A 71,722-nucleotide genomic window follows, 5' to 3' on the forward strand; every position below is an offset into this window, starting at 1 on the left:
GTTGGTGGATATTCATTAGTATCTCTGTCTCCCAAATAGTGTGCTAGTGCTGCCAGCCCCCCCCCCCCTCTAATGTGACCAGAATACAGTCTTCTTTTAAACCCGTTATTGGTGAGATCTTGTTTATGAAGTCTTATGTAACCATACCAAACATAACATACAGTACCATAATACTTGAGTGTCCCGGATTTATGTTTACTATGTTACAGTGGCAAGAAAAATGATGTGAACCCTTTGGAATTACCTGCCCCGAACAAAAGAGATCTCAGAAGACCTAAAATTAAGAATGGTTGACTTTCATAAAGCTGGAAAGGGTTACAAATGTATCTATAAAAGCCTTGATGTTCATCAGTCCACGGTAAGACAAATTGTCTATACATGGAGAAAGTTCAGCACTGTTGCTACTCTCCCTAGGAGTGGCCGTCCTGCCAAGATGACAGCAAGAGCACGGCACAGAATGCTCAATGAGGTTAAGAAGAATCCTAGAGTGTCAGCTAAAGACTTACAGAAATCTCTGGAACATGCTAACATCTCTGTTGATGAATCTATGATACATAAAACACTAAACAAGAATGGTGTTCATGGGAGGACTCCATGGAAGAAGCCCCTGCTGTCCAAAAAAAAACATTGCTGCAAGTCTGAAGTTTGCGAAAGTGCACCTGGATGTTACACAGCGCTACTGGCAAAATATTCAGTGGACAGATGAAACTACAGTTGAGTTGGTTGGAAGGAACACACAACACTATGGGTGGAGAAAAAAAGGGACAGCACACTAACATCAAAACCTCATCCTAACTGTAAAGTATGGTGGAGGGAGCATCATGGTTTGGGGCTGCTTTCCTAACTCGGGTCCTGGACAGCTTTCTATCATCAACGAAAAAATGAATTCCCAAGTTTATCAAGACATTTTGCAGGAGAATGTTTTGCTATCTGTCCGCCAATTGAAGCTCAACAGAAGTTGGGTGATGCAACAGGACAACGAGACAAAACACAGAAGTAAATCGACACAGAATGGCTTCAACAGAAGAAAATACGTCATCTGGAGTGACCCTAACCTCAACCCGATTGAGATGCTGTGGCATGACCTCAAGAGAGCAGTTGACACCAGACATCCCAAGAATATTGCTGAACTGAAACAGTTTTGAAAAGAGGAATGGTACAAAATTCCTCCTGACCGTTGTGCAGGTCTGGTCCGCAACTACAGAAAATGTTTGGTTGAGGTTATTGCTGCCAAAGGAGGGTCAACCAGTTATTAAATCCAAGGGTTCACATACTTTTCCCACCCTGCACTGTGAATGTTTACACGGTGTGTTCAATAAAGACATGAAACGTATAGTTGTTTGTGTCTTATTCGTTTAAGCAGACTGTGTTTGTCTATTGTTGTGACCTAGATGAAGATCAGATCAAATTTTATGACCAATTCATGCAAAAATCCAGGTATTTCCAAAGGGTTCACATACTTTTTCTTGCCACTGTACGTCTAGTTTATGAGACCAGTCTGGTACCCCTAGCTGGTTCCTTACTCTGTAGCTGTAGACTCTGCAGCTCAGACCACCTGTGAAGAGGACTGGATTGTTCATTGAAGTAAAATGTTTTTGCTCCCTTTTCATGTGTCCTTGTTCATATACACTGCAAAAAGTGAAATCTAAGCAAGCCTAATCTTATATTGAGTGATATTTCACTTCAAATGTATGTTTTCTTTTTCTTCTTCTTACCAAGTGAAATAATATACACTGCTCAAAAAAATAAAGGGAACACTTAAACAACACAATGTAACTCCAAGTCAATCACACTTCTGTGAAATCAAACTGTCCACTTAGGAAGAAACACTGATTGACAATACATTTCACATGCTGTTGTGCAAATGGAATAGACAACAGGTGGAAATTATAGGCAATTAGCAAGACACCCCCAATAAAGGAGTGGTTCTGCAGGTGGGGACAACAGACCACTTCTCAGTTCCTATGCTTCCTGGCTGATGTTTTGGTCACTTTTGAATGCTGGCGGTGCTTTCACTCTAGTGGTAGTATGAGACGTAGTCTACAACCCACACAAGTGGCTCAGGTAGTGCAGCTCATCCAGGATGGCACATCAATGCGAGCTGTGGCAAGAAGGTTTGCTGTGTCTGTCAGCGTAGTGTCCAGAGCATGGAGGTGCTACCAGGAGACAAACCAGTACATCAGGAGACGTGGAGGAGGCCGTAGGAGGGCAACAACCCAGCAGCAGGACCGCTACCTCCGCCTTTGTGCAAGGAGGAGCAGGAGAAACACTGCCAGAGCCCTGCAAAATGACCTCCAGCAGGCCACAAATGTGCATGTGTCTGCTCAAACGGTCAGAAACAGACTCCATGAGGGTGGTATGAGGTCCCGACGTCCACAGGTGGGGGTTGTGCTTACAGCCCAACACCGTGCAGGACGTTTGGCATTTGCCAGAGAACACCAAGATTGGCAAATTCGCCACTGGCGCCCTGTGCTCTTCACAGATGAAAGCAGGTTCACACTGAGCACGTGACAGACGTGACAGAGTCTGGAGACGCCGTGGAGAACGTTCTGCTGCCTGCAACATCCTCCAGCATGACCAGTTTGGCGGTGGGTCAGTCATGGTGTGGGGTGGCATTTCTTTGGGGGGCCGCACAGCCCTCCATGTGCTCGCCAGAGGTAGCCTGACTGCCATTAGGAACCGAGATGAGATCCTCAGACCCCTTGTGAGACCATATGCTGGTGCGGTTGGCCCTGGGTTCCTCCTAATGCAAGACAATGCTAGACCTCATGTGGCTGGAGTGTGTCAGCAGTTCCTGCAAGAGGAAGGCATTGATGCTATGGACTGGCCCACCCGTTCCCCAGACCTGAATCCAATTGAGCACATCTGGGACATCATGTCTCGCTCCATGCACCACAGACTGTCCAGGAGTTGGCGGATGCTTTAGTCCAGGTCTGGGAGGAGATCTCTCAGGAGACCATCCGCCACCTCATCAGGAGCATGCCCAGGCGTTGTAGGGAGGTCATACAGGCACGTGGAGGCCACACACACTACTGAGCCTCATTTTGACTTGTTTTAAGGACATTACATCAAAGTTGGATCAGCCTGTAGTGTGGTTTTCCACTTTAATTTTGAGTGTGACTCCAAATCCAGACCTCCATGGGTTGATAAATTGGATTTCCATTGATTATTTTTGTGTGATTTTGTTGTCAGCACATTCAACTATGTAAAGAAAAAAGTATTTAATAAGATTATTTATTTCATTCAGATCTAGGATGTGTTGTTTAAGTGTTCCCTTTATTTTTTTGAGCAGTATATATTGGTAGATCAGTTTGCTTATTTTAACCTAAAAGGCTTAATACAAGTAATTTATCCTTTTTCAAGATATTTTACCTCAGTAAGAAGATTGAAGTAAAACATCTTGAAAAACATATTGAAATGAGAAAGTAATTGTATTAAGCCTTTTAAAAAATAATATTTTACATTTTTTAAAATGATCTGCGAATGACGTTAGATCATTTAGCTTGGTAAGAAAAAAAAAGAAAAAGTACACACATGCAGTGCAGGTTGAAGGTTACAACATACTCCTTTAGTTGTTGTCAATCAGAACACTCTCCATTTCTGTTGAAACTGGCATGAGACCGTTTTTAAAAGAACCAACTGCAAAAAAAAATATACTTTTTTTGTTGATTCTGTACTCTTTCAGAGAGAAATGATCATGACAGCCTTCACGGCTTTAACGACGTCTGAAACGCTAGTCTGTCAAAAACATTAACTAAATCACCTTACTCCCGGGCCCTTCGTGTGTTGTTGTGCTTTTCAAATAATTTAAGTGAAAATGTTTCTTCAAATGACTAGCAGGACCGGGTCCAGATATGTCTCTGGAAACTGGACTGATTTCAAAAATAAAATATGACTGTTTCAACAGGCTAGTGGAGCCACAATTCTCTCTGTATTCTGAGCCCTGAATGTCAGCCAATCATTTAAAACATTTGGTTACTGAGAGCTTTGATTGGCGCGCAGGTGGCAGAAACCAGCTGGGTGGGTTAGGTTACTTTCTAAACGTAATCTGTTACAGTTACTAGTTACTGGTCCAAAATTATAATCAGTAACATACTTTTTGGATTACCCAAACTCAGTAACATAATCTGACTACTTTCGGTTAATTTGGTTTACTTTCCCCTTAAGAGGCATTAGAAGAAGACAAAAAGGATCCATTAAAAGCACATGGTGTGTCATCATATTGGTCTCTGACTTATGGTCGGACTCACTCAGGTGGAACAAACTCAAACGTGGCCCTTTTTTCAATGCTGAATTGAATATCATAGAGAAAACAGAAAGGTTTCCCGCAAATATATTTTCTGAATTTAAAAGTAATCCAAGAAGTAATCATCTAGTTTTTCAAAATGATCTGTAATCAATATTTTATCTGGTAATTTAACTGATTACAGTTACCGTTTTTTGTAATCAGATGACATACTCCCCAACCCTAACCAGTCACCTGTCTCCAAGCTGATGACAACATCCTATGAAACCTGAGGTCCAGCGAGCCAAACATTGATCTTATTCCTCCACGTTTTCTTTTGAACTAACGTATTGAGGCTACACAACCCAGTGACTTTCATTGGTCAACGTTGCTTGTGAAATTCCAGATGTGCTACAACAGAACAAGGGGAGGAAAGAAACATTGACAAATCTCTGCAGAGGGAGATGCGATGGCCAAAATGATTAAGTAGGCCTAGTTGATGTGAGGTAGATTGATCTTCAGAGAGAGAAGAGGAAGGAAGTGTTTGGCCATGGAATCGCTGGCAGAGTGGTCCGCCCGGTTTCTGACCTCGCTGGAGTCGAGTTGCGGAGGTAATGTTGTGTCACGACTGTTTGGACTTTCCTCCTCAGGGTCCGGACGTCAGGCTGGCTGTTAATCAGGCTAACGGGGCTGTCGCCTCTGGCCAGCCTCCATACTGACCTCACAGACTCAGCAGAGCCTAGTCATTGTCCAAGGCCATATCACCACTGGCCGACTGGGACAGAGAGAGATGCATTCACTACATCCACTCCCACACACTGTACACTTCAATACACTCTTCTTCTTCACACAAATACTGTACACGATCTGTATATTTCTAACATACTGTAAACTCTCCAATCACACCTCTCATAACTCTCCCACTCTGCCTGCCCTGGTCCCTGCTGTCATAAACAGGTCCCTCCTGTGCAGCAGCCACTGTGTCCTGCTCTGGACCAGATGTGTTTTTATGGCCCTCCAGGGCCACACAGACCCAGAGTCTCCAAGCGTCCAGCGGTTTCCTGACTTACTCCTCCAGTGAGGGATTTCTCCATCAGGGAGCAGAGTAAACTGGCCAAACCCCACCACGTCATTACAACGTGGATAATTGGGTAATATTTGGTTGAGACATTGATCAATGAGATTATAACCTATACCCACTCAAAAAGACAGCCAAAAGTGAGTTGAATTTCCAATGTGTTCTCACTATGCTTTCAACCATCTAAAAGCGCAAACATATTCCAACAGAAAACAACCTCTGTTTTTTGGGTTTAGTTGTCACCCAAATGTCTATTACTGCGCTTCCACGTCACAATACGTTGACAAATTACGTTGAAACAACATTGATTCACCACAACTCTGGACCTCTGGCCCAGTCTGTTTCACATGGACCAATATCCACAAACACTATCAACGGTTTCATAAACTTTGTCTGTGAGAAAGTATAATGTAATCAACTTTGTACTGGACACAATGTAATCTGTTGCAATCTCTTGAGTAAGCATATTACAAGTTCCCATGTTCAGAGAGTGCTGTTGATTGGGAATTGGGAACTGTTCTTGACAGTAGACACACACACAGCCTTGCTTTTGTTCTGTCCTGCGAGTCTACTCTGAAACTTTTCCTCTAGATCTTTTTTTTCCTAAGTTGAATTTGTTATACGTCTTTATCTTGCACTTTCCTTGCCTTCCCCCCTCCCTCGCTCCCTCTCTCCCTCCTCCCTTCCTCCTTCTATCCCTCCATCTCTCCCTCCCTCTCTTTTCTCCTCCATTTTCATATTCTCTTTGATTTATGCACTTGGGTCCGGTGACCCATAACCGTGTCATCATGTGCAGTGATATACGACCCTATTAATGTACCCCTGTTCATCTGGCAGGCTGCAAGGCCTGGAGATGGGGGCCAGAGGCCGGGCCAGGGAGGGTATTCACTCAGACTTCCACTTGGAGGAGAGAGAGCGAACCTCAGGGCTGGCCAGAAGTGAATACAACACAATGAAAATGGCCCTGGGCGAATGAGAGGAAGCATCATATGCTCCATTGATGTCGAAACAGAGCTTTGAGGCTGAACTGAAGGCACAATTTGGACTCACATCTCTGGATCTAGCCAGGAGGAGGTCCAACTATAACACGGCTCCTCTAACTAGGGCTGTAAAGAAATGTCTCACTTCCATCTCACAGCTGCTCATATGTGCTCACCTTGTTGCAACAAGACACAGTAGTCCCATCTTGTCTCTTCCTGACTACCAGAGTACATCCCCACTGGGAACACCATGTTATTTCAATGTGGAAATGTGGGTAATATTTGGTAGAGATGTTGATCAATGAGATCTCAACCTTTATTTACCCACTCAAAGTGAGCCAGAAGTTTGTTAAATTCCGAATGTGTTATCACTATGCTTTCAACCATCTAAAAGCACAACCAAATTCCAATGGAAAAACAATGTCAGATGTTTGGTTTAGTTGTCATCTAAATGTGTTTATCACTGCGCTTTCAACCATTTTAAAGCGCTACAAAGTTCAAGAGGGAATACAACGCCAGATAACAAACAACTTAATGTGTTTTTAATGTGCACACCCAAATGATATAACAATAACTCTCATGATAATTCTCAATAATTCTCATCATAGCACATTGTTAGTAGTCTGTGACAAATATCTAAGCTAGACAGGGCTGGGCTTGGTTGAAACCCTGGACGGGAGACCAAATGAATAGCTGTAGAGTGTAGATAGATCCACTCTCCAGTAGGAGGTGCAGCCCAGCTTATAGTTTTTTTCTTTCTGATAGTGGATCTGATGTCTGTTTGAAATGTACAAATTCAACTTATATATACAAGGCTTATCTATGTTGAAAATTCCTTACAATTATGACATTATCGTGTCATTGAAATTTCACCAACAGTTTACGTTGTTAACTTTTATTTTTTTATCCAATTTTCCACAGAGATTCTACGTCACAATACGTTGACAAATTACGCTGAAACAATGTTGATTCAACCAGGTTGTGCCCAGTGAATCTCTATTCAGACTCCTCAGTAAAGCAACTCTTTCTCAGTTTCTGCACCGATTGCGCGTATGAACGTGCGTGTCAATATTCATGTGCGTGTCATTATTTGTATGTCCACATGTGTTTGCTCTCTAGCAAAAGTTCCTGCGAGTGAAATATTAAGCCTTTAAAGTCAGGAAGTGTTTCCGAAGTGTCCATTAGTCTGTGATTTGAGGACCTATAAAAACTGTACGGGGTGGGTTTAATGGTTTAATGGCTTTTAATACAGACGATTGCAGGCCTGAATGGTTTTGTCACATGTGGAGCCACCAGAGGGCTGAGAGAGGGGGAACCGCCTGACCCCAAAGATTCAGCCTGGGCCCAGGGCAATAGATCAGGGAAATAGATTCAGCCTGGGCCCAGGGCAATAGATCAGGGAAATAGATTCAGCCTGGGCCCAGGGCAATAGATCAGGGAAATAGATTCAGCCTGGGCCCAGGGCAATAGATCAGGGAAATAGATTCAGCCTGGGCCCAGGGCAATAGATCAGGGAAATAGATTCAGCCTGGGCCCAGGGCAATAGATCAGGGAAATAGATTCAGCCTGGGCCCAGGGCAATAGATCAGGGAAATAGATTCACCTGCAACTAGGGCAATAGATCAGGGAAATAGATTCAGCCTGGGCCCAGGGAAATAGATCAGGGAAATAGATTCAGCCTGGGCCCAGGGCAATAGATCAGGGAAATAGATTCAACCTGGGCCCAGGGCAATAGATCAGGGAAATAGATTCAGCCTGGGCCCAGGGCAATAGATCAGGGAAATAGATTCAGCCTGGGCCCAGGGCAATAGATCAGGGAAATAGATTCAGCCTGGGCCCAGGGCAATAGATCAGGGAAATAGATTCAGCCTGGGCCCAGGGCAATAGATCAGGGAAATAGATTCAGCCTGGGCCCAGGGCAATAGATCAGGGAAATAGATTCACCTGCAACTAGGGCAATAGATCAGGGAAATAGATTCAGCCTGGGCCCAGGGAAATAGATCAGGGAAATAGATTCAGCCTGGGCCCAGGGCAATAGATCAGGGAAATAGATTCAACCTGGGCCCAGGGCAATAGATCAGGGAAATAGATTCAGCCTGGGCCCAGGGCAATAGATCAGGGAAATAGATTCACCTGCAACTAGGGCAATAGATCAGGGAAATAGATTCAGCCTGGGCCCAGGGAAATAGATCAGGGAAATAGATTCAGCCTGGGCCCAGGGCAATAGATCAGGGAAATAGATTCACCTGCAACTAGGGCAATAGATCACATGTGACTTGTGACCAGGGAGATAAATCCCAGGTGACCAAACAGGAGATACAGATGGGTTCTGTTTGGTTCTGCCTGCACTTCCTTCCCCCATGCAGCTTCTCCACAGCTCTTTGACTCTTTGGAAGCAATACGATTCACAAGTAGGGTTGCAACGGGAGGGTATATTACTGGAAACTATTGAAGTTTACCAGTAAACTACCAGATTTTTAATGTAATCTATCAAAAGACATCTAGTGGCCCTTTTGGGTAATTCAGATTTTTACAGGTGTCAAATTATCTCTGGTCCTCTGTTGCGGCCTTATCAAATGTAAAATATATTAAATAATTTTATTTAAAAAATTGACTGACAAAGCTGTAAAACATTATTCTAAATATGAACCATCAACTTAGTGAATACCATTGGTGTTTTATATGAGGGTTTCAGGATGAAATAAAACAGATTTACACACTTATTTATTTTTGGATGTTAGTATGTACTTTTTCTCAATGTTTTGCGTCAAACTAGTGGCAGTTGTAAAAATGTCAATAGTTGGAAGAGTTGCAGAGTTAATAGAAAATAATGACATTTTTAATTAGATGCTTTTTCATAAATTGGGCTATTTTCTCTTGAACCATATGGTCCATCTACTAGAAACTCATGGGCAATATTGACACAGATATCAAAAAAGAATATTATATATGAATACATTTTTTAAACGTTATCCAAGTATAAATGACCAAAGTTACGATAGATTGCCATAGACGTTCTGTTAATTACCCAAATTACTGAAGAATCCTGTAACTTTAGTAAAATACCGGTAGCTTTGCAATCCTACTCACAAGGTTCCAGTTTATGTACAATGCATTCGGAAAGTTTTCAGACCCCTTGACTATTTCCACATTTTGTTATGTTAGAGCCATATTCTAAAATTGAATAAATAATTTGTTTCCCTCATCAATCTACACACAATACCCCATAATAACAAAGCAAAGCAAGAAATGTTTGCTAATTTATTCAAAATAAAAAACAGAAATGCATTATTTATATAAGTATTCAGACCTTCTGCTATGAGACTCAAAATTTAGCTCAGGTGCATCCTGTTTCCATTGATCATCCTTGAGATGTTTTTATAACTTCATTGGAGTTCACCTGTGGTAAATTCAATTGATTGGACATGATTTGGAATGGCAAACAACTGTCTAAATAAGTTCCCGCAGTAGACAGTTCATGTCAGAGCAAAAACCAAATCATGAGGTCGAAGGAATTGTCCGTAGAGCTCCGAGACAGGATTGTGTTGAGGCACAGATCTGGGGAAGGGTTCCAAAACATTTCTGCACCATTGACGGTTCCCAAGAACACACTGGCCATTTTTAAATGGAAGAAGTTTGGAACCACCAAGACTCTTCCTAGAGCTGGCCGCCCGGCCAAACTGAGCAATCAGGGGAGAAGGGCCATGGTCAGGGAGGTGACCAAGAACCTGATGGTCACTCTGACAGAGCTCCAGAGTTCCTCTGTGGAGATGGGAGAACCTTCTAGAAGGACAACCATCTCTGCAGCACCACCAATTAGGCAGTTATTGTAGAGTGGCCAGACGGAAGCCACTCCTCAGTAAAAGGCACATGACAGCCCACTTGGAGCTTGCCAAAAAGCACCTAAAGGACTCTCAGACCATGAGAAACAAGATTCTCTGGTCTGATGAAACATCTGGAGGAAACTTGGCTCCATCCCTACGGTGAAGCATGGCGGTGGCAGCATTATGCTGTGTGGATGTTTTTCGGCTGCAGGGACTGGGAGACTAGTCAGGATCGAGGGAAAGATTAACAGAGCTAAGTACAGAGAGATCCTTGACGAAAACCTGCTCTAGATCGCTCAGGATCTCAGACTGGGCCGAAGGTTCACCTTATAACAGGACAATGACCCTAAGCACACAGCCAAGACAATGCAGTACTGGCTTCGGAACAAGTCTCTGAATGTCCTTGAGTGGTCCAGCCAGAGCCCGGACTTGAACCCGAACTAATATCTCTGGAGAGACCTGAAAATAACTGTGCAGCAATGCTCCCCATCCAACTTGACAGAGCTTGAGAGGATCTGCAAAGAAGAATGGGAGAAACTCCCCAAATACAGGTTTGCCAAGCTTGTAAAGTCATACCCAAGAAGACTCGAGGCTGTAATCTCTGCCAAACGTGCGTCAACAAAGTGCTGAGTAAAGGGTCTGAATACTTATGTAAATGTGATATTTCAGTTTTTAAATGTTAATAAATTTGCAAAATTTTCTAAAAACCTATTTTTCTTTGTCATCATGGGGGATTGTGTGTACAGTAGATTAATGAGAAGGAAAAAAACTATTTCATGAATTTTAGAAAATGGCTTTAACCTAACAAAATGTGGAAAAAGTCAAGGGGTCTGAATACTTTCCGAATGCTCTGTATTATAATATCCACCAGATGAAAATGAAAAAAGCAAGCTTCTAAGTTTGCCACCACAGGTTTCAGCTCCTCAGTTCCCATAAACCCATAAAGTTGTATTTTTTTAAATGGTTGGTTATTACACATTCTACTGGGCGTCCAAGTCCCAGGCATGGAACAAGATGATGTTGAGACAGGAAACCAAGTCCAGAGAGAGAGAGAGAGGGGGAGAGAGAGAGAGAGAGAGAGAGAGAGAGAGAGAGAGAGAGAGAGAGAGAGAGAGAGAGCGAGAGAGAGAGAGAGAGAGAGAGAGAGAGAGAGAGAGAGCGAGAGAGAGAGCGAGAGAGCGAGAGAGCGAGAGAGAGAGAGAGAGAGAGAGAGAGAGAGAGCGAGAGAGCGAGAGAGAGAGCGAGAGAGAGAGAGAGAGAGAGAGAGAGGGGGGAGAGAGAGGGGGAGAGAGAGAGAGAGAGAGAGAGAGAGAGAGAGAGAGATTTAAAGCAGCAGATAGACTAGAGGGTCCCATGGCTCATCTCCAATGCATGCTCCCCTCCACATTATCTCTGCAGCTATAGTGCACAACGCAAGAGAAGAGAGAAAGACAAGGAAAGAGAGAACAAATGTGTATGTGCGTGTGTGTGTGTGTTATAGCCGGTGTACTGTATGTGTGTGACTTCATAAAGTACGTACAGTGAGTGAATATAGTGTGCAGTATGGTCATGTTGCTTAGGGCGCCCAAAAGGCTAGAGCCGGCCCTGCATGTTGGGATGGACCTGCCTCTCGGTAGGGGAGAGTTGTGAGTTATTGTCCCCAGAAGAGACCCGGCAGAGCCAATAGAGACCCCTCTCTCTCATCTGTCCCCTCTGGACTGCGGGGTTCTGTGGTTAACCACTCCATGACCACGGCTGACCACAGCACACCTGTGTAAACATTCCCCTGGCTCTGAAAGGGAGAGCTCTCAGCTCTCACTAGTGTGGTGGCGCAGCAGCACAGCCCCTGTAGACCGCAGGAGGTTGGTGGCACCTTAATTGGGGAGAACGGGCTCGTGTTAATGGCTGGAGTGGAGTTTGTGAAATGGTATCAAATACATCAAATACATGGTTTCCAGGCGTTTGATGCCATTCCATTTGCTCCGTTCCAGCCGTTATTATGAGCCGTTCTCCTCTCAGCAGCCTCCTGTGCTGTAGACCCAGTTCCATCTGACGACCCTCCCACTCTGTCTGCCGTATTCTCTGTTTGTTCTTGTTTCCTTATTAGGATGCCGGTGGTTGGAGTTGGGAGGGTCGTCAACTACATGGGAAACACCTGGGCCCGGGTGTGTCCCTGAAAAAATAGACCTCTTCCACATTCATTGGGGAGACTCTCTCCATGCAAACACCTTCATAGTTTTTGTGGTATTTTTATGGTCTTTTGGTTGTTTGCTTTGGCACCTTTCAACACCCTGCATTATCACATTTATACATGCAAAACACTCACTTACACTACTGATTACATACACCATTGTTAATTGCATTTAGGTTACCTAAGTTAATAAATATATATTTTGTTATTCCTTGTCTCCCTTTTGTTACGAACTTTGAGCCGGTTCGTGACACATCTACGCCATGGTAATGGCTGGCCCTGGCACTGGGTATGGGAGCTAGGAGATGATTGGAACATGCGAGCCGGGTCAGAAAGGACACGCTCGGTGTGGGAATGTGGTGAGGAAACATGGCCGGAGTTTCCATCACATCCTGGATGGAGTGATTGAGGGTGTCTGCATGTTCCAGAACACACAGGGTTTTTCCAAACATATTCCACAGTCTCCCAGGATTCATAGGTTCACTAACACAAAGGTTAAACAAGGATATATAAATAAGTTCACGTGAGGAAATGTGTCAAACTGGCTGATTGCAAGGGAGCCACAATATATCAGGAGAGTACGGAAAAATAACCCATTTACATATATTTTAACATGTATGTACATGTATTTACATATATGTAAATTACAGATATCTAAATATATGTTTTATCCTTATGTACATATATATTTAAATACATTGACATATTACAAAATTAGCAGTTTTCATATAGTTCTACATATATGTTTAAGTATATGGTGTGGAAATGTTAAGCTATTAAAATATATTTCATAAATATACAGTACCAGTCAAAAGTTTGGACACCTACTCATATTTATTTTTACTATTTTCTACATTGTGGAATAATAGTGAAGACATCAAAACTATGAAATACCACATATGGAATCATCTAGTATCCAGCTTCATGAGGTAGTCACCTGGAATGCACTTCAATTAACAGGTGTGCCTTGTTTAAAGTTAATTTGTGAAATGTCTTTCCTTCTTAACACGTTTGAGCCAATCAGTTGTGTTGTGACAAGGTAGGGGTGGTATATTGAAGATAGCCCTATTTGGTAAAAGACCATGTCCATATTATGGCAAGAACAGCTCAACTAAGCAAAGAGAAATGACAGTCCATCATAACTTTTAGACATGAAGGTCAGTCAATACGGAAAATTTAAAGAACTTTGAAAGTTTCTTCAAGTGCAGTTGCAAAAACCATCAAGCACTATAATGAAACTGGCTCTCATGAGGACCACCACAGGAAAGGAAGACCCATAGTTACCTCTGCTGCAGAGGATAAGTTCATTAGAGTTAACTGCACCTCAGATTGCAGCCCAAATAAATGCTTCACAGAGTTCATGTGACAGACACATCTCAACATCAACTGTTCAGAGGAGACTGTGTAAATCAGGCCTTCATGGTGGAATTGCTGCAAAGAAACCCCTACTGAAGGACACCAATAATAATAAGAGACTTGTTTGGGCCAAGAAACACGAGAAAATGACATTAGACCGCTGGAAATCTGTCCTTTGAGTCCAAATTTTAGATTTTTGGTTTCATCCACCGTGTCTTTGTGAGACAGAGAAGGTGAACGGATGATCTCCGCATGTGTGGTTCCCACCATGAAGAATGGAGGAGGTGTGATGGTGTGGGACTGCTTTGCTGGTAACACTGTCTGTGATTTATTTAGCATTCAAGGCACACTTAACCAGCATGGCTACCACAGCATTCTGCAGTGATACGCCATCCCATCTGGTTTGCACTTAGTGGGACAATCAAACATTTTTCAACAGGGCAATGACCTAAAACACACCTCCAGGCTGTGTAAGGGCTATTTGACCAAGAAGGAGAGTGACGGAGTGCTGCATCAGATGACCTGACCTCCACAATCACCCGACCTCAACCCAATGGAAATGGTTTGGGATGAGTTGGACAGAGTAAAGGAGTAAAGGAAAAGTAGCCAACAAGTGTTCAGCATATGTGGGAACTCCTTCAAGACTGTTGGAAAAGCATTCCTCATGAAGCTGGTTGAGACAATGCCAAGAGTGTACCAAGCTGTCATCAAGGCAAAGGGTGGCTACTTTGAAGAATATAAAATATATTTAAAAAAAATGTTTTGCTTACTAGATGCTTACTACAAGATTCCATATGTGTTATTTCATAGTTTTGATGTCTTCACTATTATTCTACAACGTAGAAAATAGTAAAAAATAAAGAAAAACCCTTTTACTGGTACTCTATATATTTTTAGTAACTCAGTCTGGTTCTCAACTTACTGTTTAGAGTTGGAATAGTAGAATACATAAGGTGCAATTGTTATATGCCACTCACTGAGTCACTTAGCCCAATTTGACTGGTACTGTAGGTTGCCATCTATTTTAATGAATAAAATATGTAGTTTTTTACTTTACATACTGTAATGAAACAGCAGGGAGCAGGCCTCGAACTCTCGACCCTCTTGCCCGAAGTCCAGCGTGCTATCGACTGTGCCGCAAAAACATGCTCGAGCAGTGGAGTCGATATCCGCATTTATAAACCCAGGGTCGTTACACTACTCCCTCCTTTCAAAGAGCGCGTCCTCGCGTTAGCTTGCCACTCTACGTTTTACAGGAACGCGCTCACCGGCCAAGCACACGCACTGTCGATCACTTCTGACACCACATTAAAATGGATTGCATAAAACTACAACACTAAATCACAATAGCATGCTCTGGTATACTTTGAAAAGTTTGAATGAATGATTCATGACTGACAACTACTGAACAAAAATATAAACGCAACAATTTCACAATTTCACAATTTTACTGAGTAACATTTCATATAAGGAAATCAGTCAATTGAAATAAATAAATTAGGATCGGATCTATGGATTTCACATGACTGGGAATACAGATATGCATCTGTTGATGAGATAACTTTTTTTTTTAAAGGTAGGGGAGTGGATCAGGAAACCAGTCAGTATCTGGTGTGACCACCATTTTCCTCATGTAGCAACACATCTCCTTTGCATGAGTTGATCAGGCTGTTGATTGTGGCCTGTGAAATGTTGTCCCATTCCTCTTCAATAGCTGCGCGAATATTGGCGGGAACTGGAAAACCCTGTCGTACACGTCTAACCAGAGCATCCCAAACATGCTCAATGGCTGACATGTCGGGTGAGTATGCAGGCCATAGAAAAACGGGGACATTTTCAGCTTCCAGGAACTGTGTACAGATCCTTGTGACATGGAATTGTGCACTCGATTTCGTCTCTGCGTTATATTGGCATCGAACATGTCACCCTCCCTAGGAGAGGGGGTGACCTTGATAATTTATTGTTAAAACTAGAGGCTGCCTGGATCTTTAACTTAAAGACCCTTGCACCCTTCGGTCTCAACATAAACTTTGATCTTAAGCCATTCTTGTGATTATTGTGACTTTGCCATTGTAATTGTTTGTAAGCTTGTGTAGTCTAAAATGAATCTATGATCATATGCTATCCATTAGTTTTTTTGTATGGCGTTCTTTGTATGCCAATTTTATATTTCAGAATTAACCAATGATATTAGGCCACACTTGGCCATGATTACAGACACCTGTGTGTCCTTTGACACTATATAAACGAGTCATCTCGCAGTGTTTGTGATCATACCCTGATGAAGACAGCTTGGCTGTCGAAACGTTGGATATTACATTTTTGCATCTGAGCTCTCCCTTATTTTCATGTTTTCTACTCCACTAGCCAGCACCTCGCCTTAATAGGTGTGTGTTTCTTTTTCTTCTAGATGGAACTGTGCATTATCATGCTGAAACATGAGGTGATGGCGGTGGATGAATGGCACGACAATGGGCCTCAGGATCTCGTCATGGTATCTCTGTGCATTCAACTTGCCATCGATAAAATGCAATCGTGTTCATTGTCCGTAGCTTATGCCTGCCCATATATAACCCCACCGCCACCAGGAGGCACTCTGTTTACAACGTTGACATCAGCAAACCGCCCGCCCACACGATGCCATACATGCTGTCTGCCATCTGCCAGGTAAAGTTGAAAAGGGGATTCATCCGTGAAGAGCACACTTCTCCAGCGTGCCAGTGGCCAGCGAAGGTTTGCATTAGCCCACTGAAGTCGGTTACAAAGCCAAACTGTAGTCAGGTCAAAACCCTGGTGAGGACGACGAGCACGCAGATGAGCTTCCCTGAGATGGTTTCTGACAGTTTGTGCAGAAATTCTTTGGTTGTGCAAACTGACAGTTTCATCAGCTGTCCGGGGGGCTGGTCTCAGACGATCCCGCAGGTGAAGAAGCTGGTTGTGGAGGTCCAGGGCTGGTATGGTTACACATGGTCTGTGGTTGTGAAGCCAGTTCGACGTACTGCCAAATTCTCTAAAACGACGTATGGTAGAGAAATGAACATAAATGTATCTGGCAACAGCTCTGGTGGACATTCCTGCAGTCAGCATGCCAATTGCACACTCCGTCAAAACTTGAGACATCTGTGGCATTGTGTTGTGTGACAAAACATTTTAGAGTGGCCTTTTATTGTCCCCAGCACAAGGTGCACCTGTGTAATGATCATGCTGTTAAATCATTATCTTGATATGCCACACCTGTCAGGTGGATGGATTATCTTGGCAAAGGATAAATGTTCACTAACAGGGATGTAAACACATTTCGGTTAAAAATCAATTGAGAATTAGCTAGTTAAATGATAAAAAGGCTACATTGTCTGGGGTCTGTCCATAGGCAGCTACCAGATGGATCCACTGCAGTAGGGAAAATAAGAATTTATTTTGGCTAAACATAATATACTGTAGCTAGCTAGCTAGCTAGCCAGTTCTATCAGAGACACCCGACCCTCAATAAAGCTAGCTAAGTAATTTAGCTAGCAATCAACACATTGCTTGGCTATCCAATAATATTTAACAATAGCTTTGACAATATTATTTAAAAAATATATATACTTCACCTTTATTTAACCAGGTAGGCCAGTTGAGAACAAGTTCTTATTTACAACTGTGACCTGGCCAAGATAAAGCAAACCAGTGCAACACAAACAACAACACAGAGTTACACATGGAATAAACAAATCTACAGTCAATAACACAATAGAAAAAAATCTATATACAGTGTGTGCAAATGAGGTAAGATTAGGGAGATAAGGCAATAAATAGCCGTAGTGGCAAAGTAATTACAATTTAGCAATTAAACACTGGAGTGATAGATGTGCAGAAGATGAATGTGCAAGTAGAGATACTGTGGTGCAAAGGAGCAAAAAAAGAATAATAACAACAATATGGGATGAGGTAGTTGGATGGGCTATTTACAGATGGGCTATGTACAAGTGCAGTGATCTGTGAGCAGCTCTGACTGCTGATGCTTAAAGTTAGTGAGGGAGAAATGAGATTTTTGCAACTCGTTCCAGTCATTGTGTCACGTCCTGGCCAGTATAAGGGTTAATTGTCATTTTAGTTTGGTCAGGACGTGGCAGAGGGCATGTGTTTTATGTGGTTCAGGGTGGTGTGTTAGTTAGGAGGGCGGTTGAATTATTATTTCCGGGTTTTGAGTTATGGTCTATGTTGATGTATTTCTATGTGTAGTCTGGTTGATCTATTTCTATGTTGAGTTAATTGGAAGTCCTATATTAGTTGGGTGTGTTTGTCTGTGTATTTGTGGGAGATTGTTCTGTGTTTAGCCTTGTGCCTTGCCAGACTGTCTGTTGATCGTTCGTTCTCTTGTTTGTTATTTTTGTACGTTCATTCTGAGTTAATAAACGTCAAGATGAGCTTACACATACCTGCTGCGTTTTGGTCCTCCATTACCAACGACAATCGTGACACATTGGCAGCAGAGACCTGGAAGGAAAGGCAGCCAAAGGAGGAATAGGCTTTGGGGGTGACCAGTGAAATATACCTGCTGGAGCGCGCTACGGGTGGGTGCTGCTCTGGTGACCAGTGAGCTGAGATAAGCCGGGGCTTTACCTAGCAAAGACTTATAGATGACCTGGAGCCAGTGGGTTTGGCGACGAATATGAAGCGAGGGCAAGCCAATGAGACCATACAGGTCGCAGTGGTGGGTAGTATATTGGGCTTTGGTGACAAAACGGATGGCACTGTGATAGACTGCATCCAATTTGCTGAGTAGAGTGTTGGAGGCTATTTTATAAATGACATCGCCAAAGTCAAGGATCGGTAGGATAGTCAGTTTTACGAGGGTATGTTAAGCAGCATGAGTGAAGGATGCTTTGTTACGAAATAGGAAGCCGATTCTAGATTTAATTTTGGATTGGAGATGCTTAATATGAGTCTGGAAGGAGAGTTTACAGTCTAACCAGACACCTGGGTATTTGTAATTGTCCACATATTCTAAGTCAGAACCGTCCAGAGTAGTGATGCTGGACGGACGGGCGGGTGCGGGCAACGATCGTTTGAAGAGCATGCATTTAGTTTTACTTGCATTTAAGAGCAGTTGGAGGCCACGGAAGGAGAGTTGCATGGCATTGAAGCTCATCTAGAGGTTAGTTAACACAGTGTCCAAAGAAGGACCAGAAGTATACAGAATGGTGTCGTCTGCACAGAGATGGATCAGAAAATCACCAGCAGCAGGAGCGACATCATTGATGTATACAGAGAAAAGAGTCGACCCAAGAATTGAACCCTGTGGCACCCCCATAGAGACTGCCAGAGGTCCGGACAACAGGCCCCCCCGATTTGATACACTGAACTCTATCAGAGAAGTAGTTGGTGAACCAGGCGAGGCAGTCATTTGAGAAACCAAGGCTGTTGAGTCTGCCTTTAAGAATGTGATGATTGACAGAGTCGAAAGCCTTGGCCAGGTCGATGAATACGGCTGCACAGTATTGTCTTTTATCGATGGCGGTTATGATATCATTTAGGACCTTGAGCGTGGCTGAGGTGCTCCCATGACCAGCTCGGAAACCAGATTGCATAGCGGAGAAGGTACGGTGGGATTCGAAATGGTCGGTGATCTGTTTGTTAACTTGGCTTTCGAAGACCTTAGAAAGGCAGGGTAGGATAGATATAGGTCTGTAACAGTTTGGGTCTAGAATGTCTCCCCCTTTGAAGTGGGGGATGACCACGGCAGCTTTCCAATCTTTGGGGATCTCAGACGACACGAAAGAGAGGTTGAACAGGCTAGTAATAGGGGTTGCAACAATTGCGGCGGATAATTTTAGAAATATAGGGTCCAGATTGTCTAGCCCAGCTGATTTGCACGGGTCCAGATTTTGCAACTCTTTCAGAACATCAGCTATCTGGATTTGGGTGAAGGAGAAATGGGGGAGGTTTGGGCAAGTTGCTGTGGAGGGTGTCGGGCAGTTGACCGGGGTAGGGGTAGCCAGGTGGAAAGCATGGCCAGCCGTAGAAAAATGCTTATTGAAATTCTCAATTATCGTGTATTTATCGGTGGTGACAGTGTTTCCTAGCCTCAGTGCAGTGGGCAGCTGGGAGGAGGTGCTCTTATTCTCCATGGACTTTATAGTGTCCCAGAACTTTTTGGAGTTTGTGCTACAGGATGCAAATTGCTGTTTGAAAATGCTAGCCTTTGCTTTCCTAACTGCCTGTGTATATTGGTTCCTGACTTCCCTGAAAAGTTGCATTTCCCGGGGGCTATTCGATGCTAATGCAGTACGCCACAGGATGTTTTTGTGCTGGTCAAGGGCAGTCAGGTCTGGAGTGAACCAAGGGCTATATCTGTTCCTGGTTCTAAATGTTTTTAATGGGGCATGCTTATTTACAATGGTGAGGAAAGCACTTTTAAAGAATAACCAGGCATCCTCTACTGACGGAATGAGGTCAATATCCTTCCAGGATACCCGGGCCAGGTTGATTTAGAAAGGCCTGCTCGCTGAAGTGTTTTAGGGAGCGTTTGACAGTGATGAGGGGTGGTTGTTTGACCGCAGCCCATTACAGACGCAGGCAATGAGGCAGTAATCAATGAGATCCTGGTTGAAGACAGCAAAGGTGTATTTAGAGGGCAGGTTGGTCAGGATGATATCTATGAGGGTGCCCGTGTTTACAGATTTGGGGTTGTACCTGGTGGGTTCATTGATAATTTGTGTGAGATTGAGGGCATCTAGCTTAGATTGTAGGATTGGATGGGCTATTTACAGATGGGCTATGTACAGGTGCAGTGATCTGTGAGCAGCTCTGACTGCTGATGCTTAAAGTTAGTGAGGGAGAAATGAGATTTTTGCAACTCGTTCCAGTCATTGGCAGCAGAGACCTGGAAGGAAAGGCAGCCAAAGGAGGAATAGGCTTTGGGGGTGACCAGTGAAATATACCTGCTGGAGCGCGCTACGGGTGGGTGCTGCTCTGGTGTCTGGGGTGTTAAGCATGTCCCAGTTTAGGTCACCTAACAGTACGAGCTCTGACGATAGATGGAGGGCAATCAATTCACATATGGTGTCCAGGGCACAGCTGGGGGCAGAAGGTGGTCTATAACAAGCGGCAACGGTGAGAGACTTGTTTCTGGAAAGGTGGATTTTTAGAAGTAGAAGCTCGAATTGTTTGGGCACAGACCTGGATAGTATGACAGAGCTCTGCAGGCTATCTCCGCAGTAGATTGCAACACCACCCCCTTTGGCAGTTCTATCTTGTCGGAAAATGTTATAGTTAGGGATGGAAATGTCAGGATTTTTGGTGGCCTTCCTAAGCCAGGATTCAGACACGGCTAGGACATCCGAGTTGGCAGAGTGTGCTCAAGCAGTGAGTAAATATAATGATATCTAATACATACATTAAATTAGCTAACTCTACTCAACTTCAATTTTCAAAACAATTCTTACCTTGGTCAGTCACACTGCACGTTGGTGGCAAGCTAAAGATGAGCTGACTAGGTAGGTAGCTAGCTGTGTTAGCAAGCTCGTTGAAATCTTATTCTTCTGTCACCCACCATGTGAAAAACATATTTTAATTCAATGTTATGAATGTATAATCAAATAAAATGCCATTATCCATGAGAAAGCTTTTTGGAGGTGACATCTGCTCTTCTCCTTCTGAAGTCTCTGCGACCACGGGAAAATTACATTTAATTGTCAATCGCGCTATGAAGCGGACCTTCAGCACTACGGATTGAATAGACCCCTTACAGGCACTATCTCATCGCCATACAACTATGACCAGTGAGCTGCTATCATCAACAAAAAGGACCTGGAGGGTGGAAGTTGGCCTAATGTCTGTAACTGTGTCATGTGTCTGGCCTGTGAGGAGAGGAGGCGAGCAGGGCAGGGCAGGACTGGGCAAGGCATTGCCTGGGGAGAGGGAAGGGGAGCAGGCCAGGACCGGGCAAGTCCTGGGAGAAGGGGCACTAATTAGACTGTGTTAATTAGGGACTGTGAATGCTGGATAATCAAGAGACTGGCATCACCACTGGGATTGTGCTTAATGAGTTCATTCATATGAACACACAAGGAAAGACACACACACACACGCGCGCGCACACACACACATGAAAGCACACACGTGCGCTGCACACACACGCTCTTCAGCATGTCTGGGGGCTCTTAGGTCTTATGTCTTTTCTTTCTCCCTGTTGCTCTCTCCATGTCTCTCAGTGTCTCTTGATGGAGAGTCATGGTTTAGGCCCTAATTTAACTACACAGCCACAAACACTTAGTCTTGCACCAAATTCCTGATGTGCAGTGACTTTGAGAGTCCAAGGACAAGGCCAAACTTCCCCTCTCTTCTTTAAACAAGTCAAAAGCATATTTTTGGCTCTAGAGAAAACCTTTTTCTTTCTGGATCCACTCTTCTCCCCTGCAAAGTCTAGTCTACAGTGGAACAACAGTGCCCCCTCATGTCTTACTTGCGTGCAATATGTACAGGAACTCCATTTTTAACATCAGTGCAGAACAGTAGAGGAGACCCACTGAGATCAACACCCTGATGAGATTCTAACTCGAACCCTTTACAATGGTGGAGCATACTTTTAATTGACAGCTCTAACTTCACCCATAGGGAACATGACTGTTTTTCCTTTCATGCACTATGAGGGGCACTGGTACTGTAAAGGATGGTGGAAGAGTAATTTGCTATAGTTGGGAGAGAGAGGGAAGAACATTACGGTGCAACATGTTTCTTGCTGTAAGAATAACTTCAACCAGGGTTCTTTGAGGACACATAATAGAGTATGAGCAAAACAGAGCAGGTTTTTCATGCTGAAAATTATAAGTGTATGAATTCATAACACATCTACAGGCATTATACCAAGCAGTGCTTTCTAATTTTCCTGTCGGCTTGAGTCCTGAGACATTCTGTAATTACATGGCTGTAGTCTCTCTAAATAGGCTTAGGCTGGGGGAGGTTATGTGATATCCTGGCAACGGCAGAATGGTATTTTTATTTGTCCTCATGGTCAGTGAATCAGTGTTTCGAAATAGTGTGTCTTAGTAACTGGTTTGGTGTGTTCCATGCCTGTCTCTGTTTGGTCTCTAGACTCTCTGACTGGGACAAAGAACAACACTAAGGATACTCCAACAGCCACCCACATCATGAACAACCCAAAACCACATTGGTCATGGGATTATTTGCCACATAGGATGTCCCTCCTCCATCATAGCTTACATTCATAGCCTACAGTCGTAGCCTATATTCATAGACTACAAAGTACACATAACCTACACAGTATATTTATAGCCTACGTACTAGTACAACACCATCATAATAACTGACTAGAATTCAGCATGTTCTGCAGGACAAAATTACTGACAGTGGATGAGGGTAAGGAAGACAATAATTCAATTAGTCTTCATTATCACAAGAAATTGATAGTAACCTTTTTTTCAGATTTATTTAATTATTAGTTCTATAAAAAGGCACAATCTCTTGGTGAATAATTTTGTTTTTTAGATTCTGTAACAAGAACAGCACAATAACATGATATATATTTAAGTCCAAGTTTTTTTGTTTATCACAACACACTGTTTAATGCTAAATGAAAGATTAGACTGTATAATGATTTCAGCTGCCAAAGACACGACGTTTAAAATAGTGAAAAATAGTTAGGCTCCACATTTCATTGATTACAGCCTAACAATTATCCTAAATATGGTATATGTTTCTTTTGGATCTTGTGCGTACAGTAGATAGTAAGCAACTTCATTAGGACTAACAAAAAAGGCATATTTTCTCAAGTCAACCATTTGAAGTTACAGAAGATGTTTTGTATCACTTTAAATCCCTTCTATTGCGCCAAATCCATCCAAACCACACATCTATCTAATATCACAACACCAAAAAAAGAAACGTACACAGGAACTGATTACTTTACAAACTGTATGCTTAATAATTATTCTCAGCAATACCCATCTCTCTAGTTTTTTGTGGAGTTGAACAGTTGTGACTGAACTTTAGCACCATGTGTCTTACAAAAGAAAACCTAGCAACATATTCACATTGTTTATAAGCAGGCTAAGACTTACATTAAAATGTATTCATTATAGGCCTTATAACCCAGAGTCTATCAAGGTTTGAGGTTAAAGATAAAACCTAAACTACAACAGTGTCAGAAAATGATACTGTGCAGGTCTAAATGTCCTTAAAAAGTTACACTACGGTCAAACACACAATCATCCTGGTTTTGCATAGTGCGCAGTTAAGAATCACTAAGATAATGAGCATAGATTAAACACACACACACACACACACACACACACACACACACACACACACACACACACACACACACACACACACACACACACACACACACACACACACACACACACACACACACACACACACACAGCCTTGTCACGTGCTGCTACAGCACCCTGAAAGGATTGTTCTGAAAGGACCAGCTGCCAGACTCTTCTGGATACTGTAATGGTAGCATGGAACTTCTCTCCAGAATACTGTAAACCCTGGACCAATGTCCATATTGACACGGAGTCTAACTACTTAACATCAAGTCAGCACAACTGACAAATAACGACAGGATCCAGTCCATTAAAGCTAAAAATCGGTCTTTGTTGTAAGCATGAAATAGATGTGTAGAATGTTGTTTTCCTTTTGTAACTCAGTGGTCAGTTAGGGTTTACAGGCGACTGGCAGAGAGACGTCCGGGAGAGGGGCTTCTACTGCGACTAAACCCCTGAGAAAGAGAGAAAGTCTGTCACACAGAGCATTTCTTGCACCTCTGGATTTGAGATGAAGTTACTCTCTCCCACTAATACAACATCTAGGAGTTGCTGTTTTGTTGTTGTACTTACCCCAAGGGCTCAGGGTATGCATGGATTTATTTTGGTGGCAAAAGAAAAGTCTTAACACGAAATCGCACATGCACAGCTTTCATCTAGTGTGCGTTCCCAACTGCAACTCCCCTGAATATTTTCTTGCATCATAAAAACCTTGGGCTGACACATCTTTCCAAAGAGTTTCTTGATATTTGTGACATTATTTTAACGTGTTAGGTCTCAGTCGTCGTAGTAACTTACGAGAGTGCGTGTGGGGCTGCCAGAGCGAACAGGACTGCAGCTCCTGCTTCTGCTCCTCCACTGGAAGACAGCAGAGAAACACCACATCAATCATTCTGCATTTTTTTATTGTGATCATGCAATAATTGCTCAAGCAATGCCTATGATTCTACAGTAGGGAATGAAGGTGCATCAGTACCAGAGCTCCTCTCCTGGTGACAGCCTCTCCCTTCACTATAACACCGTCCCCCTCCACCAGTGCTGGCCACACATGGTACGCCACCAGAGGAGCAGTAAACTCAGAGTCATAGCTACGACGATACCTGGTAGAAAGCGAGAGAGAGGGAGAGAGAGACAGAAGAGGGAGATGTAAATACGTGACCAGGGGGACATCTAGTGGTAGGATTAGGAATTGTACATCTAACATGTTTCCTGTAACTTCATGAATCAATGGATGCAGACTAACTTGTTGTCGCTGTAGAGTTCTCCACCGCTGGTGAAAGCCAGGTCCAGAGGAGGGTCCAGTGTCTGCATGGCGAAGGCCACTCTGCATGTCTCCCGGATGAAGCTGTTGATCAGGACAAAGTCCACCTCCGGTGGGAAGGAGATCCGTGGGTTTACATTCATGGCGTTGATCACGTCCTGGGAGAGGGGAACACATCCCAATACACTCTGACACACATCCCAATACACTCTGACACACATCACAATACACTCTGACACACATCCCAATACACTCTGACACACATCCCAATACACTCTGACACACATCACAATACACTCTGACACACATCCCAATACACTCTGACACACATCCCAATACACTCTGACACACATCACAATACACTCTGACACACATCACAATACACTCTGACACACATCCCAATACACTCTGACACACATCCCAATACACTCTGACACACATCTCCTATTAGCAAACACTCTATGAACTACAGTGCGTGAGACTCTTGAAATTGGAATGTAAAGGTGACTGGAATCTACAGGTTTTTGTAACATGTCAGACATGTCAGTAAGAGAGGAAAGTGTAGCCCATACATTAACACTGGCCTGCACGTCGTAGAGGTCCAGGTTCCTGACGACATAGTCCACCACAGAGTCCTCCAGGGTCTCTGGCCCCAGGTGGGAGGGGGACAGGGTCTTCTTCACTCGCAGCTTGAATTGACGGTAGGCCAGCTTGGCAGCGTGGAAGGCCTCCTGACAAACATACACCACACACACACACACACACACACACACACACACACACACACACACACACACACACACACACACACACACACACACACACACACACACACACACACGCTCAGACAAAGGGATTAGAGATACTGTATGGTATAGGAGATTTACAGAGAAACCAGAACCTCAGATCTGACATATCAAATTGGATGAAAACAAGGTCAGGTGGTGCTAGGATGATCATCTCCAATACATTGTGAATCACAGCTAATCATCACAGGTTGTACTGCATGTAGTGTTATTCCATAATGTACAGGGTATCCAGATGTCATACCACAGTGGCAATGAAGATGATTCTCTGGACCATCTCCAGGTCGTCTATGTAGCGTCGGAGCAGACTCTGGGCCTCCAGGCGCTCCACAGCATACAAGTCACTGAAGCGGGACACCAGCCTGGCGTGGCGGGACGAATTGGTGAGCTGGGCCCGGGTGGGAGACTCACTCTTCAGCGGGCTGGAGGGGCGGCTCTGTCTGGGCAGGGGGCTGGGGGAACAACTCCTCACCAACCTGAGACAGACAGAAAGGAAGAGGGGAGGGATGGTTGACTTATGCCATGTTAATATGATCTGAGTGAGTGACAATGAGGGCCCCCTGGAGGTCTTCTGGGCACGTACCCCGCGTGCCCGTCGGTAAGTCAGCCATGATTACTACATGTTTAGATAGCTGGCTAGACTAACTAGACTAATGTACCAATCCAAAAAAAAATGGCTGACCTTGTGTATTCTACTATTCTAACTCTCAACAGTAAGTGACTGAGTTCCTAAAACAAAATGTTGTTGTTTTTTGTTTGGATTATATATATTTTTTTTAAATGACCAAGGTCTGACCCTCTGTGTCCTCATTTGTAGCTACGGCCCTGTGCGTGTGTGTTCGTGTCCGTGTGCGCGTGTGTGTGTGTGTGTGTGTGTGTGTGTGTGTGCGTGCGCGATCACCTCTCCTGCAGCATGCTCTTCTCTGCTGTGAGGAAAGACACCTCATCCCTCAGCAGACGCACCTGCCTCTCATAGTCATCCAGAACATCCAGCTTCCTCTTATAGGTCTCCACCTGGTCACGGGCCGCACGCAACCTGACACACACAGATACACACCATAATAACCTCCGAACATACACATCAATAAGCCAAAGAGGACAAATAATGCTCAAATGAAACTTGTACAATATTGTATTACAGTATTTATCCCTCACTCTGCTTTCAGCTGTAGTATCTCATCCTCTGTGGCCAGCAGAGTTGTGGCTGACATATTTTTGGTGTTGTCCAGTTGCAGATGAGCATCCGCCAGTCTGGAAACGCATTCAGCGTACCAGTAGGTGAATAAAACAGAGACCGGAAAGTCAGCCATACTAAAGTAACCTGGGGCAGACCGATTTGGTTGGATAGAAATGAGTAGGTCTATTGTATAGATGAATCATTTGCTGTATGTTTAGTGCAGACTTACTCCTGTTTGACAGTGTCCAGCTGCAGGTGAGTGGAGCACAGCTGAGTCTCCATCTTCTGCATGTCGTTCTCATGGGAGGCAGACAGCTCCCTGATTCTCCTCTCCTTCTCCACAGACTCCTGCATGACAACACTCCTCATTTAACCTTGATTATCACTGTCTGATTTAGACTATGTGACAGGACAGCATAATAGAATAAAATAAGTTAATGAACGTACAGTAGCTAGATCCATAAATAACAGAACAGATTATTTCACCTGGATGAGGTTGAGGCTGGTGTCGTTGGTGACAGAGGAGGTTGCCATGGAGAAACAGGTCCCCAACCAAGGCAGCAGGCGTGACTTGAGCACATCCACTCCTGCATAGTGACCACCTGACTCAAAGGTAAAGGAGACATTATTAGAGAATGTCAAAAAGAGAGGGGAGTTGTGAGAAGCTTGGACACATACCCTCTCTAGCAGTGAGGTTGAGGATGGTGAAGAGTTGACCCTGTATCTTGGAGGTGAGCTCCACCAATTCACAGCACCTGTTCAGATTCTGATCACAGGAGATGACCTAGGAAGGTGACAGACACTGTATGAAAATGATGTACCCAAAAGGGACACACGTTTTAAAGATGCAATGTATTCTCAATTGTGGGGTCATCAATGTACATTCACATGGCTGATTGATTAGTGAATATCTGTATTGATCATATTGAATTGAGGGATATACTATATGTGCTTTTAAAATGAATGATCTGTGACTTCCAGGCAAATGCACTGGTTGGTCTCTGGAGTATCTCTGTGATAATGCATGGGTTCTATCAGGACAAGCGTTTCAGGTTCACACCAGAATGCTCACGGGGGCGTGCTCGAGCCACTCGCTTTCAGAGTCAGCAATGGTTTCACGGTCGCCATGACGACTAGCGTCTATAGCAACCAAACTTCGCCAGAAAATCTATTCCATCGAAACAATTGAATTCCTTTAGCCTCTACATTGTTTCAAAAACGTTCCAATCCATTGTCAATATGATACATTGTAAAAAAAAAAATATATATATATATACACATACCAAATAACGATTCCAAATATATTTTACTATCTGGTCAAGAGTGGCATAATCAAGTAGGCTAATCAAGTTATTTTATATGGGTGGACAGAAATTCTATAGAGGAATCACGTTAAGGGAAGAACGCATTTGCTGAATCAAACAGTGATTCATTAAATATGCTATTGATTTCCACACCAATATCACATTTATTATAGCCAAGACTAATTTAGACAATAGCCTAAACTATTACATGGATCGAATGATTGCAATAATCATGTGTCGCCTACCTATATTGTTGGTTAGGCCACTTTTCGGCCAACAGATTTAGGGCAGAAATAAATTATTCATGACTTACATGGTAGTCCTTGTACCAGGACTCAAGTTTGTCCTGTAGAACGCTGAAGGAAGATGTGTTCACTAGCCTCCTTAGCGAGTCGGCCATGTCTGCTCCTTCCCTAATCTTGAAAGGTTCAAAACGCTCTTGGACAACCGTGGGATTTAATCTGAGGCGAGAGCGCCCGTGACAGGCGCGCGCTCCCTTTTTATACCCGCCTTAGAAATTCTTGCCCTTGATGTTTTGTCCACAAGTACCATCTCAGTTGTGGCAACGCTTTTTACTCATTTTACTCATATACAGATTGAGAATGTTTGCTGAAGCCACGTGCATGGTTTTCAGTAATAGTCTGGTTATTCCTGTGAGAAATGTATAGACCGTAAACGTCTTCTGCCGGTTCTTCCTTTATGATGTAGGCGCACAAGTGAAGTAGGCTGTCTGTGCTGTAAACGAGACCATTGTAATGTCATACTGTTACACACGCGTGGGCGTTTGGTGTCGCCTGCCATTAATGTCATCAGTGGAAGATGTGAAACACAGTTTTTTTTCAGAGGCCCATTCAATTTCGGATGACGTCAGTATTAGTGGGACAAATCGGTTATAGGCCTAGTGGTACGTTTGTGTTTTAAGGTAGGCCTACTGTACTATGGTAATTTTGTAACCCAATCAAAATAAATGTTATTTTGGTTTGTTGCTGAATGTGTTCTGTGCTTGAAAAAAATGGTTTTGGTTAGTGTGACATCATCGTAGTGTGTGTGGTCAGGTTTCCAATATGAGGCGACCTGTTGAAACTCATGAAAAACCGGCGTACATATGAAACCTTTGACAAAGGTATAATTCTGTCAATTATAATTAATTATAAACGATGTAGCTTGTTGTGCTAAAACAAACTGTTATTCGTAGTGTTTTAAAATATAATAACTATTCATGTAAACAGTTATTATATTTTATGAAAACCAGATTTATAGTATTGTCCCACTTCCCCTGATTGGTGTTTGATGAATCTTTAACAATGTATCTTTAATGAATGTAAATATATTTCTTGCATTAGATATTATATAATACATTGACATATGTTGTTTTAGTTGTTCATAGCATCTCTGAATCGATGTTATACACTATATAGCAAATAAACAGCATAGGATGAGGGTGGAAGGAATTAGAATGAAAATAACAAACAAGGGTAGGAAAGGAAATAAAGGAAGCACAATGACATGGAAGAAAGAGACTATAGAAAGAGGCTACATTAATTATGAAAGGGGAATTTGGGGGATAGTAGAGGTGTTTCAGGATCAAGTAAAAGCTGTGCAGACTCCCAAGAGCTTGGAATGTCCCCCAATACATTTTCCAAGGGCATGGGGAAGGTTTAGTAAAAGTTTGTCACAAAATTGTGAAAACAGTGTGTTATCTCCAAGCTTCTACAAATTTTACAGTCTTATTGATTGAAGTGGGACACGAATGTATTTCTAATGAGAATACAGTGTCCCAGTTCATTTATTAAAATGTCCCCACTAACACCGAAAGCCACGCTTTAGCAAAAGTGTCGGTCTGGTGGTGTTTTAGGAGCTGTGGCATCCACTGAATAATACATTATCAAGTTGTGTCGTCATAATATCTCTGATAAAACCTTTATTAATTAAAATAAACATCACTCAAGTAGGGATAAAACTGATGTTGATTGTCTGTGGACTGTAGTCTATTTGGAAGCCCTGCATGGAAGAAAATATGAATGGACAGGCTTTATATGGACTTTCTTATTTTGGAATCCTGTTGCGGGCCTTTCCCATTGGCTGGTTTAGCCAGGAAGGAACCATCTGTGATAAACATGGCCTGTAGCCTACAGTGATCCAGCTATGAACAATTTGATAAAAAGGCTTCCAATTCCACCTGCTAATATTATAATTACCCTGATAAAAACCTCGTCACAAGTATTAAAACTGGCCAGATATATATTCTTTTATTTATTTGAATGAAGTGGTCTAGTCCACTGTCTTTCCGGACTCCAGAGCTGTCAAACGCTTTGAAAGAGGGGGAGGGTGAACATGGCGTCTGAGCAGGTCTGTTTCCATTAAGACATTGTTTTTCTACATTTTGCATTCCCGTTTTGTTTCCCAAACGTCGGTGCTTTAGATGTAGGCATCTATATGCACTACGAAGTCATTTGAAAGGAATTACGGTATTCGGTCGGGCGTTGTAAAGCGTATGCGGAATATCCATAGTACGCTATCACGCTTCCAAGCCCTGTACTACTGTTACGCTTTTTATGATAGACATAGGTCGAAATAACGGCTTGATTGCCGCAGTTTTTCCACGGCATTGGAAAGTTTAAACTGGTTGTATTACCCCAAATCATGAAGTTATCTTTTCAGAGTTGAATATGGACCTGGACTATTCACATTTGTTACGTGGAATATACGTGTACTTTATTTTTAGTCATTGCCTACAGACAGAGAGACCCGGGTGTTTAATTGCGCGCATTCCTGTCACGGTTGTCGTAGGAATGAGCGGACCAAAGTGCAGCGTGTGTGTCGTTCCTCATTTTATTTATATTGTTTAACTCTGCAATAAATAAACAAACTTAACGAACAAAAACAACAAACCGTGAAGCAGATGTGAAACATACACTACTCAAAAACAATCTCCCACAAACCCAGGTGGAAAAAAACCCTACTTAAGTATGATCTCCAATTAGAGACAACGAGGACCAGCTGTCTCTAATTGGAGATCATCCCAAACAAACCCAACATAGAAATGTAAAACTAGAACCTAAACATAGAAATACAAAACATAGAAAAACACCACCTGTCACACCCTGACCTACTCTACCATAGAAAATAACATCTTACTATGGTCAGGACGTGACAATTCCTCAGAAGCAACCTGTCTATCCAGCGACGCCTGCATAAAGTCTAATAAAATAGAATGTGGTGGTTTCAATATGTGGTTCTGTTTCTCTGTACTCAGAGATACAGTATATTTGTTACATTGTAACTACATATGGCATTTAAATAAGCTGTCAATTGGGTAGTTACAATGTATCAACTACAAGGTCAACTAGACTGCAGAGTGAAACAAAATAACATGTGGTAGTTACAATGTATAGAACTCTTAATGTTTAATCTCACACAGAGTGGTGTACAGTGAAGTCTATGCTTTGATTGATGGGGACCACCCAGAAAGTGTTGTTTGTAGATGTCACAGCAGTATAGCATGTTAAAGTTGGGTGAGCCTACTGAGCCTTGACATTGCTGCTGTTCTGTGTGTTGAAGGAGAGTTCTAATGGGCCTGTGAAGAGGTCCATGAGGGAGAAGGCCATGGAACGGCGGACCACCAACAAGGAGCACAACAGCAACTTCAAGGCAGGCTATGTGCCCATTGAGGAGGAGCGCCTGCACAAGACAGGCCTGAGAGGACGCAAGGGCAACATGGCTGTCTGCATCATAGTCCTGCTCTTCTTGCTGGCTCTCATCAACCTCATTGTGAGTGCCCAATGACACACAAAGTATCCTCTGCATAATGTAATCATCCTTATTTATCTAAATTCACTTTTTAACTCGGGCGAGTAGCATGCATGGTATCATCAGAATGTTAGTTATGGATATGTTATAACTAGTTCTGATTATGACAAATCAAATCAATATATCTGAATCTCTGACATTTGTCCCGTCTCTCAGATCACTCTAGTGATATGGACAGTGATCCGCATCGGGCCCAGTGGTTGTGACAGTATAGAGTTCCATGAGAGTGGGCTGCTGCGCTTCAAGCAGAAGGCCGACATGGGCGTGGTCCACCCACTACACAAGAGCACTGTGGGGGGCAGGAAGGACCAGGACCTGGTTATCACCGGCAACAACAACCCGGTGAACTCTGGCAAAACACACTCGCTTAGGCAAAACACACTCGCTTAGGCAACACACACTCACTTAGGCAACACACACACACACACACACAGAATAGATTCAGAACACACAAATACATTGGTATAACCAGTCTATACACACACACACACACACCCACTTCCCCAGTCTGATTCATGTATTCCTACCCAGATATGACTACATTAATCAGACTGTATGCTCTTACATGTATATGGTTTTTGTATTTGTGCTCCAGGTGGTGTTCCAGCAGGGCTCCACTAAGCTCAGTGTTGAGAAAGAGAAGACGTCCATCACCAGTGACATGGGCATATCCTTCACTGACCCCCGCACTCAGAACACATTCTTCAGCACAGACTTTGAAAACCACGAGTTCCACCTGCCCAAAGGAGTCAAAGTACTCAGTGTGAAGAAAGCCTCCACAGAAAGGGTATATTCCAGGCCAACAGAAGCCATCTAATAAAACATGTAGCACCACAAATAGTGTTCCTGTAGATAAAATACATTCTAGTATCCATTCCTGTCGTTGATTAGTCTTTTTTTTAAATCCCAGAAAAAGTGGTAGATCTCTGAATACCCTCTCTGCTTTCAGATCACCAGCAACGCTTCCTCTGACTTGTCCATCAAAGGGGACAGGAAGGCCATCATCCGCGGCAATGAGGGGGTCTTCATCATGGGCAAGACGGTGGAGTTCAGGATGGGAGGGGACATAGAGCTCAGAGCTGTGAGTGTTACCCCTTACCCAATTTGGTCTACATGTTTATCAGGCCCTCTCCTCGGACCCCCCAGACATTTCACATTTTTCTTTTAGCCCCTAAACTGGCACACCTGATTCAATTAGTCAAAGGCTTGATGATTAGTTTACTAATTGAATCAGGTATACCAGTTTAGGGTTATAACATAAATGTGAAACATCTGTGGGGGGGGCGATGAGAGGTGAGGAGAGGGTTGGGAAACCCTGGTCTATGGTGTGTTGTATTCCACTAAAAGTTATCGTTAACAAGGTCTTTCCCTTTGCAGGAGAACAGTATTGTTCTGAACGGGTCGGTGATGGTGAGCGTCAGTCGCATGCCAAACTCCTCAGTGGGGGCCAACGTGTATTTCGACGAAGGTCTGTTGAGGTACAAGCTGTGTATGTGTGCAGATGGCACTCTGTTCCGTGTCCAGGTGAAGTATCAGAACATGGGCTGCCAGACCTCAGACAACCCCTGTGGAACGGCCCACTAAAGAGACTGGAAGACAAACTGATGTTACACCATCCATCTTGTCCTACAATTAACAGACGGTCAAGTATGGCCAACCAGTGTTGAAATACCCTAGAACAATGTGCCGTGCATACTGCATACACATTCAAAATGTAACACCCAGAAACACTCACTTTTTTTATGGTGGCCTTTTTGTTTGTCTGCATATCCGCTTGGCCAAAGATAAGAGCTACATACAGTATTATAATTTTGTTTTGTTTAGACTTAAAGCAGCTCACTATATGAAGTAACAACAGACACAGCACTCTACAAAGCCATCCAGTATTATTACCAGTGTTCTGGGTATTTATATTGATAATGATTTACTTATGTATATTTCCACTGGCAGCTGTGTGTGACTCGAGTACAAGTCACCCTGTATCAGGCATCAGCCACTGATCACTTAGCCACTATATTTATGTTTTGATTATGGTTAGTTAAGGAGTTATGAGTTGGAGTTAGTGGGATATGTGCAAGAGTTAACACTTAAAATATGAAACATAATTTTAGCTGTCCAGTATTACTGATTTCAGGAGATAATCTGTGCTTTATGAGATTACTCTTAGTGCTCTCTACATTGCTATCTACAGTGCATTCAACAATTATTCAACATTTTGTTACGTTGGGTTACAGCCTTATTCTAAAATGTATTCAATGATTTTTTTCCATCAATCTACACACAATACCCCATAATTACAAAGTGAAAACAGGTTTTTAGAAATTTGTATTAAAATTAAAAAACAGAAATACCTTATTTACATAAGTATTCAGACCCTTTGCTATGAGACTCGAAATTGATCTCAGGTGCATCCTGTTTCCATTGATCTTCCTTGAGATGTTTCTACAACTTGATTGGAATCCACCTGTGGTAAATTCAATTGATTGGACATGATTTGGAAAGGCACACACCTGTCTATATAAGGTCCCACAGTTGACAGGACATTTCAGAGCAGAAACCGAGTCATGAGGTCAAAGGGATTGTCCGTAGAGCTAGACAGGATTGTGTCGAGGCACAGATCTGGGGAAGGGTTCCAAAAAATGTCTGCAGCATTGAAAGTCCCCAAGACCACAGTGGCCTCCATCATTATTAAATGGAAGCAGTTTTGATCCACCAAGACTCTTCCTAGAGCTGGCCAAACTGAGCAATCGGGGGAGAAGGGCCTTGGTCAGGGAGGTGACCAAGAACCCGGTGGTCACTCTGACAGAGTTCTAGAGTTCCCCTGTGGAGATGAGAGAACCTTCCAGAAGGACAACCACCTCTGCAGCACTCCACCAATCAGGCCTTTATGGTAGAGTGACCAGACGGAGGCCACTTTTCAGTAAAAGGCAGATGACAGCCCGTTTGGAGTTTGTCAGAAGGCACCTAAAGGACTCTGACTATGAGAAACAAGATTCTCTGGTCTGATGAAACCAAGATTGAACTCTTTGGCCTGAATGCCATGCGTCACGTCTGAAGGAAACTTGGTACCATCCCTACTGTGAAGCATGGTGGTGGTAGCGTCATGCTGTGGGGATGTTTTTCAGTGGCAGGGACTGGAAGATTAGTCAGGATCGAGGGAAACATGAATAGAGCAAAGTACAGAGATCCTTCTTGAAAACCTGCTCAAGAGTGCTCAGAACCTCAGACTGGGGCGAAGGTCCACCTTCAAACAGGACAACGACCCTAAGCACATAGCCAAGACAACGCAGGAGGGGCTTTGGGACAAGTCTCTGAATGTCCTTGAGTGGCCCAGCCAGAGCCCAGATTTGAACCCGATTGAACATCTCTGGAGAGACCTGAAAATAGCTGTGCAGCGACGCTCCCCATCCAACCTGACAGAGCTTGAGAGGATCTGCAGAGAAGAATGGGACAAACTCCACAAATACAGGTGTGCCAAGCTTGTAGGGTCATACCCAAGAATATTTGAGGCTGTAATCTCTGCCAAAGGTGCTTCAACAAAGTACTGAGTAAAGGGTCTTAATACTTATGTAAATGTAATATTTAATTTAATGTAATTTTTTAATACATTTTGAAAAATGTCTAAACCTGTTTTCGCTTTGAGATTATGGGGTATTGTGTGAAGATTGATGAGGGGGGATAAACAATTTAATCCATTTTAGAATAAGGCTGTAACGTAAAAAAAATGTGGAATGAGTCAAGTGGTCTGAATACTTTTGGAATGTACTGTACATATCTGCCTTCTCATCCTGTATGTGCCAAACATTGTCTCTTTGTCTTCACAAGGGAAGAGATTGGAGTGTCTTTAGCTACGATGCCAAATGGAATACATTTTCATGTGTCTATAATATCATACTGCCTAATGCTCAGAAACAGGAACATTTTAAGATATACTACAGATTAATGCAGTCAGCTGTTTTTTTTGGGGGGGGGGTGGTATTCATGGGGCTTTTGTGTTTGTTTCAATTATACATTTTGACAACATTGGTTTGAAACAAATAATTTTGAGTGACATTTTGTGCAACATAACATGAGTGGCAGTGCTACAAGTGTGATGTGTATTTACTTTGTGCTAACTGGAGTGTATATTAAATTGTTGCTACGGTAACAATGTGGTCATCATCTCAAGCAGCAATATGGACTCCATGCCTTTATTTATGTATGTATTCATTGTTTTCCACTGGAACCTTGAGAATGAGCTTTTGGAAAATGTCCATTATTTATTAACTTCCATGTTTGTTTAAATAAAGGGTTGTGCTGTGTTTGAAAGGCCCTGTAGTCAGTATTTTTATTCTTGTCTTTTGTCAATTTGCAGTTTTATTTTCATGTTTAAAACCACTCTTTTTGTGACCTATCCCACAATGCCCACTTGGAGGTGTTATGCCACAATTAATTTAGTGTGTATTACATTATATGTTTATTACATTTCACACTGTAAAGGGGCTAAATAACCAAGATTTCTTTTTTAGCTTAATTCAGTTCCAATCCATGGATTTATCAATCAATAATAAATCCAAGCTGGGCTTAGTTGACCTTGTGATGAGGATTCCTGGCAGCACAGTTACCTATGAAGGAGAGGGTAATAACATCCTGGTAAGACATTAACCATGCCATGTGAATGATTGAGGGAATCTGCGAAATGCTTATGTCATTTTTGTGTATGTGCATGTCTGACTCAACATGGCAGTACACACTGCAGACTTTGATCTGAAACTACAGGAGACAAAGTAAAATAATATGCTACCTTTGCCGGTGCACTGGGTGGGGAGAGAGTGAGAGTCACAAGTTCGCTTTGGTTGTATACAATGCAGACACGGAAGGGTGAGTTAGAATTTTTTTTAAACGTATTCATTTAGATTTTTGTTTATGACGTGTGCCAATATTGCAGTTTGATTTCTACATTTGAGAGTAATGTGTATGTTTTGATTCCATTTGGGTGTTTTTGTATGTGTTTAGAAGTATTAGATTAATATTTAATACTGTATGTGTTCAGATATTGTCTTTCATGTTGAAACTCACATTTCGCTAACTTTAGTTATTCTCTCTTGTTCTACCTATGGGCACAGGGCTGTTTGTGATGGCCGTGTCTCAGTGGATGTTCTGTGCTGCAGTGCTGCTCCTCCTCATCCAGGGGCTCCAGTGTTCTCCCGTTCCCCCTGCTTGTCCGGAGCCCTGCCTTTGTCAGAAAGATCTGCTAAATTGTTCCTTCGCTGGCCTTTCCCAGGCCCAACAACATGTTCCATCCACTGTCACTGAACTAGATCTATCTCACAACCTCCTGAAGTCCATTACCCCCTCATGGCCAAGTTGGGGGCTTAAGAATCTATGGCTTGGACACAACAGCATCACTCACCTGTCTCTGTGTGTGCGGAGGACCTGGAGGGGTAAACATTGGAAAATCCCCCTCTCACATAGCCGAGGGAGATGTGTGTCCTGGGCCCCAACTCTGCAGCTGCTCTCTGCTGAGAGGAACCAGCTAGAGATGATTCCTGAAGGTGAGTCTCTCTCACACACACACAAATACATAAGGAATTGCTTCGCTGTACTATACATGTAGTTACACTAATCATGAAAATGTGACTTTGCCTAACACACATACAGTAAATAAGCACACATGCTCACACACGCACACACATTCCCACCCATACGCCTATGAATGATTATCCTTAATAATTAGGACTTTGCTCTATAGGAAAATGATTAAACCAGCCCTGCCAATCACAAAAATAACTTCACAAACCATGACACAATCTTAGAGGCTGTTTACTGACATTCCAATGGCTCATAAGAGGGTGTAAAAGTGCAATGATTGTGTTTTAAAAGAGAGCCACACCTCAATCATCATTTTACAGTAGTATTTAATCTCTCTTTGTCAACATTCCATCAGAAGAGTTGAACCTTTGAGTTTTAGATGTATTCACTGGTGACTGTGAGTGTTTTCTCCTAGTTTGAGGTTTGTGAGGACTGCGGGCAGTTTTTATGTGAGCTCTGTGAGACAGACCGAGGCCTCTCTATGCTGCTTGATATTCTGCTCACAGTCTCCCAGTGCTCCTCTAATGAAGCCCAGGCCCACAATGTCTCACTTCAGCTCAGCAGTCTCACCCTAGAGAAAAGAGGAGACTGGGGAGACTGAAAATCATAGTGTGAAATAAGTGCTGTCAATAGAAAATCATTGGCTTTAATCGGTCATAACAGTACACATATTTCTATCCAACCCCAGCGATTTGTTTGTAGTCCCAGGCAGTGGTGTAAAGCTACTTAGGTCATTTTTGGGGGTATCTGTACTTTACTATTGATATTTGGACTACTTTTACTTTTACTTCACTACATTCAAGTATGACAATAATGTACTTTTTACCCCATACATTTATCCTGACACCCAAAACTACTTGTTACATTTTGAATGCTTAGCAGGACAGGAAAATGGTCTAATTCACACACTTATCAGGAGAACATCCCTGGTCATCCCTACTGCCTCTGATCTGGCCGACTCACCAAATGATGTCTGAGTGTTGGAGTGTGCTCCTGGCTATCCGTAAATAAATACAAAACAAGAACCTTGTGCCATTTGGTTTGCTTAATGTAAGCAATTGGAAATTATTTATACTCTTACTTTTGATTCTTAAGTATATTTTTGGGTAACACTTTACTTGACACCCAGTGTCATAACACAATATGACATGCTTATAACAGCTGACATAACTTGTCATACATAAACTGTCATGATCCATACATTTACACCTGCTGTGACATGCATTGCATTATTTTATGTCTGGTTATGACACATAGTACATACGAGTGTCAAAACCCACATTCATTCAAATGAGTTTTTCCCCTGCCAAGAAGTTTCCTTTTGTTTGAAAGTTTGTTTCTTAAATCCTTTGTTCTTAGTGTATTGAATTCTTTAGTCATGTTTTTTTTAATCATATTTTAAATAGTTTGTAGAAAATACACTTTATGACACTGTCATGAAGCATTATGACCATCCTGTGTTACTTAACTTGGACTAAGAAAATACACTTTATGACACTGTCATGAAGCATTATGAGCTTCATAATTATATAAGCCAGACAGGCCTTTCCATGTACATGCCCTTATATTAGTCATCAGTCAAAAAGAGGGTTTCTGGTCCTGCTCCTGACATCTGCTCCTGTATTCATCCCAGTCATCAGCAACAGAGCATTGGGGTAGGTGCATGTCTGACATCAATGTGTGCGCAATTACAATTATAATTTAATATGGTCAATAAAAAAATAAAAAAAATATATATATATATACACACACAACATAAACATACTGTTGACACAGGCTATGATGTAATGGAATCTTTTGCCTTGGGTGGTAGGTTTTGTGGGTTTTGACACTCTTATGTAGGTGTCATAACCAGCCATAAAATAACTACCATGGTAGGTTGTGTGGGTTTTTACACTATTTTGTAGGTGTCATAACCAGCCATAAAATAACGCAATATATGTCACAACAGTTCTAAATATATGTCATAACAGGTTATGACATGTTATGTCAGTTTTTCTGACATATTATGACATGGTTATGATGCTAAGTGTCAAGTAAAGTGTTACCACCAAATACTTTTAGACTTTTAGTCAAGTAGTATTTTACCAGGTGCCTTTAACTTTTACTTGAGTCATTTTCTATAAAGGTATCTTTACTTTTACTCAAGTATGACAAGTGGTTACTTTTTCCACAACTGATCCCAGGATGGAATGTTTAGCATAGTTAAAAACAAAACGGTCACAAGTACTCTACCATGTTATTGTCAATCACTCAAATACTGTTAGACCTGTCAGGTATAGGGAGCTGTAAGGGAAGGTATTCATTCATCTCAGGTTGGTCTGCTGCTTGTAAAGCTCTGAAAGGAATGTTGGACTGCTGCCCATGTATAGAACAGTACAAAGGTGAGCAGGGGACTCACACCTTACAATTACTATCCTCTGTGCATTTACACTGAGGACAAACAGGGGCCGCCCCAGTCATCTGTGTAATTACACCAATGTTACTCTAATGTTAGGACTATCTTTGTGCTTTGTCCTTCAGGCCTGGGAGGCAGTGAGTTCCTACAGGTGCTGCAGCTCTCCCACAACAGGATCTCTGACCTGCGACCTGGAGACCTGAGCAGGTGCCCCCTTCTGAGAGAGCTCCACCTGCAGCACAACCGTATCTCCAGCCTCCACCCACAGGCCCTGAGGGACCTGCCAGAGCTCAGGGTAACTATACACGTGATAACTACAACATCATAACAGCCATTTTGTTATCCTTTTCTTCCCACCTGACCAGATTTTTGATATTCATGTTCATAATGTCATCCTTCAAGGTCCTGGATCTGAGCTTCAACTTGTTGACCACGATCACTCCATCAGCCTACCTGCTGCGTAACCTGAATGCCCTGGTGGAGGTGAGTGGGAACAGGTGGAGGTGTGATTGCAGCCTGAGGAGCTTGAGGAGGAAGATGGCCTACGACAGGGACAGGGCCCTGCAGCAGACCTGGAGGGGGGTGGTGTGTACGTCCCCCTCCACCCAGGCAGGTAGAGACCTGTTACACCTGGAGGACAGGGACCTCACCTGCTCTACAGCTGAGAACAGGGCAGGGCTCCACCAGGATGTGACAGTGGATAAAGGGACAGAGATCCTGCTGCCCTGTGGCTCTCCAAAGCAAGGTAACACACTTCTTTCACTTCTGATACATTACACCACGGTCTCCTAAACTCGGTCCTGTTTTCCGCTCCCCACTCAGACCACTACCAGACAGTCTTAGCAAAATTAGAACTAAGAAGCTATTTTTGTTTCTTTTTGACCATTTTAATTGAAAACAATCACAGTAAGGTACTTAATTGTTATCCAGAATTAAAAACAGATGCATTGGACCTTTCATTTCTTTGTTTGTGTGTGTTGAGTATATAGCTAACAACCATGCGAATTGTAATCACGCTTGGCTTTATAATAGTCTCCCACTCTTTGTGTATTTGTTCTAGATTCAATATGGTGGACGCCCAATGGACAAGTTCCTGGGAGCCAGGCAGGCCTGCTGATCAGTGACATCACAGAGCGAGACGCAGGACTGTACGTGTGCGTCTCTGGGCCAGACGAGGAGTCTGTGTCTGTATTCAACCTGCGCGTTCACAAGACACAGAGGAAAACCAGAGACACTAGGAGTTTACTCAGGGAGCGGCTACAGATTAACCCAGAGTTAGGCAGCATCCAGGGGGAAGGTCAGGAGACAGACCTGAACTCTCTAGACCTCCACAGGGCTACCCAGAGAACACAGTCTGACTTGGTCCTGGCTGTCTGCCTGTCTGTGTTCATCACCTTCCTGGTAGCATTTGTAATTGGTGCTCTGACCAGACCTCTCCTGGACGCTCTCTGGAGGAGGTGCTGTAGCTGCTGTAACCGTACCAAGCAAAGCGCCTCCCCACCACAATCGGTCTCCTCTGCTGGGCAGGCCCCCTACGACAACATGGCCTATTCAGATGAGGATGAGCGAGAGGAACTAGGGACACCCAGGGAGAGGAGAGTGACATTTAGCGGACATCCTTCAGAACTAAGGGATCAGAATAGCATTCCATACTATGATACTTTGGCTAATGGCATGCAGGACAACCTCGCTGGGGAATATGATGCAACATATGAGAATGTTCAGGAGAGGGATACCTCACACCCCTCCCTTGAGGTCTATCACCCGCCTGAGGAGGAGAAGCCTAGGGCACGGGACTCTGCCAGCTCAGGAAGCCTCCGACATGACAACCCAGAGACAGACACTCACAGTGGAGACCTCTCTGATATGTCTCTGAGTGAATCACAAAGGGGCGCTTACTCAGGCCATACCCACGACATGGAGTTTGAATCCATCCCTGACCCAGAACAGTTGCAGGGGTGTCGAAGCTCGTCTGTGTCTTCACACTCTGGCCAGGAGAGTCCAGATAGGGGTAAGGATATGAACTGGCCCAAAGACAATTTGACTCAGAGACTGGAGGAGCGCAAGACCCAGAATAATTCCTGGGAGCATCGAACCACCCAGAAGGAAGACGACTCCTTTGAGCAGAGTTCAGATTTCCCTACGGTTAAACCAGTTGATGTGCCACAGATCAACATTGGCAGAGTGGGTGAGATCCCTGGATTTGCTTATCTCAACCCCATGGATCCTGAGCTGTGGAATGACAGCGGAGAGAGCTTTGAGTTCCCTGATTCCATCCAAAGTGCATCGGCACGGTCCAGTAGTCAAGATCTCTCAGGTTCTGCTTTTGCCGATCAGTTGAGAAAAGAGTATGAACAAGCGCGGAATAAAGAAACACTTGTGAAAGACCGGAGGGAGAATGATAAGTCCAGCTCCAGCAACTCAAGTGACAGTGGGAATGAACCTACAGAGTACACTGTGAACCCAGAGGCGGAGGTAGTGAAGGAGAAGGAGATTTTCCAGGATGCACTGCTTACACATGATAGCACCACAGACCTTGCTGCAGCGAACCCCTATCTCAAACATGATGTCAGTTTGGACAAGCAGCACTATAAGGACCCCGTCAGTCCCTCTCCAGATGAGGAAGGATTTCATGTGAGTGAACCGAGACAGGGAGTTCAACGCTCTCATGTGTTTTCAGAGCACTCTGATTTGTCCAGTGATAGTAGTGATGAACCCACAAAGTACACAGTGAACAGGGATAGTGATGAGGAAGAGGAGGATGAAGCTCAAGTCCCAGCTGTCACACACAAAGGTCCATATCTCAGTCTTGGAGACATTAATGTATCTTTGGCCCCAAGGAAAGCTCTCAATATTGGCTTCTCCGAGGATGGTTTTCAATATCAACCAGAGCCTGAGACAAGGTTGACTGGCTTGGATCTAACCACCCAGAGTGCCATCAGCACAAAGGAGCCCCTTCCCCAACCTTCATTGCCCTCAGATGTGGCAAGGGTTGAAGATCCACCAGTTTCAGTCTACATCCCCAGAGTCCGTAAGCGTTTAGATATTCAGCCTCCTCAGGAAGCTTCACCTGCTCCCGCAAAAACACCACCACCCTCTGAATCCTCTTCCAGCAGTGAGAGTGAAGATGAGACTACAGATAACTCAGTGAAACTTGACAGAGAGGTCCCAGATGTGTCACAGAAGAATTCATCTCTCAGTCTTGGAGACATTAATGTCTCTTTGGCTCCAAGGAAAGCTCTCAATATCGGCTTCTCCAAGCAAGGTTTTCAATATCAACCAGAGCCTGAAAAAAGGTTGACTGGCTTGGGTCTTTCTTTCCAGAGTGCCATCACCCCAAAGGAGCCTTCATTGCCCTCAGACGGGACAAGGGCTGGAGAGTCTCCAGCTCCATTCTATATCCCCAGCCTCGGGAGACGTCTGGATATTCAGCCTCCTCAGGACACTCCACTTGCTCCACCACGAACACCACCACCCTCTGGTTCATCCTCTTCTAGAAGTGAAAGTGAGGATGAGACTACAATGAATCAAAAAAGAGAAGTCAAGTCTCAGGTCCCAGATTCATCTTTCATTCCCGCAGGCATTGATGTCTCTTTTGCTCCAAGGAAAGCTCTCAATATTGGCTTCTCCAAGGAGGGTTTTCAATATCAATCAGAGCTTGAGACAAGGTCGACAAGCTTGGATCTCTCCTCTCAGCGTGATATCACCCCAAAGGAGCCGCTTCCCCAACATCGATTCCCAGAAGGGACAACGACTAGAGAGACTCCACTAGATATCCCCAGCCTCAGGAGACGTTTAGATATTCAGGCCACTCAGGAAACTCCACCTGCTGCCCCAGGTTCACGCCCACATGCTGGTTCATCCTCTTCTAACAGTGAAAGTGAGGATGAGACGACAATGAATCAAAAAAGGGAAGAGAAATCTCAGGTCCCAGATTCATCTTTCATTCCCGAAGGCATTGATGTCTCTTTTGCACCAAGGAAAGCTCTCAATATTGGCTTCTCCAAGGAGGGTTTTCAATATCAATCAGAGCCAAGTTTGACTGGCATGGGTCTAACCTCCCAGATTACCATCAGTACAAAGGAGCCCTTTCCCAAATCTTCAATTCCCTCAGATGGGACAAGGGATGAAGAGTCTCTAGTTCCACTCTATATCCCCAGTTTCAAAAGACATGTGGACATTCAGCCTCCTCAGGAGACTCCACCTGCTGCCCCACAAACACCACCACCCTCTGGCTCAACCTCTTCTGGAAGTGAGAGTAAGGAACTTGACAGAAAGGTCCCAGATGTCACACACAATGATCCATTTCTCAGTCTTGGAGACATTAATGTCTCTATAGCCCCAAGGAAAGCTCTCAATATCAGCTTCTCCAAGGAGGGTTTTCAATATCAACAAGAGCTTGAGACAAGGTCGCCTAGCTTGGATCTCTCCTCTCAGAGTGATATCACCCCAAAGGAGCCACTTCCCCAAAATCGATTCCCAGAAGGGACAACGACTAGAGAGACTCCACTAGATATCCCCAGCCTCAGGAGACGTTTAGATATTCAGGCCACTCAGGAAACTCCACCTGCTGCCCCAGGTTCACGCCCACATGCTGGTTCATCCTCTTCTAACAGTGAAAGTGAGGATGAGACGACAATGAATCAAAAAAGGGAAGAGAAATCTCAGGTCCCAGATTCATCTTTCATTCCCGAAGGCATTGATGTCTCTTTTGCACCAAGGAAAGCTCTCAATATTGGCTTCTCCAAGGAGGGTTTTCAATATCAATCAGAGCCAAGTTTGACTGGCATGGGTCTAACCTCCCAGATTACCATCAGTACAAAGGAGCCCTTTCCCAAATCTTCAATTCCCTCAGATGGGACAAGGGATGAAGAGTCTCTAGTTCCACTCTATATCCCCAGTTTCAAGAGACATGTGGACATTCAGCCTCCTCAGGAGACTCCACCTGCTTTCCCACAAACACCACAACCCTCTGGCTCATCCTCTTCTGGAAGTGAGAGTAAGGAACTTGACAGAGAGGTCCCAGATGTCACACACAAGGATCCATTTCTCAGTCTTGGAGACATTAATGTCTCTATAGCCCCAAGGAAAGCTCTCAATATCAGCTTCTCCAAGGAGGGTTTTCAATATCAACAAGAGCTTGAGACAAGGTCGCCTAGCTTGGATCTCTCCTCTCAGAGTGATATCACCCCAAAGGAGCCACTTCCCCAAAATCGATTCCCAGAAGGGACAACGACTAGAGAGACTCCACTAGATATCCCCAGCCTCAGGAGACGTTTAGATATTCAGGCCACTCAGGAAACTCCACCTGCTGCCCCAGGTTCACGCCCACATGCTGGTTCATCCTCTTCTAACAGTGAAAGTGAGGATGAGACGACAATGAATCAAAAAAGGGAAGAGAAATCTCAGGTCCCAGATTCATCTTTCATTCCCGAAGGCATTGATGTCTCTTTTGCACCAAGGAAAGCTCTCAATATTGGCTTCTCCAAGGAGGGTTTTCAATATCAATCAGAGCCAAGTTTGACTGGCATGGGTCTAACCTCCCAGATTACCATCAGTACAAAGGAGCACTTTCCCAAATCTTTAATTCCCTCAGATGGGACAAGGGATGAAGAGTCTCTAGTTCCACTCTATATCCCTCGCTTCAGGAGACATGTGGATATTCAGCCTCATCAGGAAACTCCACCTGCTTCCCTACGAACATCACATAACTCTGAATCACCCTCTTCCAGCAGTGAGAGTGAAGATGAGACTACAATGAACCAAAAAAGAAAAGAGGAGAAAGCTAAGGTCCCTGATGTCACATATAAGTATCCGTCTCTCAGTCCTAGAGACACACCCATTAATGTCTCTTTTGTTCCAAGGAAAGCTCTCAATATCGGCTTCTCCAAGGAGAGTTTTCAAAATCAATCATCAGAGTCAAAGTATGAGAGTATCACCACCACAAATGATAGAGGTTTTCAGGAAGATGCCAAGCCTGCTCCCAAAGCATCAATATTTTCCTCCACCTCCTCAGAAAGGGCGAGAACTGAGGAGCCACCAGTTCCACTCTACATCCCTGGACTCCGGAGGCATCAGAATATCCAGCCATCTCAGGATGCTACACTTGCCGAATCGTCCTCTGCTAGCAGTGAGAATGGAGATGAGCTTACAGAACACACAAAGAAACCAGGGAGAGACGTCACAGATTTCTCGCTCAGTCCTGGGGACACACCTATTAATGTCTCCTTTGCCCCAAGAAGAGCTCTCAATATCAGCCTTTACAACTCAGCCAGTACCACAGATGAGGTGGAGAGGAAGACCGGAGCAGAGGACAGGTGGGAAAGGCCAGGGCTTGGTGGTCTGAAGGCACTGTCAGAGACACAAAGGTGGGACACAAAGGACAGTTCTACAAACATGAATGTTTGTTTATCTCAAAGGAGTGCTCTCAATATCAACTCAGACAGCAGCACAGATGAGGTGGACAGGAGAGCCAGAGCAGACTACAGCAGTCCCATACTAGAGCGTAGCATTAGCAGAAAGGACGGAGGCTTTAAGGAAGAAACCAATCCCTATCCCCAACTGTCTTTGCCAAAAACATCACTCTTTTTCTCCACTTCCACTGATGAGGCGAGGCCTATAGAGTCTCCACTCCAAATCCCCCACCATAGGAGGCGTTTAGTTGTAGACATTCAGCCCCACCTGGCTCCACCTGCTGCCCCAGGAACACCACCACCTTTCCCAGAGGGAGAAGAGGCAGCTGGTTCTGGATGGAGGAGCAGGGGACAACAGAGGCGGAGAGCCATGGATGGATTTGGCCGTACTTCCATGACACAGGGAGATGAGGGAGAGAACTATATGGGGTTATTGGCTGCTAAACCATTCGGCACAGCTCGTCAGTATCAGAGCGTTACCCCAGATACCATTATGGCCACACAGCATAGTGAGATCTCTGAGAGGGATGGTTCTGACCTGACCTTCTCCACTGTAAGACACAGTGAGGCTTAAGACCAACTGTATTTGTGCTGATTTAAGAAAAGTTGCATTTAATATTGAGAAAAACGCAGCAGATGAAAGAGATTAAAGTTGGATTTTATATTTTATTACAGAATTATACTGTTCTTACATTGTTGTAAAATATGAGTAATTTGTGCTGGAAAACCAGACATGTTTCTCGTAATGGAAATAGCTGTTTATATGACTTTGAATGATATAATAGACTGAGGGATTGTAAAGGTGGGAGCATTAAACACTGTTTGAATTTCCCAGATTCACATCCTTACCTACCTTACTTGATACACAAATCCCCTTTTTTCTTTGCCACAAAATATATCTTCATGACACTGCCTCTCCACATGATGTGTATGCACAGACTGGTCTCATAGACTAGACGTAACATAGTAAACATAAATCCGGGACACTGAAATCAGTATGATACACTATATATACAAAAGTATGTGGACACCCCTTAACATTACTGTTTTCAACTATTTCAGTCACATCCATTGCTGACAGGTGAATAAAATCGAGCAGACAGCCATGCAATCTCCATAGACAAACATTGGCAGTAGAATGGCCTTACTGAAGAGCTCAGTGACTTTCAACGTGGCACCATCATTCTGATGCCACCTTTCCAACAAGTTAGTACGTCAAATTTCTGCCCTGCTAGAGCTGCCCCAGTCAACTGTAAGTGCTGTTATTGTGGAGTAGAAACGTCTAGGTGCAACAACGGCTCAGCCACAAAGTGGTAGGCCACACAAGCTCACAGAACGGGACCCCTGAGTGATGAAGCACGTAAAAAACGTCTAACCTCGGTTGCAACACTCACTATTGAGTTCCAAACTGCCTCTGGAAGCAACGTCAGCACAATTACTGTTTGTCAGGAGCTTCATGAAATGGGTTTCCATGGCCAAGCAGCCGCACACACGCCTAAGATCACCAAGCGCAATGCCCAGCATTGGCTGGAGTGGTGTAAAACTTGCCGTCATTGAACTCTGGAGCAGTGAAAATGCGTTCTCTGGAGTGATGAATCACGCTTCACCATCTGACAGTTTGGCGGACGAATCTGGGTTTGGCGGATGCCAGGAGAACGCTACCTGCCCCAATGCATAGTGCCAACTGTAAAGTTTGGTGGAGGAGGAATGATGGTCTGTGGCTGTTTTTCATGGTTCGGGCACCTTAGTTCCAGTGAAGGGAAATCTTACCGCTACAGCATACAATAACATTCTAGAAAATGTTGTTCTTCCAATTTTGTGGCAACAGTTTGGGGAAGGCCCTTTCCTGATTCAGAATGACAATGGCCCCGTGCTCAAAACGAGGTCCATACAGAAATGGTTTGTCAAGATCGGTGTGGAAGAACTTGACTGGACTGCACAGAGCCCTGACCTCAACTCCATCGAACACCTTTGGAATGAATTGGAACGCCGACTACGAGTCAGGCCTAATTGCACAACATTAGTGCCCGACCTCGCTAATGCTCTTGTGGCTGAATGGAAGTCCCTGTAGCAATGTTCCAACATCTAGTGGAAAGCCTTCCGAGAAGAGTGGAGGCTGTTACAGCAGCAAAGGGGGGGACCAACTCCACATTAATGTCCATGATTTTGGAATGAGATGTTCGACAAGCAGATGTCCACATACTTTTGGTCATGTAGTGTATGTTATGTTTGGTATGTTTACATAAGATGGGTTGCTTAAATCAAAAACAAAAGGAGGGTGGAAAGAGGAGGAAGGGAAGTGCTACTAAGGTACACAATAGTACATGTTGGTAGACAGAAGGTGCTCTTTGGTAAAAGGGGTGAATTGGTCATCAAAAAGAAAGGAGGACCAAGGCACTCTTCATATAATTAATTAAAATGCCTTTATTAGTATGGCATGTTCAATCGAAACAATGTTTTTAAAAACCCGACGTGTTTCAGCTGCATGGCCTTCATCAGGGAGTACAAACGGAGGGTGGTTGGTCAGGTGGATGGGTAAGCATAGAACGTGAACATCTAGCAACCCAAAGGTTATGTGTTTGAACCTCATCATGGACAACTCGAGCATTTTAGCCAATTAGCCACTACTTAAAATGTTAGCCAACTCTTCCACTAACCCTAACCATTTTAGCTAACCCCCCTAACCCTTTAACCTAACCCAGCTAACGTTAGCATTAGCCACCTAGCCACCCCTAGCTAACTTTAGCCACAACAAATTGGAATTTGTAACATATCGTACATTTTGCAAATGGTTAACATATTGTATGAATTGAAATTCATAACATATCATACGAAATGCTCTGAGACCACGTTGATATGCATCATAAATAAACCTGTAAAGAAAGTAACCCATACTGTGTTTGTGATGCCTTTGTCTCTGTTGTTCTATGGATACCTGGATAATAAGGTACACACACACACGTAGTTATTACTGTGGTAATGCAATAGTCAGAACAAAAATACATTAGGCCTACAGTAGAGGGACCAAATATGATCCTGTGCAATTTAGGAACGCAGAATGAAACATCCTTTGACAACAATTGTTCACAATCGTTCTGTAAAGGAAAATGGCAAAGCAAAAATGAAAGACGACGATAAGTTAATAAACCCATTTATACGTAGAGATAGGTTACAGTGAAAACAGACATACATACTGTACATACAGTCAGGACAAAGTTGTTCTTCCTCCTGCAATACCAATGTAGAATACCATCTGAATTAGACTTTGTGCAAATGATTAGTGAGCCGTTTAGCAACTAGCTCCATCTCCTACCAAAACCTAATATACACAAATACACTGATTACTGACAGTCAAAGCATCGTGGATCACTGATAGGTGAAGCTATCATGTGTTCTTATTACTTCAGAAATTTAACCATTTACTGTACATGCTTTAGTTCAGACACCACTGGGTTTGACCAATAAATGATTGACATATGACCTGATAACCTTCTTAAACCACACCTTCAACACTGCACCAAACTTGTCTCCTTTCTCCAATTTCTTGAACTTTCGTTAAATTTCAGTTCATGTCCATTTGTTTGAGAGACTAACAGTGTGGTTCTTTGTGTGTGTGTGTGTGTGTGTGTGTTAGAAGGGAGTGGTTGGGCAAATGCAGGATGGAACTCCTCTTCCCAAAATGAGGTTGCATGTGTGTTCCGGCTCTGAATATACACAGTCATGGTTTTCATAAAGCGTTAAGACAACATGACCAAGGGTATCAAATGAAGCACAAAAACACTTGCACAAATTCCTGTACAAAAACAACAACAATAAAATAAGTATTCAAAAATCTCATCCATTCGCAGATGGCTCTGATGGAGAGCATGCATGCAAAGTTTCACTCTCATGACAATTGAGCGTCACATCACAGCTAGAGACAAAAGTTTACATGTGTTACAAGAACATTAGCCCTACGCTAGGCAAAAAGAACACCATTGCAGCACCACCGGGTTCTAAATCGAACCCGTCAGTGTCCATGGTTTTGAGACCTCTTGAATGATACATGGCAATGCATGCATGCTGGGATTGGATTTCCCCTTAATGTACAGCCTGCCTACCCTACACAACCTATTCCTCAAAGGCCTTAAACAGTCTTCCAATTATAACACTCTCAGTACTGGGGAGAGAGAGACTCGTTAGTAATATGGATGAAACTGGACATGATCAGTGGACATAACAGAAGACAAGACCAAAGCAATATGCCAGATATGAAGAAAAAATAGAGGTACGTTTCTATTTTAACTCGCAACTTAGGCCAAACAGTCTAATTTAATCCTGAACGTATCCCTGACCAATGTGTGTGTGTGTGTGTGTGTGTGTGGCGCAAGTAAAGTGACTTCTATAAATTGTTAAAGAGGCACAGAAAACTCTTAAAAACCTACAGCTTAGAAACATAGATTGGTCACATAACCAATGAATGCTGGCCAGTCCACTAACGACTGACCACTGCACTGTAATAAGAGTTAATAAGCAGCACTGCTGATTGGTTAGTTGTTGTGGTATGAGGTAATCTGAAGCCTTCACAGGGGGCTACAAAGCTTTAGCACAGGCTGGTATCACAGTAAGACTAAGGATGGAAAAAGGGGCTCAAAAAGCACTGGCACAAATGACTTCATCACAGTAAACTGTACAGGTGTCATCATCCACCTGTAACAACAGCTTTAACGACCATGACTAAAAGACCAACTACTGTAACACTCAGCCATTTGACACAGTGTGCTTCTTCAAGAATTCCAATTCAACCCAAACAGGACAAAACTGATAGAAACGATGGGTTCTGTAGGTTATAAAGAGACAAGCACAGATCAAGTTCAAAGCACGGATATGCAATATTCAAATGTGACCGGGTCAAAATGACCTTGTTTTTAAGACTAAGACCGACCGTTCAAAATGGAGAGATTTTGTTGGTTTAATTCCTCCTAACGGGAGCAAAGGGTTCAAGAGTGGATCTCTCGCACACACACAAAACCATTGAGCCACTCATGAGAACACGATATCCTAACACGCAGCAATATGACATCACAGTGAGGGGGCGCAACGCCACTGGGGCTCGCCGTGTGATTACCCACAATGTAACATGGGTAGGGATCATTACCTGGAGAGGGTTTGTGTCTCCACGGTGACCTACATCCTAATCTCGCCAGAGCGGCTTGCACCTAAACACCCCTCCCCCCCCAAACCATATCGCTATCATTACCTGGATGCACCACCTGCCATCACTGACAAGCACCTCTCCCATTTTGTATTGTTTGTTTTTAGTTCTCATAGCCGTTTGTCATCGTCGTTGTATTATAATGTGGTTTTGTTGCAGTGTACCTAATGCTATGACATCTCTCTTTCTTTGTACCATTCCACAAACTCATCCAACAAAACGGGCCCTGACAAAAGAAGAGAGAAAAGAAGGATAACGTTAGAGCACTGATCCCCTGTACCACTTAGGGAATGAGCGATTGTGTATTAGTGTTTGTATGTGTCCACTTACAGGCTCCATCCTCGTCATAGTTGCTGAGGTCTAGGTTGATTGTCCTGCTGAACTCTAGAACGTTGCACCACTGGTCTTTGTTGATAACCTTATACTTGGATTGCTGAATGACAGACAAGACAGAACAGGAAGTCAATACATAGTGACAAAACCGTGTCAAATGTTGTATGTACTAGATAAAGTTGAAGGTTACACAGGTTAGTTAGACTCCATACCTCTAAAAACTGATTGAACACAGGAAACAGTGGCCACGTCTTCCCCAGGAGAAGCCCCAGCATGCACTTGGCTGTGTTCAGGTCTAAACTCCTCTGGTCCTTTTCCTACAAAATCAGTATCACAGAAATTCAGCTTTACAGCGTGACTGAAATTTAAAGGCAATGTTCCCACTTTAGCAGAGACTGCCTTCACTGTAAACGCTGCATATGTCGGCTCAAACGGAAATGACCTTTACATTTATTTTGCGGAGTCTGTAACGCCTCAGATTTACAGATTGAATAGAGCCCTAACAGATGTCTCAGAAGTCAGGGGTCAAATATGAGTGACTCAATAGAACGAACGAGCAGTACTCATGAGAGCTTCAGCCGTGCAAGACGAATAAGAAAATTATCTTGACACACTCAAAACTAAGCTGAGAGCCGACAGCACAGACTTACTTTCCTACCTGACGTCACTTATCCCTTGTTTATTTCTACAAATGGTAATAGTTTCATCTTTCGTGTGTTGAATCTAAACATCAACAAATAAATATATCAGTCAAAATAAATATCCCAGGGGAAATAAATATCCGAGTCAGAGGAAATCTAGTGAGAATACTACAATACTGTGATACTGGCTTTGCCTCACTCACCCGAGCAAAATCGAAGGCGTATCTGTAAATGAGCTTAAAGTTGGTGGTGTCGTTTAGGACAGACCTCAAGTAGTCCAGGGAGTTCCTCAGCCTCTCTGTGGAGTCACACCTGACAACGCCAGAGAGACAAGTTAGAGACAGTATAGAGTCCCAGCTGACAGAGACTGTTGACTACAAAACAGACAGTTGAATATAAAGTAGACTATACAGACAGAGGCAGACTATAAACCCAGTCTGGGGTCAGCACCATTTTGTACATGGCACAGCTAGAAAAGGACAAATTGTAGGGGCAGACACACAGAACACACGTCCAGTAAAACACACAAACTGAGAGCAGAGACTTACTGCAGGGAGCCCATGCCTTTCAACCACTCCTGTAGGGTGAAGTAGCCCATACTCTGGGCATCCAGCTTCCAGGCCAAAACCAGCATCACCACCTGTTCACAAAGAACAGCATACACTCACATGCTATAACACAATGAAATGCTTGAGATGTTTACTTTTCAGTGAGTCATTTTCATCTTTGTGCCATCTCTGAATAACGGAGTTGTACCCAACTATAACAACCAAGTGCATGCACATGTGGATGGATTATAAATGTCACCCATCTACATAGACATGACTAGCCATCCTTACATTCTCTGGTTCCACTCCAATATCTTCACAGAACTTCTCCATTCCCTCTGGCCCCACGACATCATCACAGCCTATCAAAGATACACACATATATACAGGGCCATTATTTATGACATCATCCACTCCTACCAGAAACAAACACATAGGATTAATCTCTGATATTATGACAGCATAGTATGCCACAGACACAACAATGCTATGACATCACAACCATAGAGATTCTATTATATTTACATGGTGTGATGTCATAATCCGGAGGTCAAAGCAGTCCCTATTATGACATCACATCACGTAAACTATGATTGTAATCGCTATTGTTATGATGTCATAGAATTCTATGACATAGAATGAGGTAACAAAGTATTCTGACATCATCACAGCAAAAATTACAATCACAATGCGTACATACATACGTAACAATTCTCTATGACCCTATCCCACCTGCAGGTGACAAACACAAAACATTAATCTATGACATCATTTCAGCAAGCAAGAGACATCCTTTATGAAGCAATCAATGATGCCCGATTCACAGCTCTCACACAGTACAATTCAACTATGACATGAAAACCCAAATCTAAGCGTAACAAAGGTATTTACACCATTATGGTCAGTGTGCTTATATAAACTGATAGAGAATTGCAAAATGTATATTTACAAACCTTGTGTCTCACCTGCGTACTCATAGAACCACTCCAGGCATCTTTTACTGGAGAAGGTCTCTTCCTCTCGGATTTGTGGTGCCTCATGTTTTCTAAAAACACTGCATTTTGAAAAAGACCATTCAGACACAATCTACGGCACTGCACACGCAGCGTATTTAACACATTACTGCGGGTGCTGGGAAAACATTGTGTGAACTAAAATCCTACCGTCTAGGAGCATATCACACACTACGATGTAGAAAAAAGTTAATCCTGACAAATAACTATTGGATGAGCTATGTGATGGAAAGTCCTCTTGCTGCTCTTTTGGATTTCTAAGCTGACAATGAAGTATGCAAATCCACCGGGGAGACAAATCACGTGTCATCACGCATGCATCCCGTTTCAGTGAACTGTTGAAAATCCAGAACAAAAAATTGCACGCAATTGCATAATATACTGGATTAGGTTCTGGGGGGGAGATGTATGAGAAAAAGATACTAGACTGAGGAGGAAAAGCAGGGTGGTAGCTCCACCCGCCTCTCTCTGCCAGGCTATGGGTCAAATAAACCCTCCTCTTGCGAATTTCGAAAAGACGCGCACACCCGCTAAATCAACACGAGAAACCTGCGCACATGAACAACGGTTACTCGCTGTGCCTCGATCAGACTGACAGCGTCTTTGCGTCAACGCTGCGCAATTAAATGACACAGCATTTTTATTATGTCATCCAAAAATGTTTACTGGATATGTGTGCAACAAAAGTTCAACATTCACCTTTTGCTACTATTCCTGTCAAGCCGACGCATACAATTTGATGCATACGTTGGATAATTAGACCACACAGAACGCACGGCAACTGCCTCCGCAAGATAATGCTGCAAGGCAAACACAGCGTTCCATTGGAAATGAATGTACTTCTGGTGTACCAATATGCAATGACTGTCGGTCGCTGTGATCGAGGTGTTAGTCATCCCAGTCTTTTGACAGACGTTACGTAGTCTGTCTACGAGTGATTCGTGAATCTGAATAAGACTGCTGGATATAATTCCTCTTATTGTGTAAGACCTGATCTAACTGATGCTATTCGTTGGTGTACCAGGTTGGTAGTACCTGTCCTGGCGACTCTTCTTAGCTGACAGATCATCTCCTGTAGTGGGTCTCCTCTTTTTCCTAGGAGGCATGGCTCTGGAGCGGCAGGCTGAGAGAAACACAATGCGAGAGAGAGAGAGAGAGAGAAACACAATGCAGAGAGAGAGAGAGAGAGAGAGAGAGAGAGAGAGAGAGAGAGAGAGAGAGAGAGAGAGAGAGTGAGGAGAGGGATATAGAGAACAGCAACCAGGTTTCCATCTAACCTTTTTATGCGAGTAAATACATGTCAGGTAGAAAAGGTATTGACAGGCTGTGATGGAAACAGCAAATTTGTCGGTAAACTTTCCAAATGTCGACAAAACAAAACAAAACACGCTAGACAAGGTAGGATCTTTTTGCGACGGTAAAATGTATGATGTGAGAAATGGCGGTGGAAATGGCTTTATGCGCAAATAACCATCACATCGAAGTAAACTTGGAGTCACGCGATGATATGTTGTGTGGTCCTCCCACTGCGACTAGGGGAAAGCATGCAGTTTATTAGGCTACAGATTAAATAAGTTATGATGAACTTCACAGGGTGGTGAAAAAGCACGATGATGAGCTTGATGTTCCTTTCAATAAATATTGAGAGTCTTATTCTGGTGACATGATGATCGATGCTTGACTGCCATTTGACAAATAAATATAATCTTGCTCTTTTTGTCCATAATAATCTCATCATGTAGGCTATACCCGCACTGTATCTGTGGGCTGTTGGCTAGAGCGAACTTGCCAAGGCCAGAATGGGAACATTCGCTATATAACCAAAAAGATTGTGACAAAACCATCAGTAGGGTTTAAAATTCAATAGAAACCCATTTAACTTGTCTTTTTCTTTTGGTACATGGGAATTTAACAGCAAAAGTTATTTTCAAGTGCACAACGTCATCACGCTCAGCGTTTAATCAATTAGATGGAAACACATCTGTTGCGGGAAAATGCTAATATTGTGTTAAAACCTGCCGCCAATTGGATGGAAACCTAGCTAGTAAGTGTCATGTGGGTCTGCATTAAGGTGCAGGCAGGGTCGGTACCTGTGGAGTGACCGTCCTGTCCAACGTCCTCCGTCAGGTTCTGAGTGGAGAGATAAATGGAACTATATTAGGCAACCCCCACCCAGAGACACACACACACACACACAGCAGCACCGACGTTCGCATGCAGTGAGCAAGGGAAGGGTGTGAGGGGAGGCCTGCTCTCTCATTTCCTCAAGCTTGTAACCTTTAGAGATGCAGTTATTATTTCAGAGAGAGAGAGGGAGGAGAGAAATAGGATGAGAGGAAGGATAAATTAATCCCTTTTAAATATCCATCCAGGAATAGAAAAATCTATCCATGTCTATAACTCATTAATAACTAGGATTCATTTGTAGATAGGGGTAAATGTCCATGATCAAATTCTTAGCATTTTGCCAGAGGAACTCCATAAAGTAAACAGTTAGAACAGGTGGCTGGTACTCATATGACACATGAAAAACACATTGTGGTATGAGGGCAAAATGCTTTTACCAGCCTGTGCAGGGTGTGGTAGATTTTGTGGATGCTGGCCAGCGTCGAAAAATGGGAGTTCAGCTGAAAATCTAAAGGAGGGAAAGTACATTTCAGCACATCTCTAAATGTAACACCGCTACATTACATACATTAGATGTGGAACAGACACGCAACAGTAACAGTAGGCAATATTAAAGAATGATCTGCTTCTCAGAGAAACATAACCTTCTCACAGAAACATAGGTTTCCCAGGGCACTGCTAGCCGGGGAGAACTCACCATCTGCTGCCCACAGCCTGCCTACATCATCATGCTCCTCCCTCTGTCATAGGGGTCACATCTTTGCATTCAGCCAATAGGAATGAGAAGGTATGCATGTACAACCATCTTAATCACCTTCGTAATTTGCATCAAAATAGTTGGGATGACTAAATAGTGATGTCAAACAGCCATAACTGCACATAATCAAAGCCTTTCATCGTGATCGGATTGACAATAAAATGTGCATTTTTATGCTGAGCAGTTATAATCGTTCAGTAGGCCTAATACCAACCAGAAAGAGGTATGAAGTACTGTAGCTACGTAGATACATTAGAATACAGTAATATAATACAGTAGTCTATAGTCAGATCATGAGCAGAATTGACAGATGAGGATTGTATTCAAATGTAACAGGGTTCACAGAATGCCAGACAAAAAACTAGAGTGGTCGATTATGATTAAAGACCACGCCGACATGGCCTATCCAATAAAACATGTAATCTCCTAATCTGCGCTCACGAAGTGTCATTTTCGCTTTTAATCCGTTTCTATAGTCAAAACGCTCACACACCTAGATCAACGAAAGGCCGAACCTCATGATAGCACTAACTGAATAGACTACTTAAAATAGCAATACAGACACACAACTTGCACAGAGTTTACAAAGTATCTGGAGAGTAGAGGGAGACATTATGGTTGTTGTAGTCCATTTCCTGGATCAAGGTTCTAAGATCTTGATCAATGGAGAGTGGAATTAGACTACAATTCCCGCCCTCAGAAATTAACATTTCATTCTGCACCCCTCTCCCGACACTCACCCCAACTGATGAATGCATATTATATCGATACAAAAATGTTACATCCTATGGAATAGTGCATGCAAGTATCTTATGGTTCTCTTGCAACAGTTGATGTATATGACGCGCAGTCGGCCAACTCTATTGCAGCAAGCATAGAAATATATTTTACAGAACTGCGTCACAATTTTCATCCTCTGTAATTTTCCGCAGTTGACTGGAAAACTGACCTATTTAGCCTACACAACATTGTTCCAAGTGTAACTTGCTTTGCAGTAGCACTTCATTCCCGTCCGTAAATAAGCGACAAAATAGCAGTATAATAGGTCGACAATAATTACATATTTAGCTGATGTATTCAACCGAATAGTAGCCTTTGGAACGTTAGTTGTCCTAACAATAAGTCAACAAAAAGTGCGTACATTCAGCAATAACACAGTACAGTCCCTTTGTTGCGCCCCAAGACAACACTTAGAAATACAAAGAGAATGGCAATAGACAGATCGTCTGCACATACCTCTATTAGACACTCGATTAACAGCTAAATCTAAAGGCAAACAGATAGATGCAATAGATCCGGTCGCTGTTACGTAAGTTATCAATACGTGGAGCCTAAACACACCAAAAGCCACTACTATAGCTACTTACTTGCCGCATCAGAGTGCATTTTTATGAAACACACAACTGCCTGTGTGAAGTCCGCAGACCGGCCAGTAGGCGGGACATGTCAACATAACCAATGCCCACAGACGATTTGGGTGGACGAGGAACCTAGTAGCCGCACCCCTACTCCTTCATAATAGGCTGTGTCTGGTGTCATGTAGGAAATCTGAAGACAAAGAATTAGGACCCTCCTTTGGATGAACGTGAGAGGTCAACATTCCAAACCAGGCCATCCCACCGCTGAGGTTCATTGGCTAGGAAAAGTATCTACGTATGTCAATGGGTAGAGTTCGATTAAGCTGCCTCGGGTTGAACCGAACTATAGCCCAACACGTGACCGAGTGAAACCGGTGAGCGAGGCACGCTCTTTTCAAATCAAACAGTAATCTGCGCCGCTCAGTCACATTGTGAACAGTGCAGCATCGTTCAGAAACATACATCTATTTTTCATAAAATATATGCTCGAATTTTCAAACTGGTTTTCATTGTGACGGCAGATAAAGCGTTTTTATCTTAATCAATCACTTTTGCATGTGAAAACACATAATCATACTCGTTACTCCACGACCTTAACCCGAAGTCACTTTTGTTTTGAGCCGACTTCTCCACCGGCCAAAACGGTTCATGCCCGGGATGCAGCCCGGTTCCAAATGGAAGCAATCAACGCTAAACCGGTTTACCCGGGAATTCCTAGAGCATTAATCGAATCTCCTCACTAATCGGAATTTCCTCGTGCAAAAACGAAAACCAACCCACGATGGACCTTCATTGGCCGGGTCACGTATTAGGAACCTCCCAATATACCTTGTGAATGGTGAAAATTACCTTCAGTCATAAGCAACTACGTTTGTTGTAAAATACAATTGGTTACACAGAAAACTGTTGTTTACAGAAGGGCGTGATTTTCTTTATTGTTACCCATCTGAATGAGTTGTTTTTTGTCTCAAGTTCAAAATGATATTCTTTCTGATATCCCATGTTTCTGCAACATATTTGACAAGCATAATGCGTAAAGCTCAATTTTGTAACATTCTGTGCCTGGCCTCAAATTCATAAATGTATGGAACTTAAAAAAACATGTACTTTTCATTTGAAAGGACTTACATGTCATAGCTACCTTTGCAGAATAGGTGCTGATTGATTCCACATAAGAGCAGCCCATTAGTTTGCTGGAATAGGTCAGCCTATATAACTACATTATAGTGATGGGTTTGACAGGGCAGCCTTTGTGGGGATCTCCCAGTCACATACCAGAACTGCAGGGAAAACATCCTGTTCTCACAAGAGTGGTTCAAGGAGGAGGAGGCATTTACTAAGGGGTAGAGCACTGAGAGGTCAATACAGATTGAGTTACAGTGCTTCACTAGAGGGAAAAGAAGAACATAATGAATTGTCACCTGGATTAATGGGTTAGAATGGGACAGATGAAGCAATAGACACATTTTAGTCAAAAGGGCATATGTTGTTGTGTCATTTTCAAATGAAACTGCAAATCTGGGTAAAAAATGACATATCTACAACACTTCATTGTTTCCTGTAAATAAAGATGAGCAGGGTAGGTCACCAACACTTGGACAAAATCTTGTAGTTTTGAAGCCTCTGATAGCAGAAAGGTGAATGAGTCAGAGGGAGATATATTAAGCCCTCATCATAGATACAGTATATATCTCTGCCTCAACATAGGATAATATAAGCAGGTTAAGTCATGTAATGGGAGGGGGTTGTACCTCCTAGTATTCATATTTAAAATGTGCTTCAAATATTCTTGGAATCATATGTGAAATATTTCTTAGAGTAACCGCTGTAGCTTACTGGGAACTTAACCACTCTTAACAAAAATATAAACGCAACATGTAAAGTGTTGGTTCCATGTTTCATGAGCTGAAATAAAAGATCCCAGCCATTTTCCATACGCACAAAAAAAAAGGATTTCTCTCAGATGTTGTACACAAATTTGTTTACATCCCTGATAGTGAGCATTCCTCCTTTGCCAAGATAATCCATCCACCTGACAGGTGTGTCATGTCAAGAAGCTGATTAAACAGCATGATCATTACACAGGTGCACCTTGTGCTGGACAATAAAAGGCCACTCCAAAATGTGCAGTTCTGTTAACAACACAATTGAATGTTAATTTCTCTACCATAAGCCATCAGCAAAGCGCTCATCCACACGACGCTATACACGTGGTCTGCGGTTGTGAGGCCGGTTGAATGTACTGCCAAATTTTCTAAAGTGACCTTCAAGGATGAATGGCCCATTGTCGTGCCATTCATCCGCCGCCATCACCTCATGTTTCAGCATGATAATGCATGGCCCCATGTCGCAAGGATCTGTACACAATTCCTGGAAGCTGAAAATGTCCCAGTTCTTCCATGGCCTGCATACTCACCACACATGTCACCCATTGACCATGTTCAGGATGCTCTGGATCGACGTGTACGACAGTGTGTTCCAGTTCCTGTCAATATCCAGAAATTTCACACAGCCCTTGAAGGAGTTGGACAACATTCCACAGGCCACAATCAACAGCCTGATCAACTCTATGCGAAGGAGATGTGTTGCGCTGCATGAGGCAAATGGTCACACCAGATACTGACTGGGTTTCTGATCCACGCCACTACCTTTTTTTAAGGTGTCTGTGACCAACAGATGCATATCTGTATTCCCAGTAATGTTAAATCCATAGATTAGGGCCTAATGAATTTATTTCAATTGACTGATTTCCTTATATGAATTGTAACTCAGTACAATCTTTGAAATTGTTGCATGTTGCATTTATATTTTTGTTCAGAGTAATAAACAATAAAATCCCCAATGTTTCCAATCAGATCCATTCAAGACCACAAGAGGGCGATAACACCTGCAATCTAGTAATCAGTCTGGTAAATACAGCCGGAGGACAACACCTAAATGAGACTAGGCTGGCTGGCACACCCAAATCATTTACATTTACTGAGCTGGACTTTATTCCCAGTGACTCAAATATCTCTTTGATGTATAGTTGTCCTTGTGTGACAACAGCTATTTGGCAAGCGTCATCTGACTTGAAAGCAAAGTATATGGCATATAACATACATTTGAAGTCGGAAATTTACATACACTTAGGTTGGAGTCATTAAAACTTGTTTTTCAACCACTCCACAAATTTCTTGTGAACAAACTATAGTTTTGGCAAGTCGGTTAGGACATCTTCTTTGTGCATGACACAAGTAATTTTTCCAACAATTGTTTACAGACAGATTATTTCACTGTATCACAATTCCAGTGGGTCAGATGTTTACATACACTAAGTTGACAGTGCTTTTAAACAGTTTGGAAAATTCCAGAAAATGATGTCATGGCTTTAGACGCTTCTGACCGGCTAATTGACATAATTTGAGTCAATTGGAGGTGTACCTGTGGATGTATTTCAAGGCCTGCCTTCAAACTCAGTGCCTCTTTGCTTGACATCATGGGAAAATCAAAAGAAATCAGCCAAGACCTCAGAAAAAAATGTAGACCTCCACAAGTCTGGTTGATCCTTGGGAGCAAACGCCTGAAGGTACCACGTACATCTGTACAAACAATAGTACGCAAGTATAAACACCATGGGACCACGCAGCCATCATACCGCTCAGGAAGGAGATGCGTTCTGTCTCCTAGAGATGAGTGTACTTTGGTGCGAAAAGTGCAATCAATCCCAGAACAACAGCAAAGGACCTTGTGAAGATGCTGGAGGAAACAGGTACAAAGTATCTATATCCACAGTAAAATGAGTCCTATATCGACATAACCTGAAAGGCCACTCAGCAAGGAAGAAGCCACTGCTCCAAAACCTCCATAAAAAAGCCAGACTACGGTTTGCAACTGCACATGGGGACAAAGATCATACTTCTTGGAGAAATGTCCTCTGGTCTGATGAAACAATAATAGAACTGTTTGGCCATAATCACCATCGTTATGTTTGGAGGAAAAAGGGGGAGGCTTGCAAGCCGAAGAACACCATCCCAACCGTGAAGCACGGGGGTGGCAGCATCATGTTGTGGGGGTGCTTTGCTGAAGGAGGGACTGGTGCACTTCACAAAATAGATGGCATCATGAGGGAGGAAAATATGTGGATATATTGAAGCAACATCTCAAGACATCAGTCAGGAAGTTAAAGCTTGGTCGCAAATGGGTCTTCCAAATGGACAATGACCCCAAGCATACTTCCAAAGTTGTGGCAAATGGCTTAAGGACAACAAAGTCAAGGTATTGGACTGGACATCACAAAGCCCTGACCTCAATCCCATAGAAAATGTGTGGGCAGAACTGAAAAAGCGTGTGCGAGCAAGGAGGCCTACAAACCTGACTCAGTTACACCAGCTCTGTCAGGAGGAATGGGCCAACATTCACCCAACTTATTGTGGGAAGATTGTGGAAGGCTACCCAAAACATTTGACCCAAGTTAAACAATTTAAAGGCAATGCTGCCAAATACTAATTGAGTGTATGTAAACTTCTGACCTACTGGGAATGTGATGAAAGAAATAAAAATTGAAATAAATAATTTGCTGTACTGTTATTCTGACATTTCACATTCTTAAATAAAGTGGTGATCCTAACGGACCTAAGACTGGGAATTTTTACTAGGATTAAATGTCAGGAATTGTGAAAAACTGAGATTAAATGTATTTGGCTAAGATGTATGTAAACTTCCGACTTCAACTGTACATGCTGTTTGTAATATTATTTTCTTGAGTTCTTTTTGAAACCACTGATACATTAAATGATATACTCATTAAGACCACAGCAGGTCTTTGTAGTCTGGACCTGCCCTAGCTAGCAGATTGTAACGGGCTAATGTGAAGCTGAATTAGCCGTTACAGGTTAGGTACTGTTTGGCATAGCACAGAGAATTTTCGACCAGGGCCTCTGCAGTGTTTATTGAAAAAGGGAGCAGTGAGGAGGACAGTGTAGTCGAGGAACAAACAAGAGTAAAATGAAACGTGTAGCAACAAAGAATAGGTAATTAAGGTCCAAGAGAAAATCTGAGCAGAGTATTTGAGCAAATATTTGATTCTTCCAGACATTTGGCATCATAAGCTCTGAAAGACCGGAGAATACAGTGACAGTGAAGGCAGAACCAGCCGATGGGAGAAGATGGTGAGACACACACACACAACTTGGCCAAGATTGATGTGTGTCCCAGTGTCAACATGGCGATCGTAACATCCACAGACAAATCTGGAAGGAGTACAAGGAAGAGAGCTCCTGATATAGAGGTATTGACCATGGTGGTGTACCACACATCTAAACAACAAACCTGTTTAAACAGTGCCTTCAGAAAATATTCATACCCTTTGTATTACAGCCTGAATTCAAAATGGATTAAATATATTTTCTTCTAGCCCATCATCACAAAGTTTTTAGACATTTTCTCAAGCTCTGTTAAGTTAGATGGGGAGCAGCAGTGAACAGCAATCTTCAAGTCTTTCACAACAAAATGTGGAATAAGTCAAAGGGTGTGAATACTTTCTGAAGGCAATGTATCTGAACTTTTAATCCAAGCAATTACATAATAAAGCTTGTTCCTTTATTACACAAACTCAGACACTAGACCCCCTTTGTGCCTTGATCACCATTTCCAGATGCATAGTGAGTCTTCTCTAAACAGCAATAGAGATGCATGTACAGTACCAGTCAAGGGACACACCTTCTCATTCAAGGGTTTTTCTTTATTGTTACTATTATCTACATTGTAGAATAATAGTGGAGACATCAAAACTATGAAATAACACATATGCAATCATGTAGTAACCAAAAAAGTGTTAAACAAATCAAAATATATTTTATTTGAGATTCTTCAAAGCGACTGCAGTCACTGCTTTGGTGTTTGCAGAGAACAACAGGGAGGGTGACACTGTGGAGTTGTCAACCGTAATGGAGAGGTCTTTGAGCAAAAAGGCCTTCCATGGGAGGAAGAGCAGCTCCGTCTCATTGAGCCTGAGGTAGTGGGCCGACATCCAAGTTGAGATATTTGCTCGGTATGCAGCGATGAGTGTCACCAACTGGGTGTCAGAAGGGGGAAGGAGAAAAGTAGTTGAGTGTCATCAACATAGCAATGATAGGAGAGACCATGTGAGGATATGATGTAGCTGAATGACTTGGTGTATAGAAAGAAGAGGAGAGGGCCTAGAACCAAGTCCTGGGGGACACCAGTAGTGAGAGTACGTGGTGCAGACACAGATCCTCTCCAAGTCACCTGGTAGGAGCGGCCTGCCAGGTCGGATGCAATCCAAGAGTGTGCAGAGCCTGAGACGCCCAGCCCTGAGAGGTTGGAGAGGAGGATCTGATGGTTCATGGTGTCGAAGGCAGTGGATAGATCTAGGAGGATCAGAACAGAGGAGAGAGAGTAAGCTTTGGCAGTGCAGAGAGCCTCTGTGACACAGAGAAGAGCAGTCTCGGTTGAGTGACCCGTCTTGAAGCCTGACTGGTTAGGGTCAAGAAGATTGTTCTGAGACAGATAATGAGAAAGTTGATCAGAGAGGGCACGCTCAAGTGTTTTGGGAAGAAAAGAAAGAAGGGATACAGGTCTATAGTTTTTGACGTCAGATGAGTTGAGTGTTTGTTTCTTGAGGAGGGGAGCGACTGCAGCCAGTGGTCAGGGATGTGTTTTTGAGGGAAGTGAGGAATGGGAGAAGGTCTCCAGAGATAATCAGGAGAAAGGAGGAGGGGGTGGGGTCGAGTGGGCAGGTTGTCGGGCGGCCAGACCTTACTAGTCGCAGGATCTCATCTGGAGAGAGGGGAGGAAGAGGTCAAGGCGTAGGGTATTTCTGTGTGAGTGAGATCAATAGACTCAATAGGCTGAGTGAATGAGTAGTGGATGTCATCAACCTTCTTTTCAAAGTGGTTGACAAGGTCGTCGGCAGAGAAGGATTAATTTATTGTTACAAATCAGCTCGCAAAGTTGCTTGCCAACTAGCCTGCTATAACGTTAGCCCTACTAGCCTGCTAACGTTAGCCCTACCAGCCTGTTAATGTTATGTTAGCATTGCATAAGTCAGCCAGTTGCTATCAACACCTAGCTTACAGCTACATTCAAGTAAACCAAAGTTTGGTAATACATAATGCCATCTAACCAGTTATCAAATAATGTTACCGGCATAGTTAGGAAAACATTCTTTCTATGTTAGCAAAAATCTTCTGAGAACGCCCCTCATCACCACAAACAACTTCAATGATGGCAGTCTCAGACTAACATATGTTGCGAATGACAGAGCAGCAGAATCATTTTGTGTGAGTCGTCAGGCTAACGTTTCATGGAACATTTATGTGTATCAGTTGCCAGGACGTTGTCTGATGGTCCCAAAGGAAAGTTATCCCCAAAAATGTTTTTCCCATTACACAGCACGCATTGTTACTGTTGCTGAGCCCATCAAGGCCCTGATTGGTGAACCACTGATCCATTCACAGTTCTTTGTGTCAGTTGGCAATACTCACAAACACATGACTTTTAACATAGTATTTTCAACTTACATATTTGACATACAGTACATGATTACATTATGCATGTTCATTTATACAGTAATTATTATTCAACATATCCTCACCTGGAATTTGAACTCACAACCTCTTGGTTCACAGCATTCAGATGTACCTTCAACACCACCATGTCTGTGTCAGTTATCAATTCATTTAACTATTCTCTCATCATTGATTTGATATACTTATTTCAAGAATCTAAGGGCATTCTGTATAGTTGTCTAATGCTGTTGGGGCATATTAACCTGTCTTAATGATATTCCTGAATCACTATGATCAATAAATATTTTCTTGGGTGTACTTTTAACAGAGCTGAGATTTACGCCGAAGTGTTCTTGAGTGTACTTTTAACAGAGCTGAGATTTACGTCGAAGTGCATTCATCCTATTGCGTTCACCTATCAAGTTGTTTCAGATCTACACTAGTCCCTAGGGAGGAAGGGTTAAGGTTTCTTCTGGACAGGGCCTAACTATACTGGCCCAATAAGCACATGCCCTAGAGCACATGTGTCAAACTCATTCCAGGGAGGGCCGAGTGTCTGCGGTTTTTTCACTCCTCCCTTGTACTTGATTGATGAATTAAGGTCACTAATTAGTAAGGAACTCCCCTCACAAGTGGACGGGGCTGGTCCTCTGCAAAGATTTTGGACGAGGTGACGAGAGGTCGGAAATGGCGGCGAGTCTGAAAAAGTCTTGGCGGGAAAAGTTCAGATAGGATGCTTTAATTTCAATGTTAGAGAATTTGTCCAATATGCACTGCTTTGTTTTAAATGCCAAAGAATGGGACATGTAGCTGCTCAGATTACGGTGAATGTGGAAGCAATGTGGTTAAGTGCTGTATTTGTGGGGGAGAACAACACAGTGCAGCATTTGGTGGATGCCAGGTACAGAGAGAAGCTCAGAGATATAGGATCAGTCATGATGTATCATATGCAGAGGCTGTTAAACAGATTGCTAGAACTGCAGAGTAGACTGATGGAGTTTACATGGATGCACCTGTAGTAAGTTAACCTATTGTCGGGGATGGTGCTTCTGATGGTCCTGGCATGGTTTCGAGGCCTGTTCAGAAATTCCCACCTTGATAGGGATCTTTTAAAATGTTAATTAGATTTCAGCGGAGCCGCATAAATTGTAGAAGGGTTAACAGCCAATTTATGCTTAATCTAAAAATGTGGTTGGAGGCTTTGAAAGGAGAGTGTGATGCAATTGCGGAGCCTCTGGAGGCATGCAGAGGCCAAATCATGCTCCGTACTGCATCACCCTACGCCTCTCAAATGTTGTAACAATGCAGAGGGCTCCGTATAGCTCCGCAATGACATGATTGCTTGACGGTAGGAGGGTGCGATATGTCCTGAATAAATACTCACAGCTCTGCTCCGCTAAGAACAAGAAGTATGAAAGCCCTGAAGTCTGTGGAGGCTGCATCGCAGTAAATGCTGTAGGGCCACTTCAGACACAAATTGACCATGCAGAGCATTTAAGGGTTCAATAATCGTGATATCAATTCTGTTACAGATAAACATGCTGATCATAATACACGAGGGCCATCTTGTTCTGGCCCCAAGATGAATGCTAATATAGAGCAGAAAATCAGAGCCCGTGGAACATGACAGAAATACAGAGCAAAGAGCCAATGTGGGTTGAGGAAAACTAAGTGTTGAGACCATGGGGTAAGTAGGAATAGATCTCTTTTTTCTTAAGGGCAAGAACTATAGCAGTTGTCTAATGTTGGTGGGGCATATTAACCTGTTTTAATTATACTCTTTAATCACTATGATCAATCAAATATTTTATTGAGTCTACTTTTATAAGGGGCTGAGAATTCACAGGAGGTTGGTGGCACCTTCATTGGGGAGAATGGGCTTGTAGTAATGGCTGGAGTGGATGTAATGGAATGGTATCAAACAAATGGTTTCCATGTGTTTGATGCCATTCCATTTGCTCCATTCTGGACATTATTATGAGCTGTTCTCCCATCAGCAGCCTCCTATGGCTAAGATTTACTTCAAAGTGCAAAGTTCTGTGTGAGTGAGACCCTATTGCTTAGATCAAGTTGTTTCAGATCTACATAAGTGCCTAGGGAGGAGGCTTTATGGTTACTTCTGGAAAGGGCTTAACTATTCTGACCCAATAAACACATGCCATAAAGATAAAACTTATTGGGCAATGGTTAGGTGCAGTGTTTCCCAAACTCGAGCCTCGGGACCCCCAGCTGATTCAAATAATTAAAGCTTGATGATTAGTTGGTTATTTGAATCATCTGTGTAGTGTTAGGGCAAAAACCAAAACGTGCACCCCTTGGGGTCCTGTGGACAGAGTTTGGGAAACATTGCCTTAAGGGGTCTTAAAATTCAAATAGCTAAATGATCCTTGGTATGACCATCTTAAAAGTACAGATAGCTCATCCTTGTACTGACCATAAGGGTATGGCATAGCTTGTACAGACCACCCGCATGTTATGGTTTGAATCATCTTTTGCAAACACTAATCATTTGCAGTAGCACGTGAAATAACTGTCCACATTTCATCTGAGACTGGGCAACGCTCTGATAAGGTTTACATGTATGGTCTCATCCTGCTCGTATATCTGGTTTGGTTCTGAGCTGTCAAAAGCTCTGGACAATGTGTCTGCCACTAACAATTCTTACCCTGGCCTGTACTGGAGTTGCAAGTCGTATTTCTGAAGTTTCAGAAACAGTCTCTGTACCCTTGGTGGTGTGTATGCTAGACCCTTCTTTGCAATTGTAACCAAATGTTTATGAGTTGTATCGGCCCACACTGTTTTACCATAAATAAACACATGGAATGTCTCACATGCATATGAGTGTCAATGCCTGCTTGCTCCTCATCTGTTAGCTGAAAGCTGTTGTAGACACCAATGGCGTCTGAGCCTGCTACTGTGAGAAAACAGTTCGGCCTTCTGTGCGTTGTCTTTTTCAGCCACTCCTATCGCTAACAGATAGAGGGTGAAACGGCTTGAACCTCTGCATTAACCTCTGCTGTTAAGTTTCAGTTCGGTTGGAGGCTTTGGCAGGTCCATGTCGTTAGCCAGCTAGCACTGCAAAATGACTAGCTACATGCACTGCACGCTCTGTGGCTAATTTTACCTCAGATAGTCTTGCTAGCCCAATGGCTAGTTAGGTAGCTAGCTAGTGACGTGAAGCCTCTTGGAGGCCTCTCGAAAAGCCTCTCTTTTCGACCAAAACTCGATCATGGATGAGTCAAAAGCGAGTTCTGTCATTGTACCATGTTGTATCTTCTTGTCTAAGAAATACTAAAGAGAACAGTTGTTCTTTAAAACATAAATTCTTAATTTATTCAAGTTAACCAGAGTCATGAAGTATAGTGCAATGAGCTGGAATCTCCCACTCTCCAAATGATGTGTGCAGGCTTTGCGTTCCCTCAGTGGTGACGTGACCGCCGATACAATATGCCACAAACATTCATATTTTATATTCTGAAAACATGGCAACCATGTTCTGTGTATGTTTGGTGAGACGTTGATGGAATATTCTCCTAACCCACAGAAAACTGGACGCATGAATGTTTCCATGAAACGTGTCTAAAACATTAATATCTTAATCTGCACAAACTGATCCGTAAAACACAACTCACAAATATTTACATTTACATTTAAGTCATTTAGCAGACACTCTTATCCAGAGCGACTTACAAATTGGTGCATTCACCTTATGATATCCAGTGGAACAACCACTTTACAATAGTGCATCTAAATCTTTTAGGGGGGGGTTAGAAGGATTACTTTATCCTATCCTAGGTATTCCTTAAAGAGGTGGGGTTTCAGGTGTCTCCGGAAGGTGGTGATTGACTCCGCTGTCCTGGCGTCGTGAGGGAGCTTGTTCCACCATAGGGGTGCCAGAGCAGCGAACAATTTGCATTACAAATATGTAATGCAAATCACAAAGGTAATGCAAATCACAAAGGTAATGCAAATCACAAATACATAAAAAAGCAGGTCACAAATGTAATCCGTGGAGTCACAAATGTTGTCACATTCACAAAAACATATTAGATGTCACGCCCTGACCTTAGAGAGCCTTTTTTATTCTCTATTTTGTTAGGTCAGGGTGTGACTTGGGTGGGCATAATCTATGTTTTGTATTTCTATGTTGGCCTGATATGGTTCCCAATCAGAGGCAGCTGTCATTCGTTGTCTCTGATTGGGGATCATATTTAGGCAGCCTTTTCCCACTGGGTTTTTGTGGGATCTTGTTTTTGTATAGTTACTGTGTAGCCTGCAGAACTTTACGTTCGTTCTTGTATTTTGTTGTTTTGACGGTGTTCATTTTAATAAAGGAAAAAATGTTCGCCTACCACGCTGCACCTTGGTCTCATCCTTCAGACGAACGTAACATTAGACCACAGTTGTGTTTATGCTAATAAAAAATACACATCGATTTCATAAATATTATGTTTTATTTAATCAGATATTATGTATTTAGCCACAATTTATTATCATTACCGTAACAGTTTTCGAAGCCCAAAAAAGTTACAAAAAAAGAAATATTTAATGAAAAGGCCTGAGTTAAACATAACACTGAAAATAAAAAAATATTTCAAATGAACATAGAAAATTATAATAAAATCAGACCTTTTCCCCAGTTTGAGCTTTTAGCTGTTTCAGTAATGAGAAGGCCAAGTGGGTTAAAGGGTGTGTTTGAGAATAAGAACCTCATTCTGAAGGCATATAAGCGAATACATTAACTTGTGCTCATCTAAAGACTACTCCTCTAGATTATGCATCATGGCTTCATGGGTGAATAAAACTTTATTTAAAAACTGATTTTTACAGGAACTAGAAAAAGTGTTATGGTAATGAGATGTCCACAGACACTGTGTTAGTACCTAATAAATATTTTTGTTTAATGTAAACTTCAAATAGTATACCATTTTTATGATTTATGGATAAACTACAGCAACAAATTTCGTGTTTTGTTAAAATAAGGTTTTAACAAAAGTAAAATTGATAGAAATGACCTGAGAATTTAATCAAGCCCCTTTCCCTGGCAATGGCATGTTTTCACATTCTACCTTCTGCATTCCAAACCGTCTCAGACCTGAAAATTGCTGGACGCTGTTGGTGACTGGTGTGTATGTATGTCTATGCACATGTGTCTTTCATTTCCTCTTTCATACTCATTCCTTTTTTGCTCTGCTCAGTGATGAACAGTAGTCTGCAAATACCGTGTTTTTTGTATAATTGCCCGTATTCAAAGCGTTTGTTCACAAGAGGACTTTGGACCTTTTTTATAACATGTTTCGGACCAATGACCTGGTCTCACCAGCGGCTGGGATTCTTGGGTATGCAGTGGGAAAGGCTTCTTATGTCCCAACCTGCAGAAATAAGTTCCAGAGACTTGGGCCTGTCTTAAGCCCAGAATCTGAGGGTTTTGGATTTGGTCCTGGCCCATTTGGAGGCTGTTGCTTTGGAGAACGTGGTTCTGGCCCTGGACACAGGTGAGTAGAGCTGAGGAATTTTTCGCTTCTATTTCACATGGTAATATTTTTTCTGTGAAGGGATTATGTAAATGCAATATCAGCTATCGTGG

The 71,722-nt window shown here is 42.9% G+C and overlaps 4 protein-coding genes and 1 long non-coding RNA gene across 9 annotated transcripts in view; 3 read left to right on the forward strand and 2 right to left on the reverse strand.

Moving 5' to 3' along the window:
* Positions 1-23,040: 23,040 nt before the first annotated feature.
* LOC106584111 (mitochondria-eating protein) lies at positions 23,041-29,354 on the reverse strand. Of its 2 annotated transcripts, XM_014168975.2 has the most exons (12): positions 28,775-29,352; positions 27,836-27,941; positions 27,644-27,759; positions 27,387-27,505; positions 27,136-27,231; positions 26,882-27,016; positions 26,225-26,456; positions 25,747-25,905; positions 25,157-25,332; positions 24,890-25,013; positions 24,712-24,771; positions 23,041-24,368 (listed from the first exon to the last, which is right to left on the reverse strand). In XM_014168975.2, the coding sequence occupies exons 1-12, from the start codon at positions 28,859-28,861 to the stop codon at positions 24,312-24,314; spliced, it is 1,467 nt and encodes a 488-aa protein (XP_014024450.2). In that variant the 5' UTR covers positions 28,862-29,352; the 3' UTR covers positions 23,041-24,311. The 2 variants fall into 2 exon arrangements, with proteins under 2 accessions (XP_014024450.2, XP_045562245.1); XM_045706289.1 differs by lacking the exon at positions 27,136-27,231 and having other exon boundaries at positions 28,775-29,354.
* A 1,299-nt stretch (positions 29,355-30,653) lies between these two features.
* Positions 30,654-33,993, forward strand: LOC106584109 (beta-sarcoglycan). Its single transcript, XM_014168974.1, has 6 exons — positions 30,654-30,810; positions 32,023-32,232; positions 32,428-32,613; positions 32,867-33,058; positions 33,221-33,352; positions 33,649-33,993. The coding sequence occupies exons 1-6, from the start codon at positions 30,796-30,798 to the stop codon at positions 33,853-33,855; spliced, it is 942 nt and encodes a 313-aa protein (XP_014024449.1). The 5' UTR covers positions 30,654-30,795; the 3' UTR covers positions 33,856-33,993.
* Positions 33,994-36,972: 2,979 nt separating this feature from the next.
* LOC106584108 (uncharacterized) lies at positions 36,973-49,541 on the forward strand. Its single transcript, XM_014168973.2, has 5 exons — positions 36,973-37,131; positions 37,377-37,805; positions 40,366-40,535; positions 40,643-40,985; positions 41,301-49,541. Exons 1-5 carry the CDS (start codon positions 37,116-37,118, stop codon positions 47,225-47,227), a joined length of 6,885 nt encoding a protein of 2,294 aa, XP_014024448.2. The 5' UTR covers positions 36,973-37,115; the 3' UTR covers positions 47,228-49,541.
* Positions 49,542-49,788: 247 nt separating this feature from the next.
* Positions 49,789-58,811, reverse strand: LOC106584107 (DCN1, defective in cullin neddylation 1, domain containing 4 (S. cerevisiae)). 4 transcript variants are annotated; one of them, XM_014168969.2, is made up of 11 exons: positions 58,634-58,811; positions 56,947-57,017; positions 56,473-56,512; positions 55,418-55,505; positions 54,323-54,423; positions 53,661-53,731; positions 53,370-53,461; positions 53,025-53,133; positions 52,393-52,497; positions 52,178-52,280; positions 49,789-52,073 (listed from the first exon to the last, which is right to left on the reverse strand). In XM_014168969.2, exons 1-11 carry the CDS (start codon positions 58,650-58,652, stop codon positions 52,018-52,020), a joined length of 855 nt encoding a protein of 284 aa, XP_014024444.1. In that variant the 5' UTR covers positions 58,653-58,811; the 3' UTR covers positions 49,789-52,017. The 4 variants fall into 4 exon arrangements, with proteins under 4 accessions (XP_014024444.1, XP_014024445.1, XP_014024446.1 ...); XM_014168970.2 differs by having other exon boundaries at positions 54,335-54,423; positions 58,634-58,782; XM_014168971.2 differs by having other exon boundaries at positions 58,503-58,713.
* Positions 58,812-71,211: 12,400 nt separating this feature from the next.
* LOC106584085 (uncharacterized) overlaps positions 71,212-71,722 on the forward strand; it is a 1,315-nt gene continuing 804 nt past the window's right edge. The window contains exon 1 of the long non-coding RNA XR_001323683.2: positions 71,212-71,630. This is a non-coding gene — a long non-coding RNA (uncharacterized lncRNA). The remainder of the gene's footprint in view (positions 71,631-71,722) is intronic.

This window comes from Salmo salar, chromosome ssa23 (genome assembly GCF_905237065.1).
Source record: "Salmo salar chromosome ssa23, Ssal_v3.1, whole genome shotgun sequence".
In the NCBI taxonomy this organism is placed as follows: domain Eukaryota; kingdom Metazoa; phylum Chordata; class Actinopteri; order Salmoniformes; family Salmonidae; genus Salmo; species Salmo salar.

Bases quoted from the DNA above. Each gene is read 5' to 3' on its own strand.
- LOC106584111 (XM_014168975.2), bottom strand. From the start codon at position 28,861: ATGGCCGACTCGCTAAGGAGGCTAGTGAACACATCTTCCTTCAGCGTT. The intron at 27,232-27,386 runs GTAAGTCTGCAC...ATGCGTTTCCAG, and splicing joins CTGGACACTGTCAAACAGGA to ACTGGCGGATGCTCATCTGC. The intron at 26,457-26,881 runs GTGATCGCGCAC...TGTCTGTCTCAG, and splicing joins AAGAGCATGCTGCAGGAGAG to GTTGGTGAGGAGTTGTTCCC.
- LOC106584109 (XM_014168974.1), top strand. The intron at 32,233-32,427 runs GTGAGTGCCCAA...CCCGTCTCTCAG, and splicing joins TGGCTCTCATCAACCTCATT to ATCACTCTAGTGATATGGAC. The intron at 33,353-33,648 runs GTGAGTGTTACC...TTCCCTTTGCAG, and splicing joins GGGACATAGAGCTCAGAGCT to GAGAACAGTATTGTTCTGAA.
- LOC106584108 (XM_014168973.2), top strand. The intron at 37,806-40,365 runs GTGAGTCTCTCT...TTTGTCCTTCAG, and splicing joins GCTAGAGATGATTCCTGAAG to GCCTGGGAGGCAGTGAGTTC. The intron at 40,986-41,300 runs GTAACACACTTC...TATTTGTTCTAG, and splicing joins CTGTGGCTCTCCAAAGCAAG to ATTCAATATGGTGGACGCCC.
- LOC106584107 (XM_014168969.2), bottom strand. The intron at 53,462-53,660 runs GTAAGGATGGCT...CTTTGTGAACAG, and splicing joins TTGGAGTGGAACCAGAGAAT to GTGGTGATGCTGGTTTTGGC. The intron at 52,281-52,392 runs GTATGGAGTCTA...TCTGTCATTCAG, and splicing joins TGTTCAATCAGTTTTTAGAG to CAATCCAAGTATAAGGTTAT.